This window comes from Megalops cyprinoides, chromosome 13 (genome assembly GCF_013368585.1).
Source record: "Megalops cyprinoides isolate fMegCyp1 chromosome 13, fMegCyp1.pri, whole genome shotgun sequence".
Classification (NCBI taxonomy): Eukaryota; Metazoa; Chordata; class Actinopteri; order Elopiformes; family Megalopidae; genus Megalops; species Megalops cyprinoides.
The window spans coordinates 17888339-17954126 of NC_050595.1; the positions used below are offsets into that span (position 1 = coordinate 17888339).

At 43.1% G+C, this 65788-nt stretch overlaps 2 protein-coding genes across 2 annotated transcripts; both read right to left on the reverse strand.

Annotated features, from left to right (window-relative positions):
• Nucleotides 1-11188: 11188 nt before the first annotated feature.
• On the reverse strand, nt 11189-38741 carry LOC118788137 (death-associated protein kinase 2-like). Its single transcript, XM_036544020.1, has 12 exons — nt 38666-38741; nt 37687-37844; nt 27917-28138; nt 25931-26069; nt 23681-23810; nt 23309-23357; nt 23182-23208; nt 22922-23074; nt 22522-22567; nt 16091-16180; nt 15012-15092; nt 11189-14324 (listed from the first exon to the last, which is right to left on the reverse strand). Exons 2-12 carry the CDS (start codon nt 37761-37763, stop codon nt 14247-14249), a joined length of 1092 nt encoding a protein of 363 aa, XP_036399913.1. The 5' UTR covers nt 37764-37844; nt 38666-38741; the 3' UTR covers nt 11189-14246.
• Nucleotides 38742-46268: 7527 nt separating this feature from the next.
• LOC118788007 (TBC1 domain family member 2B-like) lies at nt 46269-60740 on the reverse strand. Its single transcript, XM_036543823.1, has 13 exons — nt 60383-60740; nt 57956-58106; nt 56035-56194; nt 54204-54364; nt 53449-53666; nt 51628-52005; nt 50958-51068; nt 50342-50538; nt 49510-50001; nt 48902-49019; nt 48496-48681; nt 46860-46981; nt 46269-46483 (listed from the first exon to the last, which is right to left on the reverse strand). The coding sequence occupies exons 1-13, from the start codon at nt 60719-60721 to the stop codon at nt 46288-46290; spliced, it is 2829 nt and encodes a 942-aa protein (XP_036399716.1). The 5' UTR covers nt 60722-60740; the 3' UTR covers nt 46269-46287.
• Nucleotides 60741-65788: the final 5048 nt, after the last annotated feature.

Genomic DNA, 65788 nt, shown 5'->3' on the forward strand with positions numbered 1-65788 from the left:
TTGGTTGCCCCACCAGTCAGATGGTCCGCAAACAACATAGTAAATAACCACAATATACAACTATAGTACTGTAGACGCAACAATATAACCACATATTAGTACACCTTATTATTGCACCTTATTATTAACCTTGTTGTTATGTTAAGACCGTGGTCATCTGCTTCCCCTTGATCCTGATGTGGTATGAACACAGTGATGACCGTCAAGCAGTTTGAAGCACAACAGTCTGTGGATTCAGGTGCCCATAAGAGGAGCTCATACACTTGGATGGCTATTTGTAGACAGAAGCTGCTAACAGTATGGTGGTGGTGTTGCTGGTGAGGAAGGTGGCTGCATTTGAGAGGAAAACTAAAATGTCTTATTTTCTGCAAGTTTCCGTATTCAATCATGTGATAAACCCATTAACTGAACATAACAACCTGGGGGAAAATATTAATGGGGACTTTCCGCATATAAATTTCATTGGGCCACTTTCTCGGAGACATAACAAAAAAAAAAAAAAAAAAAAATCATTGTTTGTAACAGTGAATGACATGCAGAGAACAGTGTGTCCCAAACAGACAGCCTCATAAAACACCTTTCCCGGAATAGGAGCACTTTGCTCCTGTAGGTATGAATAATGAACAATGCGCTCAGAATTGGAAATCGCTCCCAGAACGTGATCATCGCGCTAAAATACATCCTAATGATCGCTGAGACAAGCTGGACAGCTGGCATGCATAATTAATCAATCCTGAAGGTCTGGTCTCCAAAGAAACACAATATCTTTCCATTTCGGTTTGTGAAAATATTTCTGTACCACTGTTTTTTGTGCCTTCAGTGTTGAGTTTTAGGTTGTGATCCGCATGTTAATGGTACCAAAATCAACTTACGCATTCACAAACTTTAGCCCTGATGTGGGGAAAGTGTAAACATCGGCATCTGGTATAATAATTAGATTCACATTTTCAGTTAAAGTATGTGATGAATGTGTCTTTTTAACTGTGTGTTAATTAACAAATGCACGGCTCGTGCCATTGTACACAACTCCAATATTTCGATCAATACAAATTATGTTCTACAAAGGCACAGACGCGTGTTTCAACATCATGTCAATCACAGCACACAACAGAGATGCACTGCACTAACCTGTGTCAGTCACCAGTGCTCCTCTCACCTGGTCACAAGGGCTCCTCTGCATACTGCTGTTTGTTCCAGCAGAGCTGAAGTTGGATATCTAGTAGATTCTACCCCCTCTGAGAGATAAAGTGGATGTTACAGATTCTGTTTAAATATATTACGCTGTTACAGACATCACGGATACAGAGATTACCACCGTGGATGAGACTAACTCATTTGCTCCCTGGCACAGTGTCATTGGACACAGGCGACATTGGTGACAGCCACAAATGGGGATGTATTTTGTGAAGAGGTGAAGAATTCAAAATGATCCAAAATGGGACAGATGGGCCTGGACCAGTAATGGCTCTATTTACAAGCCCTCATTCAAAATGAGGGGCCCTGCCAAGTTTCATCTGACTGTATGATTGTGTGAAGAAGGCTATGTTTTTTGCCTCCTAAAACAATTTCAAAATTTATATTTTAGGCAAATTGTGAGCATTTAAAATCCTGTTTTTGTATTTGACTATAACTCCCCTGTAACCTAATTAGCTGACACAAATCCATTTTCAATGAGAACGGCAGAGGACAGCTTGTCTTGGCTGCAGGGTTCCATTGATGAGCCAGACACAGACCATAAAACCATTTTACAGGCTTCAGGACTGTGTAAAATCTTAATGATGGTTTCAAACGGCTGATCCCAGATCAGAACCATTGGTAAAAAGAAGATTTTTAGTGACATTCCAACAATCCCATGTGCAACTTAAAAATCTAACAAGATGAATGCTTTTTGTTGTTAATTAAACATCTTGGCATTTAAAAAATGAACAGTTGCACTTGAATATTAACAAGATAGGGGGTAAACATTCATAATTAATTTCCGTGGTTATATTCTGTGTCAAAGTCTACATACCAAATGATTTTATAACTGTGCATGCTCACGTGAAAACATTACCCAGAGCCCCTTAGTTAGCTGACAAGTTAACGACATATTATCTATTTATAAAGTTGGATACTTACTGAAGCAATTCAGATTAGGTTATCTGACTCCAGGGCACAATGGCTGTGCCTCACTGATGGAGTAGAGCTTGCAACCTTGTAGATGCCACAGTTGTTGGCCATTCTCTCCATGGAGCTGAGAAGGTGCTTCCTAGCAAGTAACATGAAGCCCCTCCTCTTAACAACCATTCCAGAGAGACTTCTAATTTCAAAATGACTGCCTCCGGCCTTTATCTGAAAAACCTGTAGTAATAATAAGCTATATGTGCACTTCCTGGAATAGCTTGTACTAGAGTAACATCATGTGGAGCAGATAATTGAATGGCATTTGCTTTAAAGTGGAGATTACATAGAACTCTGGGAGCTCTGAAAGTGGAGAGTACTGAGAACTCTAGGAGCTCACCAGAGCTGTAAGTCATTTTCTTCCAGCCAGACAAATCACAGAGTTTTCAGTCACGTTCCAGAACATCTTGTTCTCACCAGCAGGGACTCTTGTTCTGTCCCGCTGATCACCTGCAGTAACATCGAATCTACCAATCAGTTAAACCTTAGGGTGAGCATACAGACCTTTCAATGAGCTACTGGAGGAAAGCAAATGTAAAAACCAGGGTGATGTCAGTTATCAGTGGTCTGAAAGCTGCTGCCTTTCCCCAACACCTGGGGTGCGGCTTGGTTAGAGTTGCCCAATTGGATTTGGATCCGGGGTCCGAGGGAGTGCAGTGGAGGAGCTGAATATCTTTGAAGGACACTCCAATCACCGAGGGACGGTCTGGTTGGATCCGGACGCAGACAGTACAGTATGTGAACATTTTAGGAGGCAACAGATGGAGTGGGGAAAAAAAATCTGTCTGCAGCTGATATGGAAGGGGTGCTGTAGTGGGAGACTGAGTTCACTGGGGCTGAATCCTAATCATCAGATGATTCACAGAAACATAACTTTGCCAGGAGTTTGGAGCGTCACTAGGATGTGACTTTTTTAGAGCCTAGGACGGCCAGTACCTGGCCTAAAACTACACAGTATGCTTGCTATTCTGTCAGGCAGCATTCTGGCCATTGGACTGGATATAGCACTGACACTGTAATATGTGCTCTGTCCTCTATTGTTAAGTTTCTCTATCAACTTTAATTGCAACATCTCTTGCTTCACTTACTAAACGCAACAAGGAGTGAGCTGGACAAATATAAGCCGCTCAGAGCATTTTGGAGGATCCGGAGTTAGAGGGTGTAATTTGGTTTTAAATAAAGGTAAGGAACAGATTAAAACAATATAAGCTTGGACTATGACTAATTTGTTCAGAACATGCATGTATCTACATCAACTTACATATTACCAAATTTAACAGCTGCATATTGAGAGAAGCAATTGAAATTCAGTACCTGTGTACAACACCACCTGGGAATTACCTGCTGAAGCAACCCTAATTAAAACAGTGACTCCTCTTCCTGTCATGGACATTAGTGGTGTGTGATGCAAGTTAAAAGTACAAAACATTCGCTGAAGTCATTATGCAAGGTTGAGGACGCAGCAGGCAGTGGGCAGATGGAAAGGAGGCCAGAGCGTTAAAATGGAAGCGGCACAGAGCAGGATTTCCTGCATAATTACTAAAATAACCTGAAGCCTGCTTCGGCCTTAATCAGTCAAAACAAAGAAAATATCTCAGCTAAGCCCAGGAAAACAGCGCACAGTAGGCGGGATTGCTGAGAGTTAATCTGGCATATTCACTTTGCCTCACTTTTTTTTTGTTGTGTTTTTTGGTACATTTTGTCCATTTTTTCCTCATACAATGCATATCTGCATGAGAAGCAGAATGTGAGATTGTGGATTTTTCTCTCTCTTATTGAAGTGTCTGCTGCCCCCTGTAGGATCTAACCAGGCAGTGCTTCATGACTGTACACCGTCATCTATTACACTCGATTCCACTGACTAATATTTATCACATTAATTTGTAATGCTTACAAATAATGCTAAAGAAGTCATGTTTTTCTGAACAAAAAATACACACACTACATATTTAATATAAAAACATATTCATCTCACGTAACAGGGATTTTAGATGTTGTTTAGATGGGTAAACACACAAATCGTTGTGAGGTGCCAACAAACTGATTTGTGTTCAGACTAATGAAGTCTAAGAGAAAAAGCCATCAAATCTGAACTCCTGGATTCAGTTTCACATTTGAGAAAAATGTTTTGGGCACCAAGAATTTTAGAGAAATGTTCGAAACCTTTTTCAGTTTAACTACCTGTGTTTTTCTTTTGCTATTTAAATGCATTTTTCAACACAGTGTACTCTATTTTACCTGACGTTTTAACCTTTCTGTGAGCAAAGGTAATTCACAATTGTTTACATATTCTTTTAAGCAAAGTTGTCTTTGCTGTCTTCTGTAAACACTGCTGTCCAGGGCCTTTTTCAAGCTATTGGCAATCAACTTGGAGGCATTAGGGATAAACATTATAAGTAAATATAAAACAGATTGAAAATAAATGTTGATTTAAATGAAAAATTGAAGTTAAGCACTGAAAAAACGAGCATCCCTTGTATGGTGCACTCGCTATGCATCCATCAAGCAGAGATTTTAAAATACTGTACTTACAAAATATGACCACTAGATGGGGCTACAGTTACAAAAAAAAGATTCTACAGGAACAAAAAATATGCAGCATGGGTATTTTTGGACGTTCCTCAAACGCACCATTCAAATCAACAGTACAGTTGACATACGCAGCTGTACAGTCGATTAGAACTCGAAGATTTAGACTAGAAGATTTTTCTTGACCCAGGATTCACAGCAGATCAACAGTGTGCATATGGTGTCTGTGACAGTACATGTACAGTGATGGGAAATGTGCGGGCACATGCAGCACTGAGGAAGGCAGGGGTGTGTGTGACTATTCCACTTAATCACCAGGAGGAAATGACAGCCCCCCCACCACCACCCCCCAATACCACCCCCAAACCAGCACCACAACCACAGAAAGTGAAACAAGCACCCTCCACCCCCCCACAACCCCCAGCCCCCTTACAGTGGACTCACAGGAAATTCATGTCATGGCAGCAGTAACCACTGTGACACGCATCAGTCCTTTTTCACCTCAACATTCTGCACACCTAGCAGAAACAAAAAGTTACTTTCTGTATAGTATAGAATATAGAGGGTGGAGAGTATAGGGGGTATAAAATACAACATAAAATACATAGGTAAAAGTGTGTGTTGTCTCACCCATGTCAGAGACTGCTGCATAAGACAGGAGAACACATTGGTCCTGAAGCAAGATTGATGACTGTAAAAGGTCAGGGAAATCACCAGGCTTTCCCTGGGTTTGGTTGTGGTGTCTACACAACTACTACAGATCACTGTAATAAATAATAATAAAATTACATAGGTTTCATTTCTGAATGTCAGTGACATACATTTACACAGCCGAGCACAACTGTGTGAGACAGCATGTGAGAGTCTGTGACAGAGGGGGACATGCCCCTGACATCAGAACAAGAATGCGCTTGGTTCCCTTGACTGCAGATGTGGGTCTTTAGCTCAACAAGCTAATAGTATCTCTCGTGGTACTACAGCAGTTCAAAACCTCCAACAGAGCTACCTCTGTTACAGTTCCTAAAGACCAGATGGACAAATATTTTCATCTGAATTGACAGTGCAGCTGTGGGCTTTAAAAGTGGAGATCAGGCAAACAGTAGACATGACTCTAGAAAGAAAGCTATCGATTAAAGCCTCTGTACACTGCCAGTCCTGCACAATACAGCCAGTGGTAATGCAGGCTGAGCCATTTACTGTGAACTTTCCCATGTTTTCGGTTTTTCAGCAGTGACTGTAAGGACAAATGTTAATTATTCACAAAGTCATGTCTCAGGTCTGTCTCGTAATTCAACAATGCAAATAAAAGAGATACACAGGTACACCTATCAGGAAAATCTTCAGAAATATTCACAGGTGTGAACTTGAGAGACCTTTGGGAGCCCAGTGTACCGCTACATTGTTATTCATATCAAAAAAGAGGCCAGAAGACAGCCCAAAACCCACACACATCAGGGGCTGCCTGAATTTCCACGTTATTTATCTTACACTTTATTTATTTGGCAGACACCATCACTCAGGGGGGGGCAGAGGGTGACAGAAGCTGGAGGGTGACTGCTGTCCTGATTTATAAAGGGTAGCTGGGGCCAAGGACGAGGCAGAGTGAGGCCCCCTGTCTGTCTGTGCTCCCACATGGCTCTGTGTGGGGATTTCAGTGTGACCGCAGCTATTCCACCACAGCTCTGGGTGCCTCACAGGGTCCTGTGCTGCGGTGAGCTGCGGTGCTGGTCCTCTTTGAGCAGGGCACCCGTTTAGAGACCGCCAGCTTGTCTGCGGCCTTCCATCCCACTCTGGGTTTGACAGGCCGATGAGCAGGCGGCTGTGAGGAATCTCTTGGATAGCCCGGCCGTTGGAGGGCTGCTCCCACCATTTATTTAAAACCCATGACAGCCGGCTGGCTCATGTTGGGCCCGACACACAGACTTGGTGAAGGGGGGCGTCCAGGAAGGGTGAGCTCCACCATTACTCGGTTGGCCTATTTCCGCGTCTCCCGTAAACCCGGCAGAATCCTGGGAGGCAGACGGCGGGATGGGAGGCCTTCGGCATTACGCTGGAGTCAGACCGCGGGACGGTGACCCGCCACGCGCTGAAACCCGAGCCACAGGGTCGGAGCGAGACCCGGCTTAGAGGGGGGGAAACTGTAGACGGCTGGACGCAGTGTGTAACCGCACGTATTCAACACATAACAATGCAATAAGTCTGTTCCATCCCTATGATGCAGCGTAGAAAACATCCGCGGCTTGAGACTCAGGGAGAGATCCAGTCAGGTTTGCCTTAGAAAGGCCTGTGTATCTGCTCATTAGAAAAAACAAAGTGATTCTATTATATCACTCATGTCAGTAGCTGACTGGAAACTACAATGTACAAAAAGAACAGCTGTGTGACGGTTAGGTGGGGGAGCACCACTCTGTGGCAGTAGTTGTGATGTTGCTGTATTTGGAACTACAGCTTGGCAGTGCCGCTGGGCACTGATAACAATGTGCGGTGTCGCCGTGGACGACACGAGCGAAGTGCAGTCTGGAGACGTGTCATCGCTGCAGGTTTTTGTGTGAACGATTGACTGACTCAGGGATACATATGCATGCGAGGAGAACTCGGCGCTACATGGAAAAAGACTGTCATTAAAATGCCCCCTAGGACACAGAGCCTTCCAAACGCAAAGTGAGCCAACATTCAAGATCAAACAACACTTTGGGGGTGGGGGGAGTGGGGAGTGGCATAGTGCTAAGATAGCACTAAACTTATGATCCAAATGCACACTTGATTCCCAGGTCTGGCTCTGCAATCGTACTCTTGAGGAAGATACCTGTTGTAAACATCCCATTGTAGATGTAACACATGTAAGGCAAAGCACCCTAGCAAAGCAAAGAAATACATAATTCAAAATCAAAACAGAGAGAGAGAGAGAGAGAGAGACAAAGGACTGTGGAAATCAGCTCATGTCTTCCAATGCTGCTCCTGAATGCATCCATTTCGTTTCAAGTACCAGATGTTCCTAATTTAAATAAAGTCAATTTTTGTAAAAACGAATCTGGCATTCTCTCAAATGCTCAGATGTTTTGCAATGCCTGCATATCCCTGTACTTGTAAAGATAGAGCTGAAATCGCACTTCGTCCGCTGGACAGTCCAGAGGGCTATTTTGAGCAAACAGCTTTCAGTCACCTCCCATTCAAGGCACAAACTGCAACTTGTTGACACTTTGTGAGGGGAATTGAGGCTTGAGGGACTTATGGCCGAGGATAAGTGAGGATTACAGAAATATGTTGGCCTCGCAGCTGGAAAAAAAACACATCCATAGTACAACAGGCGCAATGACAAGATCCTGCCCCTTAACAAAACATTCCCAGAGCTTCAGTCAGTGTCCTGGTCACTGCTGGGCAGTTCTGTTCTTAAGTCATTAAGTATTAGGTGACAGCGGCTATGCTATCCAATGAAGCAAGAAAGAGTGCAAAAAACTTGAAGAATGCAGAACATTACTCACGTTATCAATTATATAGTCTGCTTGTTTTAACGAGGGCGAAATCAGGGAATGGTAACATTAGAGAGACAGGATATTGGGGGGGAATACATGTTTAAAAGTACGGTCATTCACCCCATGAAGCACCCAGAGAGAGGAATAAAAATACAATGACACAATTCCAAATCCTACAAAAAGAATCATTATACATCAAAATAAAATGGCAAAAATGAATCACACACAATGAACACCATGAACATACGTATTTAAAAAATTGAGTAACATGCTGTACTAATTTGACCTTGTACCAGTGTCACAACGTTGTAATTACTTAATTATTTAATTACTTTAGGAACTATCTATACCCGATTCCCAGCTCAAACCACAAACCAGCCCTAAACTGCGATGGGAAATCAAACAGCAGATTCTCTGTAATGCATAGCTTTGAATTTAAACCATGATTTCCAGAAGCATTGCAGGAGGTGTGTAACTGGCTTTAACTATAGGTATTCTTTGTTTTGTTGTGTATCATGAGTGTATCATCAGCGTCAAATGACGTATGGTCTCTGTTACAATGAACTGCTCTCTTCGTCAAGACTTTTAATTTATTTCTCAGTGGAATTATCTAGTTAAACAAATGTTAAATAAAAGAAATAATTTAAATATTTAACATTTAACAACATCATAATAAGATAGGTCATTGCCAGCTTAGGTGGTATGAGGTGGTTTCTGAAATTCCATGTAATGATCATGATGCTTCTGCACTCAGGAGTAACAGACACGTTACTGGCTTGTGAAAGAGGAATCCAGATTTGCCTGGACTGCTGGGATGGCCTAATCAGGACCGCGGGCGTGAGGGGAACAGGCCTGTCATTATGTCCTCCCCAACCCTCTCCACGGAACTGCCCTACATTTACTGACAGCTAGCAAACAGTGTGGCCTTTCTCCCCATCTCTCTGCGCTCAGCGGAGCTCACACAGAATTGATCCCGCAGAGGAATTTTAATTGCCTGATATGTGTGGCAAAAATCAGTCATCACAGTGAAAAGAAAGGGACAGCTTGTATCAATTAGCAGTTGACAAACCATCGGAGTTTCAGTGTGACTCATTGGTTAGAGAGCTGAGCTTCCACCCAGGTGTTTTCACAAAATTTTCACATTTCACAGTAAATTACCCTGGGAAGAGGCCTTTACCATGCAAAACAATCAAACATGAAAAGCATCTATATAGTAATAGAGAAAATATTGAATAATAGAAATATTACGTGGGATTTGTTTGGGAACTGATTTAAATTTGATAGTGTATTTATGCTGCTGGACTATAACCAAGGCAGTGTAGATGACACCTATTACTGTATCACACTGTAGCAATTTTAAGCACTGTCACCATACAGGAAAAACAGCTTGATCACTCCTATAAGTAACAAGGCACTCATATCAAGCCAAGCTAACAGGGTGTGCTTAGTGATAGAAATGTTCCTCCCACCAAAAATAACTATAATAACAATAAATCAAATAAATAAATAGCTAAGTAAATGAAAAGCTTGATATATTTCACATTATATGATCATGATGTTTTTTCTTTCTAGACAGACAGGGGGCAGACATTTGGCAGAATGGCAGTTATTTCAAAATCTGGGGTCTGAACTATCTTCTCACCAATAAAAAGCAGGTCTGAAAACCATACAGAAGACTTAAAAACATATGTCAATAATAGAAAAAGACATGCTTATTCAGAGCAACCTACACATCATAAAGGTTTTATGTTAAACGTTTATGTAGCTGTTTACTGAGGCATTTCAGATTTATTATGTTGTCCAAGGGTACAGCAGCACAGCCCATCTGGGAATCAAACTGGGAACCATTGAGTTATGAGCCCTGTTGCTAACCTCTATACTACACTGCTGTGTACATCATTTTCACTGTATTTCTTACTTTCTGGTGTTCTACTTAACTGGCCAAGCCTTTGTATAAATTTAATCTAACAGGTGGCCATTAGGTAGATAATTCATAACTCTGTCTTTACATATATTCAAATACATCATTGTGTCTTGACTCTTTTTTGGGGCACAGAATATTTTTAAAGTTGTCATGGGGTTGTGTGTAGCGAGAGAGCTGGCAAAGACCTGTCTTTGGTGTCACAGAAGAAACAATAACAGTCAACACCTTCCTCCTGATGACAGACAACAACCAGCTTATTCTGCTGCAGGGGGGACCGGCCATAGTGCCAGAGACACTGGGTCTGACCATACACTGCACATCCTAAGGCCAGTTTAACTGCACTGGAGGAGTTTGTGTGAACTGAGCCAGCCCCTGTGTGGTCTGGGTTTAATGGCAGCGCAAAAGCCCCATTCAATCCAGGGCAACCCCCCATAGGAAACACCTCCTGCACCCAGCCTCCCCTTCAAAAACTCCCAAATACCACAGCAGCCAATGTAAACACAAACGGTTCCTTTGTGACTGTGCTAATGAATGGTATTAGCAATAGAAACAGCACCTTGAATGGACATTCCCCTCCCTAAATAACAGTTGACTCATACTGGCCAAACACAGCCTATAGCATATAGTGCATATCAGGTCAGTATGGTTTTGCCACTATGATGATAGGTGCAACATCACAGGTGTGTGAATACTCACTACAGCACACAGATGTGTGTGAACAAACCAAAACCTGCATATACCATGTTTTGTGTTTCCAAGCTTTGGGCCTTCGAGGCCATGGCCACACAAAGTTATCGGAATCACAAGAGTAAAATCTTTTTGATAGAATATTTTCATACTGTGCAAAAAAAACAAACAAACAAACAAAAAAACAGTCTGTCTTTGTGTGCAGACTGAAGCAATCACCATGGACACTGCACCTGTCATGTGAGGAAGAATTCTGAGATTTTGATTGACAGCATATTTAAGAGTAAAGACAAAACAGAAACACTAAAACATAAACAAGAAAACATATATTCATAAACATATATTTATTTTTTTATTTTGTATTATTTTTTCTTATTGTAAATGCAAATGATGATCAACATTTTGAGAGGGGAAAAAAAAAGAAAAACACAACACTAAACTGAGTCAGCCCTTTCTGTGACATTCAGACACAGGAAGTGAGGTCAGAACAAAGGCACACCCTGTAAACAGGAAATGGCACAGACTGGACACTCCCCCCAGAACAGGGTTTGAGAGCAGCGGCATTAAGGTATGGACACATGCTGTAAACAGTAAAAACCAGTGGAGGCTCCTGAGCATGAAACAGATTATAAACACGATAAAACGCTCATTATCCTGAGCCTTTGTGTGTGATTAATAAAAAGTGCCAGTTTAAATAAGTGGCAACTGATTCCCTTTTAATTCCACTCATGTGGAAGAGTTGTTTTTATACACTTCACATTGGATTAGTTTAAATAATATGAATCTGAATGATTTTTAACAAAAGAAAGAGGCTGGAGGACAGTCTTAACTATGGCTGTCTGAAGTCCACTCTAATGTTAAAAAGGAATAATATGAAGGAATCAGCTGCTGATGAGTAATTTATATTATTTATGGCAAATTCATCAGGTTTAGGTCTACTAACTTTTTAAAATGGCATTTTCAGAATCTCTCATTTCATGGTCGTGAGCGCCCACTGATATAGACAGAACACATGCATCCAGACTCAATGTTAACACACAAATTAGACATAAAAATATAAATGCAAACACATCACAGTGAAAGCCCCTCCCTCCCATTCTGCCCAACACTGTCCTCTTCATTTGTCTCTGACAAATTCTGTGCAATACAACTCAAGACATGAAATGACAGTGCTTCAGAGCCAACCCTTAAGAGTCATTTTTAGAGTCTGGGGGGATGTTCTGAAGATTTCAATTAGGTTGATAAATACATTTCATATTAGGCACTGAGAGAAACCGTGAGGTCTGTGATCAGAGCACAGATAGATACATGTACATAAAGGAAAATTAGCCTTAAACAGGGACTCTAGTCTTAGCTCTATCCAAACTTGGACAGCAATTACATAATTGATACATCTCTAAATTAATGCATTCATGAGATTCAGAGTTTGAAAGATGAAATGTAGGGCACTGCAAGAACATGGTCACCAGAGTTAATTAGCATTAAGACCTCAAAAATACTTTAATAATATAATATTAATAATTAAGGGCTCAGATGAAAGTGTCCTGCTGTGGGCACTTCAGGTAGCTGTACTACCACCCCTGGCCATTCTGGTCTGTAGCTTACAGTCCTCCAGAGAAACACATCAGGCAAACAAAGGATGTGGCATTCACAGGAGACAGGAGACTGAGGACTGGTTCAAGAAAAAAAATGCATGGATGTAGATCATGGCAAAAACCCCATTTTCAGGGCTGCAGGGATTTCAACATTAATGTCCTCCCCTTTGAAATTTCCACAATTCCACACAGCTGTTTTGTAAGTCAGTATTCTGTCCACACATATTTTTCAGCTGAGTCCCCCTTCCTCCTCTGCCAGGGTCTTCTTCAATCGTATCTAAGACAATGTTGTGCAGGAATAGCGAAGTACATGGATTCTAATGGATTCTGGAAGGAAGGAAGTCTTGGAATACTGATTGGACACATCAGCAGACTTAACTGGTCTGGAAGACACAGTTATGTGACTTCAATGCGTTGAGTCTGCTTTGCAGGTCCTTATGACTCACACTCAGTCAGCCCTGTGATTGGTAAACAGTGATGTGACTGACAGGATGTTGCTGGGGTTTACCACCTGATCATTTCCTGTTTTTGAAACCACAGGAACTGGGTTTTCTCAAGCTTTGTATCTAATACCAAAACAGGTACACAATTAAATGAAAACCCCCTAATGATTAAAAAAGGGGAAGGGGTCGTGCTGTAGTATCAGAACTACTCAAACTTCCATAGGGATATTAACAGGGGTCACTTTTTCTCAACACATGAACACACACTGCTGAATCTAACAGCAGAGGGGTCATGGAAAACCCCTGTCTCATGGTCCTAATGCAGAGCCATTACATCACCACCAGTCACACAGTATCGTCCAGGCAGCTCATGGTGTAACTGTTACCCACTGAACTTCAGCGATTACTTCAAATTAGCACTGTGGCATTTGTTTAAAATGAATCAAAAACCTCTGCAGCACTTAGCACAGGGCTACGTTCATTTTAGTAATGCAGCTATTATGGTTAATACAGCTTGTTTATCTGTTGGAAAAGTGGAGAGTGTTTATATCTTTTAAAATCACTTTCAGCCACACATGGTAACTGGTAGTGATGGGGGAGTTAATCGCTGACTGGTGTGAATCAATTTCTTTATTCTCCACAGTAAAACACTATGATTGGATTCTGCATAATACCTCCACCTACTTTGAGGTTCATGAAGCCTCACTCTCCGGTCACTAGTATGTATATTCTACTGTTGAGATGGCCCCTACTTCAGCAAGGCATTTAATGATAAGTATCTGGCTATCTGCAGCATTTGTTAAAGGGCCCCAGTTATTTGAGGGCAGTGTTAATTTGGTATAGCAAAACAACTTGCAGACAGCTCCACCACATAATACTAAAATACATTTACATTGATCCTGTGTTTCAGCACATATTCAAATGGATTCACTTCCACCCAGAGCCTATGGAACCTTCTGGTTGCTAAGGCACTTGCTTTCTACGTGCTTTCTATACTTACAATTTACATCTGTTTATCTCTTTAGTCTTTAGTTTAAGTCTTCAGAAGTTTAGCTCAATTACTCTGACAGCTGTACAATGCAAATCTACACAGCCAAGCTTTAAAAGCAATATAACTCTACATGCAGAAGCTTTAGAAGCAAATTCATAATCTGCCAAATCTTCCCTACCTAGTCTGTACTCTTGTTTGTACTACACTTTTCAGAAGACCTTTCATGTTTGAAGCAAAATGAGGGTGGTCTCCAGTGAACGAGGACTGCTGATGTTTGAGGTCTGTGGGTTTGGGCCCTAACTCACAATGTGTACACCCCACGAGTTCATTCTGCATCACCTTCATTCTCTAATGTGCTTGGTGCATTGTTAAAACGTCAGCACCCATCTGGGATGGAGATGAAGGTGAGGGGGGGTGTATGTGGAAGGTTATGGAGAGCCAAATTCAGGATGTGCTGCTCCTCTTCCTGGTTCGGGGTCTTCTCTTCAGGGTCTCATCCTCCTGGTCACTCTCACAGTCTCTCTGAAACCGAAATACAGAGGTCAAAGGTGACAGTTCTCTTCCCCTGTTTTGCACCTCTATCACCCCCTAAGACAGGAATGCCTGTGTAAACAGCAGGAGTCTTAATGCAGATACAATCAAAAAAGCTGTCATGATTGTTACATATTCATTTGGCAGAAGGTCACATACACAGGGACTTATCAGCAGGTCACAGCAAAATTCAGGAAATATCTTAAGAGCTGCAAGTACAAAGGCCGAGGTATATTATGGCAGCCAACACATCAGGGCACAGCTGAGCATTTAACTAAAACACAGTGCAAAAGTACATCAACCTTTCCTCATCTCACAGCATAGGAAGTGCTTAATAACAAACCATAATCAAAAACAGAAAGATATAAAATTAATTTATTTCAGCATGATTAATCAAATTCATCTCGAGTTGTTCACACTACGTGACCTTTGGAAATTAAATTTAAAAAAATGCAGAGAGAGAGAGTCCGAGAGACACAGAGAGAGTCCTGAAATCAACAAGATCACGCTGTCACTGACGTGCCTCCGCCAGCGTCATCCACGTTTTATCAAATTAACCCAAGAGGCCCTTGGGTCTCAAGAGCCTGGGTGCAAATAAGGGCAATATGCCTGAAAGGAGGGAGAGTGAGAGAGAGAGAGAGCGCCCCCCAATGGGTGGACACTGGAAGCAGCACCCACCGTGTCGTCCTCCAGTTTGGGCGGCTCTTTCCTCATCATGCGGGTTAAATGATTGCAGAGAGCGACGATTCTGAAGGACAGCTGCAGGAGAGGAGAGAGGAGATGAGGAGGCTGAGCGTGCGCTGCTGTCAGACAGCCACGTGTCCTGGAAGGGCTGTTCAGTACGTACAGCATGCCGATACAAGGTGCTGCATTACTTTAGTAATATGACCCTAACTGAGCAACAGCACTAGCAGAGAATTCCTCTTCAAATGTAAATGTCCTGAACTGGTTTCTGAGAAAAGGAATAAATGTAAAAAACATGTGTCTAATTGCTATGCTTTGTTTTAGTTTAGTTTTGTGCTCTTTGCATGAAACAATTTATATTCTAACAAAGAGATGGTGTTACATTTAATCATGCTTATTCTAATAAAAAAGTCTGAGATTATTATACCTTAAACTCATTTTTGCAGTGAACTGAAATAATTTGTAAGTGCACAAAGATAATGATACCACCCATGCAATCCAGTAAAAAGGAACATGCTGTTGATGCTTGATCCTCTCTGATATTAGCTTTAATTTTAACAAGCAGGTTCAGGTTATTTACCAAATAAAAGAAGGCTCTCTGGGTCGCTTATTTTTAGCAAACTGGTCACCAAACCATACACCAAGCTACACTATTGAGACAGGTCATGATGTCAATGTGCAAGATGTTGCTATGCTAAATCATACTGATTAAACCTTGGGTGAAAAAATAAGATCATCAGGCCCATTTGAAATAAATATCAGTTGTAAAGGACAACACAAAACAAACTGAAGTATCCTTTTTCTTGCAATGAAAAAGATCACAACAAGCACTATGTTCCATTGAATTACTCCAACACTGAGTTTAGCTTCGATTGTATCAAAGTGTTTGCACATTAATATGGATGTATTATGTATATTCACATAATCAAGAAAATTCAGAACTTAAGAAAAAAAAAAAATCATAAATCATCCAATAACATCCCAGAATTATTCACTAGAAGAAATGAACAGAATGATTTCACCAATCAATTGCATGGATGAACTGTGCTGCCTGTACAGAGTTGTGGGGTTACCTTCCACCTGCGACGGGCGTACTGTCTCCTGAAGTTTTCCAGATTGATGACGGACAGCCGACGAACCAGGGCCTGTCTCGGGTTCAAGGGCTGGAAAAAAAAAAGCGAACATCAGAAGGATGCAATCAGAAGGCATTAAAAATGCCCATATGGGGATGTGCAAAACAAATTTTGAAACATTAAACCATTAACCAAAGAGATGAAGCCTCTGAAAAAAGGCCATTATTTACCTGTGCAGCAGATGCCTTTACCCAGGGACAGTCATATGGCTTACACACCATAAATTACCCATTTCTACAGTTATCAATCCACTTATTATTATCCAATCAATGACTTATTATTATCTTATCGTTATTTTATGATTGGCTTATTCTGTTGTACAAAAGCATTGCCCCATCTGAGAAGAGGCGTTACAGTCATCAGGTTGAAAGCCCACCTCTGGTACATGAATAGTTGTGTATAAGGTTTGCATAACACCTGTAAGCACTAAATGACATGTGACAAAGTCACTGACGTTCATCCGACATGAGCATTCATTCCAGCCAGCCTACTGCAAGGTGTCACAGTGATCAGTGATCGTCTGCATTTTCCCTCTAATGTCAAAGTGACATATTTCTTCATATTGAGTGACATCATCCTTCATATTGACTGGCATACTGTCATAGTGGTACTGTATGACATTTTTACATGTCATATCGATTATGATTAATATCGATTAATATTAAAAGCTGTCCTAATACTATGGTGGTTTCCATGTAGAAATTAGCTAGCCCTGAGTAAACACTAGTGATATGATGTGAAAGAGTCCTCTAAGATTATGCAACTATCAGTACTCGACCTTTGAACTTCATAGTTTACTGAACTTCACATCAAGGCTGTGTTTTACCCTAACCATTTCAGTTATACAACTACAATACAGTGGTGGGTCTGTGCACCAGATTAACCTAAAAACACAACCTCACTCCAAAAAAATCACACAAAAGGCACAGGTACCACAGCATGATTATATTATAGCATTTTACATGGCTTCGGAGTAATCTTTAACTTTTGTTTTTCATTGGTTATTCTGCTAATAATAAAAACAATGGTCTGACTGCGCTGAGTAAATGTACAAAATCACAAACGTAAAATAAAAATGCTTCACAAATTTGAACTTGCACTGTTCCAAAGTCTTCCCTTACTGCAGCATGTATCAAACATAGTGGCCACCTTAAGTCCTGTTAAAAGCAACACACATGGCCCTTATATATACAGTAAAAAAAAACAACAAAAAAAACAGTAAAAAAAAAAAAAAAAAAGTCCCAACTTGACCATTTTCAAAATGTGTAGCAAAAAATATAGGTAACACTTTACAATACAGTAACCTTGTATCTGTATAGTTACACTAAGCGATTATAAAAGATTTATGTAAGTACAACTTGTTATACAGTACTTACTCTATAGAAAACTCACAACACCGAAAGTGATTACACGTGTGTGCTTAGGTAACACTGACATAGTACAGTACTTACATGTGCAATTACACAGGTATAAAGCTTTTCTAAAATAAAGTGTGAGTGAAATATCTTTCAATTAATGACAGGAAAGGTCAACTGCATCATGTTTAAAAATTAACCGACAAAAAAGCGGCTATGAATGTATATACGGTGAATATTGCATGTTCCACTCCCAGCAGTAGAATTTTATACATGATGCCCTTGACAGAATGGAAAAATATATCACTCTTCGACCACTCAACAATGAAATCTGGTAACATATGAGGTGCGTTTAAAGCAGTTTCAGCCATCAATCCAGTTGGACTTGTAAGAAAGCAGACGATCCAAGTAATGTGTCTGCCAGGAACACTCACAGGCCACAGATCTAGCAGCCAATGCCAACTGTATGATTTTACATAACACAGCCAAGCCCCAGAACCAATCAGTGCATAATGCTCGCAAAGAAGATTGAAGCAATGGCATCATAACTTCCTGATCCTCTCCAATAAAGAGAAGCACAATAACTGACCTTAACGTGTCTGTCAGAACATATGTGGGTGGAGATGCACAGATTGCCATTATATTTATCAGCACAGGCCTGTGTAATGGCAGTTACAGGTGCTGCTGGTAAGAGCCCTTGAATTGCAAGTTCAGTTTTACAGAGTGCTTTTGAAGTAAGTGCTTTGAATATGTTTTGTTTAATTACATGCATTTGCTGGCACAAAAGTGAATAAATTATACGGACAAACATCTCTTTATGTGAATCTTTCAACCTTCCACTCTAGTGGCTTGATCACTAATTGTTGCAGCAAAGAGATTGACAGATAAAAAGTAACTCAGAGTAAAGAAAAAAAGTTTAAATAAGTAAAAATAGATCCAGTTTTAAAATATAAAAACATAGACTTCAACAAGTTAAATTAAGATCAAATAAATGTTCAATGCTGCTGAAAAATACACTTTATGATAAAAAATATTTTGTATAAAGAAATATCTCAAGTGTTTCAACAAAAAAAAAATCACTATCAATAATGGCAATTAGAGAGATGATATTAAAATGAACTTGGTTATTGTTTGCTGTCTGTATGTAACTCCTACAAGTAAAAAATATTTATTTTTAATAAAACTTGAGAGTAGCAGACATGCTGTTCCTCTAGAGGCTATTCCACTTTCTCTTCATTAGCCACTGCCAGCCCACTTCAGGCATGTTACTTATAAATCAGGGCTCCCAGATTTCAGTGAAAATACTTTATGGCACTCTCTCCCGTTCAGGGTAAATCAAATGATGGAATTCCTTAAATGATCCTTAAATCAATTACCAGCAATTCACTTCTGCTTGCAGTTGTAAACTGAAATAGACCCCTGCTTTTATTTTCAAAAGTGAATGAAACTGGGTGTTTTTTAAAAAATCATTTCTGGTAGTAAGATTAGTTCAGCTTGACATTACTTCAGCTTGGAAAGTTGTTTCCAGATAGAGAATGATTTAATTTTTCAAAATCTGAAGCGCACAAGTCACCTGTGGCTCTATTTCGGTCATGTGGTCCAAACCCCTCCCCCCAGGCTCACTCTGGCATTCCTATTGCATGTCCTGCTCTCCTGTTTCTATTGTGTGAATGGCCCATTTGTGCCCGGCACACTACTAAAAGACTCTCTCTTAAACGCATTCAAAGTGACTGGGAGGAATAACCTGAAGTGGGAGCGCATCGCAAAGTGTGTTGCATGTTATGAAACATAGTTGCAAAACGTGACGTCACAGGACACACCGCACGGTTTGGCAGTCCTCAGAAACGATCGTCAAACACAGCAAACACCTACTGTCTGTAACAACACTGACACTTTTTCCAGGGTGAGGGTTTCTGGCATGGACAGTAAAATGGCTCTTGCAGTGTCAAATAGCTTGAGTTACAAACAGACGTCACGATGGGAGAGAGAGAAAGTCTACACCCAACAGACGCAGTGATAGTACACAAGCGCTTAGACCTCTCTCCATTCATCCTGCTCCAAGCAGATCTGCTGGCTGCCATCGGTGATCTCCACGTCCACCTCCTGGAACCCCTCCCTGCTGCACGGTCCACTCAGCAGCTCCTTCAGAGCCTCGTTCACGTCCTTGTTGAAGGCAGGGGAGAAGCTGCCGTTCCCATTGTGTCCGTTGCCGCCGTTGGCCTGCAGGGAGTTGACGACATCCTGGACCCACTTCAGCTCCTCGGAGAGCTCTCGCCGCAGCGCGTCCAGGTGCGAGCCCCGCTCCAGGTACTTCCCACTGATGCTGTCCAGGCTGGCCTCTGTAGCCCGCATGTCCTCCCGCAGGTGGCGCCGGGCAGCCTCCACCTTGCGGAACTCGTAGCGGATCTGCGACAGCTTGCGGCGCACGCTCTCCCTCTCCTCCCTGTACCAGGCCTCCTTCTCGTTGTAGATGGAGAGCAGGGCGTCGACGTCGTCCTGCAGCGCATCGCGGGCCCCGGCGACGCCGCCCACGCCCGCCTCCACCAGGGCCACGTCCTCCACCACACGCGCGAAGCGCTCGAAGTTGGCGTAGGTGTTGTTGGGCGGCATGCTGGAGTGGGCCTTGATGGTGTACTCTTTCAGGCGCTTCAGCGGGTGCCGTTCCGCCGGCTGCCTCGTTTCAGGGGCTTTGGGCTCCTCCTTGTTATCGTTGGGCTTCAGACAGAAGCGTGGGGTGGGGGAGGGGGTTACAGCTGAGTAGCAGCTCTCACCAGAGTGACCAACAGCACAGGTGCACACACGGCAGCGAAAACCGTGACAAAACACAGCACTACCAAAGTTAGTGTAGACCACAGACAGGGATGCAGATGCCAAAGATTACAGCAAGGCAAAACACTCTGCATTCTGCAGGGTCAGTTCACTCCTCTTCTTGATTCTTCCCAGCATGCCCCATTGACGTCATGTGTTAAAACACCTCTGTTTGGAAACGGTCATGCCGCTCATTTGGTTTTCCACTCTCTAGTGCTAGTATTCAACACTGCATGCATTATTGGTTATTGTTCTGCCAGTGTAGACGCCTCTGGAAAAGGGTGTAGGAAAGGCGTAAACATGAGGAAATGTAACTGTTGTGGGTGGACCCTGGCTGTGAATGGCCACACCCTCAGGCTGAACTATTATGGTATAATATCCCAAACTGATATAAGACAATTCTTCTCAGACTGAGAAATAAGCATCCAATTCTACAGTTCTATATGCAAAGCAAGTTATTTATTTCTGATGTCCTTCCAAATGTGACCGGAGTTGCAAGTTAGAGCAAACATCCAAACCAACATACCAGCCACAAAAATGATCCACAATACACAATAATATATCTGCAAACACCAGAGCAGCTCTGCTCACTGAAAACCACTATCACATCAGACCTCAGTGACTCAAATACTGCTCAGAGGTTGGGTATCTTTATTTCAGTATCATGAAGCGTATCTCCTCTTCAAACATAACATTTTTGTTATAAAATATATTAGAAGTTGAAATACCCTTTTTCAAAATTCTTGTTTTTAAGTAAAAATGGCTGAGGGTGGCTTAACCGTAAACAATGCAGATGCAGATGCAGACTGAATGGACTGCACTGGGCAAACAGCGTTGAGTGATATCTCCCTACTGAAGTGAAAACAGCTGCAGACCCCTCTTGCTCAAGGGTCCTCTCTTCCCCTTATCTTGCAAACACTTCCCAGTATCTACACAGGCACACACGCTGCTAAAATGGCCAGTTTATCTCTTACATACTCCCACGCCAAATTTTGGCCCCATGACAACGCATTTGAGCAATGCAGTTTTGGCATTGTGCTTGCAGACAGTCAAGTACTACAAGCTACCATACCCTGCCTGATTTAACTGCCTTCTGTTGCGGTGTGTTGGGGCTCAGTTTGTTGTGTTGTTGAGTTGTTGCAAGTTGTGGGACATCAGGATTACTGTCCTGGGTCTTGTAAATAACCCCTCTATCTTAGTATACATCCCACCCCCCCACCCCTCACACACCCACCTTGCCACAATAGTTTCTTAGGGATGCAGCCTTCAATGCAGAGGGTACACACAGAAATACAGGAAATTCACCTAAATTCTGCAATCCAATGTAACATTTTACATTCTTCATAGATCAATTCTTACAATTCTATCATCAAAAACAGCTGGATAGCTCACCATCTAACAATGCCTATTACTTCCTCTAGTATATAAGGCTAATGATAGATACATTTTCAATCTTGTCCATTTTAATTCAGAAAGGTTTATAAAATGTCAGAACAACCCCTTCATTTGTAAGAAAAGGACAATTTCCCAGCTCCAGGAAGATCGCTCAATCGTTCAAAATTGCTATGAGAACAATATATATGGCTATAAGAACATGAATAGGGAGACATGCTTGTGAACACACTGTTAGAGCAATGCAGGGATGATTTGGGGTGTGTTCATTCAATGCAAACTATTTCTCCACTGTAGAGCTGGAACCAAGCTGGCTGATTATGTCTCATTATTTAGTAATACACTGTGAGTGCTGTTGTTATCAATAACTACCATAACTTAACATGTATCATTAAAATTTACATTTACATTTACATTTATTTATTTAGCAGATGCTTTTATCCAAAGCGACTTACAAAAGTGCATACAGTAAGTATAGCGACAGTACGGGGACAGGATGTGCCTTAATCAGAGGTGCCTTACAAATCACACCACTCAAAGAAGGATTGAGACAAAGTATCAGTGTGTAACAACTATTTTTCATATTCTTTAGCCTACCGAAAGCCTGGGAAATCTATAAGCTCCTACTTTCCCCTGTTTTTGGTCAATGACGGCATATACAGCCTCTCTGATGTATTATAGCCTGGTTGTTACAATGCAAGACCACCAGGGTCTGGTCAGCAAAGCCCAGTGAGGTTCCAGCACGGTTCCACACCAGTGGAGTTACCATAAAGATATGGAGTGCACTTAGAAAACACACAACAGCAGGAGAGTTACCTTAATCCAGGGATGATTGAGAGCATCTTGAATTGTCAGTCTTTTCCTGTAAGGCAGACAAAGAGCAATCAAAACTCCATGGAATGGCTGTCACAACAGATGCTACATTGCAGAAAAAGCAACACTTCTTTCTACTTCTTCTTCAGTTACAGCCTGTGGAAAAGATATTCTATTAGGCCCTAGAATGTCTTTTTTTAAAGCAGGAGGGGATAGAGATGAAAAAGACCTTAAAGGTCCTTAATATTACACATGTGGGCACTGGTCAACATTGGCAATGTACCAAACATAGCTGTGATTACAGTGTGTATTATCCTTGCCCCCGCTCCACGGGACAGGCCTAATGCACCTCCACGGCCATGTTTATGACCTCATGACCTCTCACCTTGGTGTGACCTCTTACCTCGTGTTCTTCTCCAGCAGCTGTCTGATGAAACTCTTGGCCAGCTCGCTGGTGTGGCTGAAGAACTCCTCGTCGAACTCGTAGTTCATGGCCGAGATGTTGGCCAGCGTTTCCTGTTTGGTTTCACCCAGAAAAGGCGAAGCGCCGCTCAGTCTGGGGAAAGCAAGTTGTGCGCAATGTTAGCCAATCACATGCCAGTTCTTCTACAGTTCATTGAGTGGATTTCAAAGGTTGTCTATAATCCAGCTCTTAATACTTACAGGATATAAGTAATGACTCCTATGCTCCTATGAAGACAAAATACAATTTTAAGGTTAATCCAATGTAATACATTATGGGATGCAGCCAGCACAGCAGAAGACAGGAGAGTTAGTGGAGATATCTTACCACATATCTGCTTCTAATCCTAGTGGCTCATAGTTGACAATCTCAGGAGCTGGAAACATATGTGAAAGTAGTCATGGTTACCACCACAGACATAGTGGAACACTGAAACCAACACTGTACTGCAATCTCGGTTTGCTGGAAACCGACATTGCATTCCCTTTCTTACAACTTCCTCTGCAGCTCTGAGCACACCTGAGTCTAGGATGTGGTTTCACAAAGAGGAAACTGCTAAAATAAATAGCTTCTAAATCCCTCTAAACACATATGCACAAACATGTATACAAGTGCACATACACACACACACACACACACACACACACGGATGGGGTCTGTGGCTTCTGCAAAGTGCATGCATCATTCAGAACTTCTTACCAACAAATTCAGGAGTTCCAAAAATGTTTTTGAATTCCACTCCTTCTTCAATTCTGTGAGCAAGGCCAAAATCGATGATTTTGATCCTCGGCAGGGGAACGTTCTTATCCAGAAGCATTATGTTCTCGGGCTGCAAGCCAGAGAGAGAGGGTATTTACTAATCAAAACCCTCCTGCCAGAGAGGGAATTTACTGATAAAAAAAATTCTTACTGCTAGAGACATTGTCTTGATGATCCTCACAAACCTGCACATACTCATCATGCCACAATAACCTAGAGTTCACTAAATTAACATTTTCTGAAACAGTTTAAAAAAAAATAACTAGATGTCTTGGAAACACCGCACGGATTATCAATCCTGAGGTTCTTTATGAATGTATGAAAAACATCCTATAAACAACTATAAAAAGTAATAGGGGAGTTTGAGTATTTGATGATAATGTCTAGGGACTTCTGAAAGGTAATACTGAAAGTACATGAAATTATGCGGAAGGTACTGTAATCCAAAGACTGAACCATAATTAACTTAGGATGCTTATTATAATTAAATTAAATATATTTATTATAATCACATTCAAATGTCACATGAACTGTGACGTCAACATGGACAAAACATCTTCTCAAAGCTCCTGAGCTGCAATGAATGACCTCTCACACGCAATTTAACAGAGAGGAACAACATGGACGCCTGATAGACTCCTCTGACTAAATTACTGCGTTTATCTAACCCTCTGAAATGGGTTCTCATCCATACCATCTTGCCCGCTGCAGAGAGAATCTGTGGCAACAGGCAGCTGATTTAGGGGCTGTGTGACTGCATCGACGCCTCTCTGAATTATGCGGAGAGACTGCCTGGCTATGCATGCCAAATTCATTTAAAAGCAAAGAGGCAGCTGATTTATAAATGGCATGGAAAAAGAAAAGAAAAAGAAAGAAAATGGCATGGAAATGATCTAAGATCACACCAGGTGAGATCTCTCCTGTTACAGATCTGCTGTGTCTTGTCTGTGCAAGTCTGGACTCCATCCAATCAGCAGACAGAAGAGCCAAGAGGTGCTATCAACACATCTGAACACTTTCAAGGAATGAGCAAAGCCTCCCTGCCCCCACCACCCAGCCCTGAGGAGATGCATTTTTATTGTGTGTGAAATACCTCCAAACGTGTTGCACAATTTCGGACTGAGGTAGTGTGGCCCAGTCACAGACAAACACAGGCAGGTTTGCAGCTGAACTTTCACCAAAACACGTGCCGTAAAGGCAGACTGTTGGCAGAGAGGGGCCTATCCGCTTTTTACATCCACACTTTTGCTGCAGGGGTATGCCGAGCAACAGGGCAGCCCAACAGACACAGGTCACGCGCTGTTCCAAAGCCCTCCATTCCTCACCCAATGCTGTTAACCAGGCAATCTTTACCTCCCCAAACACAGCCCTGATTTCAGCACCGCATTCACAGGCAGTGTCATCTACCTTTTCTGAGGTCATCTCTGTATCTGAGAGGGTTGTCGAATTAGCACAGGAAATATGTTTATTTTATTACATGTACTGAGTGTCACAACCCCAGTACACACAACATTATACACTAGTACAAACATCAAGGGCCAATGCTGGACTGACACCCTGCTGAGCTCAAAGTAGTTTGAAGGGAAAAAAAACAAATGTAGTTTACTGGCAAAACTATTTCTATTTACATTCCAAATGTGCAAATGTACAAACATCTCAGTCATGTTCACTCTGTGAGCAGGGGAAAAACTGTCCGTTTTTACCTCGAACCTTTATTCTTTTATATACTAACCACACAACTGCAGTTCAACAGATGCTGCCATACTGCGAATGCACTGCAGCTGTTTCTACGAATTAATTATGCATTGGAAACATTATCGCACTACTCAGGCATTGACTCATCTAAAAGGTCATCAAAATCAGCTGGCAGAAAGAGAAAGAGAAATGCCGTGGCCACAAGGCAGGAGACAGCATTTTCAGTGTGTCACTCACCAAATCAGTTCATCAGATGCATTTCGTATGGTGCCCTGCACAATGAGTGCAGAGACACAGTGGAAGACTCTGCGGTCTGCAGCTTGTGTCTGTGCTGCGCAGCTGTGTCTGGGCCCAGAGGGGTCAGAGAGTCACAGCCTATCTTGGTTACTGTTTGTATCTGCAATGTATGCCGTCTTCCCTCGATGACGGAGACGGGCGTGTCAAAACAGGAGAGAGAGACGAAGGAGCCGCGGAGGAACGGACGGGGGCGCCCACCTTGAGATCGAAGTGTGCGATCTTCTTGGAGTGCAGGTAGTGGACCCCTTCCAGGATCTGCTTGATGAACTGTGTGGCCTCCTCCTCACACAGAGATTCCTTCTGTGCCAGGAAATCGAAGAGCTCGCCTCCAGAGACCCTGCAACACAAAACATGCCCCCACGCTTTAAACGGGACGCCTGGGAGTATAAAACATGCATTTGGCATGTCCAATCAAATGTTTTCCCTGGGTTTCATTATAAATACCTTGTTGGTGTAAATACTTACATTTTGCAGAAAACTTGAAATTTCAAGTTAACCCCTGATTAGATCTTTTATGTAAGCACGAACAATGTAGACACTGATCGTGTTATGGAGACGTACTATGTGCCCGCTGTAATGGTGCTCTCTGGCCTTCTCACTGACATTCTAATTGCATTACTCTGTTACTAATGCGGCAAGTAGTAGTATTGTTACTAAAATTATGAATACTGTGGTAGGTATTAACAAACTTAGCATTCAAACCAAAATGTTGATACAAATGTATCTGTCTGATATTTTGGAGGAAAAGCCTATTCAGAGCATTTTGTTTTTCGCTGCCAGGTGCAGATTTCTGATCTAATGATAAATTAAACTCACACAAATGCAGACTCCCTCATGTATTTTCCTCCCCTGTTTTTATCTACATGTTTGTAAGCCCACGCAGAACCAAAGCTGACAGATGTTATCAGTGTTTTCAATGAAATCTACACGCTTTCACAGCCTCCTAGCAATGTTTTCAAACAAGAAACTCTAGATTTTCCTCTAAGAAAGCTAAGAAAAACTTCAACCCAATTTATGTGTTTATCACACTTAAGTACCCAAAAGTGAGGAATGCATGCTGAAAATAAGCAAACTGTCCCTCTGAATAGTTTCCAGCCTCACCCTCTCTGACTTCAGTAAGAAGTTGTTATGTTTTGCGGGAGCTTTGGCGCATTTCTCTGAAGAGTTGGCAGCTCTGGTTGCTGTCATTCACTGCGTCAGCTGATTGAACTGACCCGTAATTAGTTGTAATTGGGCCTCTGTGCTCCCTAGCACATTGCAGCCGGAACAAAAACACAGACGGGGCCCCTCGGACAGAGGGCATTTAGCTCACTTTCTCCAGCAGTGCCGGCCAGAAACACCACCGTGCCGGCCACACACGTGGCGAGACAAGCGTGAACCGCTCAGGTGTGCTCGGTACAGCAGCTTTTGTTTTCAAAGCGGTGAGGTAATGCTTCTGTCTGGTGAGGACACACGTTTCCTGTTTTTTGATTGACCTGATTGAACTTTTTGAAGTTCAACAAATTACAGTGCATTAGGTAGCGCAAAAGAAAACGTGACCACATTGAGCTTTTTTTTTTTAAGGCTAACTCCCTTTCCTTTGATGGAAATGCGGTCACAGGCATGATTCATGTAACAGGTACAAAGTGGATTGAGGGAAGCTGTATGTACTGTATATAATAAAGGCCCTGAGCGCGAGTCATTCAGTGTGTCTTTCCTCTTTTAAACCTGTTCTACCACCATGTAAAATTCATTGCATTCATAATGTAAAGAGCTGTGAAGAGCTGTTCAAACAGAAACTGAAGAGCTGTTCAAACAGAAACTGCTACAACTGACCTCCCCTTCTGCAAAAAGCACTGAATGTAAACATATGGCAAAATACCACATCCAAAATATAAAGAGTATGTATCTCAATAAACTTCAGAATATATGTCAAATATTACAAAACAAGTAAATTATTGCTGCTTTCATATGTGCAGTCACATACATAGCACTGTAGGCTATGTTTTCCAATACACTAAATGCAATTGTATAATATAATGTACAGCATATGGACAAATTCACATATAAGAAAGTGGCAACAATAAATGATGTTTTATATATGGTGTAGACTTTGATATACAGCATATCTGATGCACAGTGCTCTTTTGTGAGCGTGTGTAATTCAGTTTGGCACCACTCCTCTTCCTCCTCCTCCTCACTCACAGTTCCAGGATGAGCACCACGTCGGTGCGGTTCTCGAAGACATCGTGCAGTGTGACGATGTTGGGGTGCTGGAGCTCCTGCAGAATGTTGACCTCGCGCTCGATCTCCTCCCGGGACACCCCGCGCCGGCTCGCCCGGCTCTGCCGCTTCTTGATGAACTTGGCGGCGAAGCTGAGGCCCGTGCTCTTCTCCCGGCAGCGCTTCACGATGGCGAACTGCCCACTGTGGGGGTACAGAGCGCGGACGCAGTGAGGGTTTGAGCTTTCAGGCCGTATGGGGGAGTAAGGCTTCATGAACCCCAAAAGGGGTGGAGCCACTGTGTAGTGTTGACGGCTTACTGACACTAATCAACCACAATGTTTTGCTGCAGGCAGCCTATACTTTTGATTGGTTCAGTATAGTCAGTGAATCACAGTGCATGGTCGCTCCACCCATTCATAGGGTTCATGAAGCCTTACTCTTCCATATGTGCTAATGTAATGTAATGTTATGTTATGTTAATTCATCTCAACTTTTTTCAATACACACAGCAAGTACATGAAAGAGTTGATACTGTCACACCCCAAAACAAATTTAAAACACATTCATGTGATATCATCTGACATCAGTTCCACATACGTCACACTGAACTGAAGGGAGACACAGTAACTGCCCTGGCTTATAAACACTACGATGTTACAGCCAATCAAAGGCTGTGATTGGGGGCTGTGTTGCTTGACTGACTCACTGGGAGTTAAAGGGAGCTGCTCATCAGAGGGTGAAACTAGCCTGAGAAAGGGCCAGCAAACCAGTCGATGCCATTAAACTGCCTATCCAGTTCATTTTCTTTTTATGCATTTACTTATTTTTTAGGAAAAAAATGACTGATTAATTATTCCAAATCTTTTATCAAGCATTCCTTGTGTGATATATACATTTAATTATGAATTTTTTATGAACTGAAAATTTTGATCTTTACTTGAGAAAGGACTGAGGTTATGTGCTTGGGACTGCAGAATGAGCCTGAGAGGAAGAGCCTGTTACCAGGGAAATGATGTCGCACAGCGCAGGAAACAGAACTTCGCAATGTGCTGTGTCGACACCCCTCACCTCACCCTCAAGCCCCACCCCACAGGAAAACCCCGCCCCTACCATCTGCTATCCCAGCACTGCTGTGCATTGTGGGAACAGGCAGGTAGTGACCCCTGACATAAAACCACTCCACAGCGTGCCTGCCCTACCTGACCTCCGCTAATGTGGGGAAAAATGCCACCTCAGGCCCATTAGAGAGCGGTTGGTTCAGCTGCAAGAAGACATGTTTATGGGCCTGATATATCACCTGTGTTGATATGTATATTTGAGATGGCTAAGTCATGCTGTTTGTCAGTACACGCAAAAAATGACCACTTCCTTCCTGCGCTGAAAACAATTGTCTCAGATCCGCGTTGGACTTCCATCTCCACAATTCTTGGCAATGTTCCCGCATCTTAAACATGCTAATCCAATTTAAAAAATTACAAATCAAATTTTGTAACTCTATTTTTCTTCCCAAGGAAAACTAAATGAACACATTTACTACTGAAAAGATGAACGTGCTTCAACGATCCATAGCCCGGCTAACTGAATCAGCCTGACACAGTGGTTTATTTTGAGAGCAACGAGGGCATGTTTTTATACCGGTGTTTATACAACACTTGCAAGCCTACCCTGCAGTGCTTTGAACATTGTGTGTGCTACTAATGGACATCCAGGACAAGAACAATCCAATTAGAATCAAGCCAAAGTGTTTCAGAGCCAAGAGAAGCCTTCTGCACTCAACTTCCTGATGTGTGAAATTTACTAATGCTGCAAAAACAGTTAGGAGTTTGTGTCAAAACTAATTATTATTACTGTGTTACTGTGGAATCTTATCACTGTTAGAAATGGTGGTTATGAGAAGGTACAAAGAACAATAAAACTGCACATCTAGAGTGGAGCTATCAGTGAGTCTAGTTTGGTCCGGAAGGAACCAGGGCTCTGACAAATTCTGGCAAGCCTCTCCATGAAGCAGTGTCAGTGTGAAACAGTTCTTCAGTCATGCTGCGAGGAGTCGTTAACTATGCCTACATCCTCCGAGATGACTAAGCCAGCTACTTCTGTGTCTGTGGCTGTGGGGTTGAGGAGGGTCACTGTAAGACTGCTACATCATGCTTACCTTACAAGGCCAATCACAGAGTGGCTGGTATAAAGGGTGTGGCTGCAGTTGTTTTACCCCATCTGTTTTTTCCTGCCACTGTCTGGGGCACAGTAGTAAGATTATACTTCACCTCCTCAGCATGGAATGGTTTCACATTAGATACACAGAGCCCTAAAGATAGAACCCGTCTTTAACCAGCAATGTGAAGAATGCTCTGCCAGTTGCCTCCAAAACAGTGTAGATGGACGCTGCCCACCAAGTGCCGATTCTGGATCAGCGGACACCTCCTATGCGGAACGGGTAGGGTTAGAATTAGGGTGTAAGTGCGCTGATTCTGGATCAGCTCTTGGTGACAATTACTGGAAAGCACCCAGAATCCTGTGGAATTGTGCCCATGTGTAACAGGGTGAGAAGTGTAGTGTGACATCAGGGGGGAACAAGATCAATAAGGTACACAACAACAGAGGGGGCCAACGCAGAAACTCTGACAGCAAACAGAGTTGCTGTCCTCATGCTCTGTGGCACCTTAACAGAGCATGAGGATGACTTTAGAAAACCAGGCAAGAGGATTAGAGCTCGTCTCCATCAGCCACGTTAGACAACACGATAAAACTAGCTTCCACTTGCGGCCAACAGTTGGTGAGGTGTGGCTGAAAGAGGGTCACTCCACGTACAGCACAGATACCACCGGGATTTTTTCTGTGGGCTTACTTGATAGTTCCAAGTTAATAAAAATGCCAAAACACGATCATCTAAGAATGATGGAAGGGTCTGCAGAAGAGGGTTGTTTTTTGTGGAGACCAATCCCTGTTTTTCTTTTAGCTATTTAAATAGCAGTCACACCGGTGCCAGACCATTATCAGTTAAAAGGTAGGCTGTGTTTCCTCTATCTGTTTCTCATCAGCTTCAAATGGCAGTTTGAAGTTGTGAAACAGTCATGGCTGTGAGCTACAAACTCTGTCTACCTAGTGCGGAGAGCGGCACAAGCACATAATTGGGTACAACACAGCAAAACCCTTTAGGATGCAGGGAGAGTCGCGGGGAAAAGCACTGAGGAGGGATACATAAACTGTAAAGAGCACAAGCAAATAACACGAGGGTCCCACAGCACTTTGAACCGTATCTGCGAGTCACCATCATCAGGCCAATGCCATACGAGCAGCCAATAAGAGCTGAGTCACTGCAGAGTCCCTTTGAGTTACCCTTCATACCAGAATTAATACGACGCTGAGACAAAGAGGGTGGATTTAGTGTATTACCAAACAAAGAGGCAGGAAGTGTGCGCACACCCAAAGTCTCTTTCAGCTGCTATACTTAACAAAAGTCCCCATAGTGGAAGTAGTTTGTGTATTGTTATAATCTAAGCAAGAGTTTAGTTTTTTTTTTTTGCATGTTACAAAAAAAAAAATATATCAATCAAAACATCAGTGTCATCAAGACATTGCACTGGACCCAATTCAACATATACCCTTAAATCTGTCTAAGATGCAAATGCAATTTTTACCCTTCAAATAATTAACTTTGATTTTGTCTTCATCATCCTGAGGAGGATTGCGATTGAATCAAAACATTTTCTTTTGTAATGTGCAATTACTACTACTAGTAATAGTAATAATAATAATAAACAAAACATTTTTTGGCAGCAAAATAGCATGCGGAAATTATGCACCACCCAAGGAATCCTCCATGACGTGGCCTGGGCCTGATAAGGTAACAGTCCCAGACTACCCAGTCTCTCCACCTGTCAGCTCCTCAAGGGGATAACTGGGGTTGGGGCGGGATGAGGGGGTGGTGAATCTGTGATGGTGTCAGACTCTCTGGCAGATTCCAGAGCCCTTCCTTGCCCCCAGGGGGTGCTGCGATTAGGAACGAACTCTCTCCATTTGTTCCTCCCAGAGGCGATCACCGTCCCCACCATTGTCTTCGGACAGCTATCTGACGCTGACCTGCCTTTGCAATGTAATCATGAAAAATAAGATGTAGTTCAGCTCCAGTGTGGTTTTGTCCAGCACCACTTGCTTCACTTGTTTATTGTAAATAGGAAATCTTTCTTTTTTCCCCAGCAACTCCTTAAAAGGTCATACCGACTGAGACTTTGCAGGTGGTATCATGATCATTGTTGTTTGTGCAAACAATAATACTCAGAGTGAGAAACTATTTTGTGAGTGGAAGTAGAAAAGCTTACGATTTTACATGGGAGTTCCATGAACTCTAAGACAGATGGTTGTACACAACCTTTAGTGTATGCCATGTGCCAGAGACAAGGTCTCCCCGCTCCAAGCGTCTCAGAGCTGAACAAATGTGGTGTACCACACAAACATCCTTTGCATTGCTATTTAATTCAGTTAATGCCAGGGTGGAGCTGTTTAGAATACAAAACAGCCCATTTCAAAAAGACCTTTATGCTGTGGGCCATTCATCTTGAAATGAACGGTGATGGCATATGATCTCAGTGCTTCCCTGCTCTGCTTCATCAGTGCCTTTTCACTGTATGTGTAATTGCACTATATGCATTGTCCTACGTGAGCTGTGACACACATTTCACTCTGGGAGGACAATTAAATGAAATCTGAATCTGAAACGGAAACCCCTTGGAGACTACCTAGACAATTCTATGGGCATGGCAATAAAAACGCCCTGTTATACTTTTGGGGGAGCTGCCCTGTCTCAGTCAGTGAGTGAGTAATTGACTGAGTGAATAAGTGAATATGCAAGTGAGTGAGCAAGTAAATGAGTGAGTGAATGAGTGAATATGTGAGTGAGTAAATGAGTGAGGATGGAGGGAAGCTACTGTTTCTATGGGCGTTTATTCGTTGTCTTGGCACACACTGTTTTCATGCAGGACGAGTCTATAACAAAAGCGTATTCACGTACAAGAATGCTTTATGACTCACAGCAGCAAAAACTTAACAGATTAGAAAAACCATTCTGTTCATGGTTCAAAATGAGCAACTAAACATTGTCACTGGTCTGTAGATGCATTAGTCAGCATTATGCATGTTACTGCAGTGAACACACAGAGAGTCCATCCCCGCCCTGCACAGCAAGGCCTCTTACTGGTGTGTTTGGCTGACTTAACTCCATCCAGCCAATCAGAGAGCTGAGATCCCAGAGAAAAGAGCTGAGCTCTAAACTCAACAATATAACCAGCTGAGATGAATGGATCACTTGAATAAACACAGCACTCCACAGGTTCACTGCAAAGTAATGAGAGTGTTTCCAGGCAAGAAGTGTGTCCTAGATTAAACTCTTGTGTGGCTGTTTTCAAGAGTGCAGGATGAGTCACTGGGGCCTTACCACACCTGCGATCAGAGGCTAACACCTGTTTTCACTTTTAGGTTGAAATTCACTTCATGAACAAAAAGCTAAGTCATCAGCAATAGTAGAATATGTGCATGGTGGATGTTATTGAGTTGTAATGCAAATACATCTTTGTACACTAGCTACTGTCCATTGCAGCACCAAATTAAACCTGAATTTCTGTTCCATGGGAGCTGGTGTCTTCACAGGCATCAGTTTGGAGCAGGCAATGATCTTTATAATATAAAGGTGGGCTGATAGTGGTTGTAGATGATTAGGTGGATCTATATTAGCTATATTAGGTGACATCTATATGATATGATGATCACTGGATTTGTGCAGGGTCATATTTAAAATGATGCCTGTGATCAAGCCTTTTTCTCCCTGTGGGTGTTTTGGTGTCTAACTAGAAATGGAGAGCTCATCTCCTTCAGCTGAGTCTGATTGCATACTGTCTGATTAACTGACGTAATTGGCTATTCTGATTGACTGGTCCGTTTGCCTAGCTGACTAACCAGTCTGATGGGATGGCCTGTTTGGTTAGGCAGCAAGCTGATGGAGACCTAGCAATGCCTGCATGGTGTTCAGACAATTTCAAATTCAGCAGATCAGCAGACTGTCTGCTTCTGCAGCAAAAGGACAGGGTCAGGTCTGTAATCAGTAATCCACAACACCAATGAGCCCTTGGTCACCAGCACCAGTGCCCTCCTGAGGTGATCATCCTGACAAAGACCCAGATCTGTCTTCACGGCAATGCGCCTGAGCCAATAACAGAAACGGGGGACCTCCTAGAATATCCGATGGGGTTCCTAGACTTACAGCCCCTCTCTGCAGCCCTTTAAATAAGTAGCCATTTTCCATTCAGTCAACAGAAGGGGGTGCATGTATATCTGCAAAGAGCTGTGTAATGCCCCCCATGGTATACACACGGGACACTACTGTACACCCCTCCCCTGCTATAAATACATCAAACACAAAGTCCCAAAAGTCCTGGGATAAGACTCCACACCTCAGAGATTACTGCCACCTGTCACACACATCATCCACAGCGCCTTTTCAGGCCTCCACCAGGCTCTGTGTCAAGTGACACGCACAACCACGACCTTCGACACTGAAGCTCATTCGAATCACAGAGTGCTGTGTACAAACAGTAAAAGAACAGGACACGAGCAATCCAGAAAAGACTGTGTTTGACCCTCCCTTGCTGATACCTCTGCTGGTCCGCCACAGCTGGCATCCCTGTGTGTGCTCCCGAAATATGCAGATGCACAAGTTTGCCCCTTGATTAGGTGCACTGCATGCAGGTAACATTCCACCCCAGTGCGGTATAAATGGAAATGCAGTCGAGAACTCTCGTACAAACAGCCAGCTGATCTAACCTTGAGCAGGAAGCACACAGCGCATGCGCAGTCCTCATTCAGACTTCCCTAATTCACAGAAACAAGTTACAGTGCACAGCAGCCAAACCGTAAGCTGTCCCCGCTCCCCTGTGCATTGCTGAAATCCATCTTCAATAGGAAATGTAATTACCACTGTAGTGGCTAACCCGACAAGAGGGAGTGAGGTCCACCCAGACGGACCCAACGCCAAACAGCAATATACAAGAGCTGTTTCAAACAGAGCAGAGCGAGCTGTTCTTTATACAGTACATCAGACCCACAGAGCAAACCCACAGAACTGTGGTGGATATTGACACTTTACTTTGATATCCTGTTGGCTGCCGTGAAGCAAATTTGTACATTAACTGTAAGTGTTCCTGCACGCATGCATGTACACAAATAAAACACACACACACACACACACAAGTCTGACACTGCTCTATCTTCTGATCATAAACCTTTGAGCTGCTTTCTCCCTTGGATGATGAAAGCTCCTTCTCAGAAGAGGTTGACCCATTCATCACATAAACTGCTACACAAATTCATTGCCTTGGTTTCTTAAAAAAGAAGTACACTAACCAATTGCCATGGTCTCGCACAAGCAATCTACACTAACACATTGCTGTGGTTAAACAAAAATCTAGCCAGTTTCCTGCTGAAGCAGTCACTTCATCACCTATTCCCATCCTTTCTCAGTTCCTCAATGCTGTATGCTTGTGCTCTGCCGGACTGGCCCAGAGGTACAGCTTGCCAGCCAATGACAGCTGCAGGTAAAGCCAGCGGTTAGCGAAGGACACGCCCCTTTTTATACCAAACAGATGCAGCATGCATGCATAGAGGAACTTGAATGTGGCCACAGGTGTCTCTACTGTTCTGACCAAATACGGCACAGTGGGGGAAAAAAAAGTACTATCGCTGGCGATGGCCCTGTTTCTGGGTTCCATTGGTCGCTCCGATACTCCCAGTTTAGCTGTCCTCCTGTGGCCGCCTCTGCTGTTCCATTACATAAGAGATAAATCTCAAGGTCCTGCTGGAGTGAGGGGGGCAGGGGGCTGCAGAAAGCCACAGGGACTTGTGCTTTAAAAGCAAGCGTGTGGAAAAACACCGTAATTTTGAGGATCTCAGAACAGGGCCACCAAAAGCACAATGTGTGCTGGGGCATGGCCATGAAAACTGTAAGTCACATAAGGGGATGTGCTTGCCAGATTGCAAGACACACAACCCATTCTTTGTCAATGCAGGTATTCTGATATGCAGCACAAAAAACCAAGGCCTGCTTTGGGGGCTGACAAATGGCAATGAGTCCAAACTGTGTCCAAACTGAGTCTAAGGTGCAGATCCACACCTGTCTCTCAGAGGGCTGTCAGAAGCTGCAGAATGTTTTTCCTTATAGGGACATGAAATCATTGTCTCAAGATACATATTTTTCTCCATGTTTTCTTAAGGACTAAATAGATTGGATGATGGGCAGTTTGCTAACTGATTGGGACTAAAAGATGCAACCTGGACACCAGGCAGGTCCTGCTGAAGGAAGCCCACTGGTTGTGATGGAAGACTGAGGCTTCATGAACTCCAGGATGGGCAGAGGTACTGCTACCATATGCTACAAGCGATTCACTGACCTAAATCAGTCACAGTGTTTTGTTATGATTGTAACAGCACCCTCCTAAACTGTGTGTTTGTTGGGGGTGGGGGGACTCTCTCTGATCAGAGGAGGGGTGTGTATGACATCAGCGGCTTTGTGCCTCCAGCTGCCCCTCTCCCTGCAGATTACTTTGCGTCGGCACAGCTGGGACTTCCCCTTCCTCTCCGCTGGTGAGCACGAGAGGTGTGTGATCACACGCATACCCCACTGTTCTCTCCACTCTTGCAAATGGAACTACTGGCTTGGTCACCATACCTCTTTTCCACTGTAGAGCTGGAACCAGTCTGGCTCACTACACTCTTTTTCCACAGTAGAGCTGGCACCAGGCTAGCTCATTACACCCCTTTCCCACAGCAGTGCTGGAACCAGGCTGGCTCATTTAGTTTAGGTTTAGGTTGTTTTTCCATGAAATATTTTGCTGTGCTGACCAAAGTCAGCTCAGCCCTCTATCCTTACTCTAGCTGGAGAACTATTCTGCTTTCTGTTGAGGATAATTCAATGGAAAAGCTATGCTGTACCAGATCAGCTGTTCTCATTCAATGCAGATGATCCTAGATGCTTTGAATGTTGAAGGTATTTTCCTTGGGGGACAGGAGGAAGCTGAGTATCTTCATAAGTGTAGCAGTGCTGAGCAGTTTGATAATAAACAGTCAAATGCCAAAACATCACATCACAGTACCAGTCCAACACAAAATGGTGACTACGACACCCATAATAGTGTATCAACAGTATTAAATCCCCACAGAGAAGTTTTTCGAAGTTTTCAAAACCTGAGCTGTTGTTTTCACCTCAGGCAAGTGCCAGATAGGGTGATTTCAACAAAAGAACACTTTGATTGTGAAATATGGATTGAGAAAATCATCAGCGGATTCAGTTTTGGTATTCACAAAGTTATTCTTTATGATATTTAAACATTCTGAAGCCTGTGACTGGGAAAGTACTTTTGGCCAAGGTGAACAGGACCCAGACATAATTCTTAACCCATCTAAAGTGTAATTCAAAGAATAAGTTTTGAATGTACGATCACTTCTACCCTAAACCAGCCTTAACTGGCTTTAACATGCCTTAGCATTCCATGCCATGGCACAGTTCTCTTCCAGTGATCCCCCAGGCATTCCTTAACTCATTCAGCTGGAGGACAGACAGCAGCTCGCCCACTCAGCCAGTTAGATAATCTGTATTAATTATCCAAATGAAATCACATCTGATGCCTCATCCTGCACAAGCAACGGGCAGTTTTATGTAAGCATATAAAACAACAGATCCTCACGCACTTTGGACGCACACTCACCTCCCCAGCTCTTCGCCGATTTCATAGAAATCCTCCACTTTTTGTTGCTTGAACACTGCCATTCCCTCTGTCCTCATGGATGTCGGTTAATTCCTCGACAAGGCGTGACGCTTGCTACGGGTTGCCTCGCTGCCTGTGCCTCGTACGCAAGTCCGCTCCTGCGAATACAGAGAAGAGCTCGGTGATGTTACTGAAGGGGTCCGAGCGCTGTCAGGCGCACACAGCGCACGCTCCGCGCGTGCTCCGGCACGCTATCCCGCATTCCATACCGATATAAAAACACGGTGTCGCCCCGGCTACTGACTTTGCAGAGGTGAGGCAGAAAGAGTTAGAAGACTGTTATGTTTGGGGAAAGTTGGTAATGTTAACAATTCATCTCATTCAAGTTGGAACACAAAACAAGGATAAAGAAAAAAAATAAACGGTAAATGAAATAATACTGCCGGTATACTGAATTTATTCCATACAGTTCTATTACAGAGTGCATGTAAAAACAAACTTTCCGTTCATCCTCACATGGCAATACGCAGCCAGTTTTCTACTCGCCAGAATACACAAAAGAGAGAAAACTATAACTATACACTAACCACCAAACGTTAACAGTATTGTAAATGAACGAGTTTTCTCCATATTTTTGCTGTCGCATATTTTCTGATTGCAATAAACTTGAATGACAATTTTCGCTGTACATGAGCATTGCAAGAAGGAAATTTCTAATGGTTACTCAGGATGGCAGCGATTGCAAAGGGTGTTCAACTAAATAGATAACATTCTGTTAATATTTATTTTCAAGGTTGCCCCTTCAAGTACAGCACGGACGCATGATACGCGGTATCACAAAGCTTGGACGTATGAAGTTATAGAGAAATGGGAAAGATTTAAAGCCAAGCGTATCAAACGTACAATCATGAGTAAAGTACTGCTTCTCTGAGTTTACGTGAAATTAGGTCTGGTAAAAATTTTGATTCATTGCGCTCACCGTATCAAAACGAATCCCACGGCTTGTCAGACCACCGCATGTTGCTGTCGTTCGACAGAAGTGTCAATGATAGTCGGTACGAGGCAGCGCTTTATCCCTGATAGCCTGTGCGCGTTTCCGAGTACTCCTGCGCGCTCATGTGTTTCGAAACGATATCAAACAGACACCACCTGTTGTCTACCCAAAGTGGGCGCAGTCGATCCAAACACATTGTCGCGTCGCTTGTGCAACATAAATGTGAATTCGAACATTTCTGATGTCAAAATATTAGAATTGGGCTGTTTTTCAGTTTCACACATAAATGCTTTTATTGGTTCTTCGTTCAGATTGCATAATGCTTATGTAGGCGTATACCCATGAGGGTCGCCAGAAATACACTACATGGCCAAAATTATGTAGACACCCCTCCTGATTATTGAGTTCAGGTGTTTCAGCCACACCGATTGTTAGCAAGTGCATAAAATGAAGCACATAGTCATGCAATCTCCATAGAGAAACCTTGGAAGTAGAATGGGTCATCCTGGAGAGCTCAGTGACTTTAAACATGGCACTGTCATAGGATGCCATCTTTAAACGTGGCACTGCCATAGGATACCATCAGGTCAGTTCGCGAAATTTCTGCCCTGCTAGATCTGCCCTGGTCAAGTGCTATTATTGTCAAATGGAAGCATCTAGGAGCAACAACAGCTCAGCCACAAAGAGGTTGTCCACTCAGGGCCACCAAGTGCTGAAGCACGTAGCATGTAAAAACCACCTAACCTCTGTTGAATCACTCACTACAGAGTTCCAAACTGTCCCTGGCTGCAACATCAGCACATGAACTGTGCATTGGGAGCTTCATGAAATGGGTTTCCATTGCCGAGCAGCTGCACACAAGCCCAACATCACTATGCACAATGCCAAGTGACGGCTGGAATGGTGCAAAGCACACTGCCACTGGACTCTGGAGCAGTGGAAATGTGTTCTCTGGAGAGATGAATCACGCTTCACTATCTGGCAGTCTGATGTACGAATCTGGGTTTGGTGGATGCCAGGAAAGCGCGACCTACTGTAATGCACAATGCCTACTGTAAAGTATGGTGGAGGAGGGATAATGGTCTGGGGCTGTTTTTCAGGGTTTGGGCTAGGCCCCTTAGTTCCAGTGAAGGGTAACATTAATGCTACAGCATACAAAGTCATTTTAGACAATTATATGCTTCCAACTTTGTGACAACAGTTTGGGGAAGGCACTTTCCCGTTCCAGCATGACTGCCCCTGTGCACAAAGCAACGTCCATAAAGACATGGTTTGATGAGTTTGGTGAGGAGGAACTCCAGTGGCCTGCACAGAGCCCTGACCTCAACTCCATTGAACACCTTTGGAATCAATTAGAATGCCGATTGCGAGCCAGGCCTTCTCGTCCAACATCAGTGCCTGACCTCACAAATGCTCTTTTGGCTGAATGGGCACAAATTCCCACAGACACACTCCAAAATCTTGTGGAAAGCCTTCCCAGAAGAGTGGAGGCTGTTATAGCTGCAATGGGGTGGGGGGTGGGGCAACTCCATATTAATGCCCATGGTTTTGGAATGGGATGTCCAATAAGCTCATATAGGTGTGATGGTCAGGTGTCCACATACTTTTGGCCATAAAGTGTATGTTTGGGTGCAGTACAATTATAGAATAAACATGAAGAATAAAGATTTCTCGTGCTATACCACAGTTAACATTTCATTGGTTTCCAGGGATCACTTAACTGCCTTTTTTTGTATGTATGGGAATAATTTTCCATTTTTTTCCCTAATTTAACCTGGGTTTTCTAGTCTGTCCATTCCCTCTGGGAAGCATCCAGTTGTTCAGTGCTTTGTGACAGTTTCTAACGGAAAAGAAAATGTGCTTAACAAATAAAATTTAATTGATTGGTCGACTGAATTTGAATATGAGGAAGATTTTTGTCAAAAGATGATCACACTGTCATCTGTCTATGGCATGGTTGATTTCAATCACTAAAGTCAAAGACAATGGCAAAGGCCAGCTTTCAAAGCCCAGCTTGTACTGCCAGTCAGCCTGTTGCAGTGTATGGGGTGAGGATTTTGGATTCTGCTGTTTGACCCACAATAAAAAGTGAGGGGTTGCATTTAAGGTGTGTGTGTACCACACCATAACCACAATAAGTATATTGCCAAAGAAATATGAGCAATACAAATCTGGAATAACACTTTAAAGGCATTGGATGGCAATTATTTGCAAAAGCAGTGTACAATGTATAACATACTACTTACCTGTAACAATGTTCCAGCAATTAGCATAGGGGGGGTGAGCAGGTGCATACCTGTCCACCACAGACACCAGCATCACCCTCTATATGACAATTATCTTTACTTAGTTCCTCTAGTTAGAGAGGGAGGTCCTTAGCTTTCTTAACCAACCCCATTTATTTCTGTCCTGTACAGTTGTCAAGGGCAGCCTTGCCTTGCTTAAATTTGCAGGGAATAAAATTAAAATTGCCATTGCAGGAGTCTATAGGCTAAATTAACAACAAAAGGAGGTTTCCATCTCCTACTGAAGCTCTCACCTGACCGGAGCAAACAACAGCAGCAGCTGGAATGTGCCAACACCCTACAACGTTTTTTTAGAGTGCTCGGTCACATTTTAACAGTCCTTAATTGGTTCTCACCCAGCTGGTCCAGTTGAGGTCCTGTAGTGGTTCGGGTTCGCAAACTAGCCTCGGGTGAAGTCGTCGTTGCATCACCATATCCTGCAAAGCTGCTCCCCCCCCCCCCCCCCTCCAGACAGGCCAAACCATTCGGAGATACACCGGAATGAAAAGCCAGAGTGACACTCTGTTCCTGTTCCCATCCCAAAAGTACGCTCACGAGTGCCAAACTCCATGGCTGCATGCCCGCTGCCCACCGCTCCTTTTTCAGCCTCGGGCGACCGAAGGGGTCACAACCACGCTGCTAATTTGAATATTTCCCACATAGCGTCTGTAATTAAACTAATTTTGACGCGTTTCATCATCAGATGACTCACATGCATGATTGGGATGTCAATATTCTAGCTGCTAGCTAAAAAAAGACAGTTATGATGGCGTTACAAAATACTTTTGCATTTTCCGACACATAACTAAACTGTAGCTACTATGAGCAAGTATCATTCCCCTTTGGAGCAGTGGTTAAATGTTCAACATTGTTTAATTCAGGCCCAACCTTTTCCTCTTGCTCCTAAAAAAGCCCTTCTATACAGCGTGGCCCAAAACCTCCATAAGCATTTTAGTAACTATGTAAAAGAATAATTAATTTTCAAACCACTGGCCATTGAAGTTCTATTCTACAAATCCATGAAACCCAACCACTTTCTGTTATGAACCTGGGAATTATTCTTCCCACAGATCTGTGATCAACTTGCGCCCTCTTGGATTTTGCTTGCTAAATTCTACAGCAACAGATCAATATGAAACACATTCTCTTCTTCATTCTTGCCTTCTTATTTTTCATGGCCATCATTTGCCTTTGGAAAATATTTTTGAATTATCATACAGAATCATAACATCCCTACAGAGCACGGCTTTTCTAAAAATAAGGCACTGTTGCCCCCTAAAGGAGAAAAAGATAACACACACATAGACCAATTACCACTACAGTCACAGCTCTTGTGTTTGCATTCAGCTTTTTTAATCACTTATGTCTGTTTTGTGTCTGAAAAATTATTTGCTGCTTTTGGGAATTGCTGCACTTAGGGGGGAAAAAAAGATATTTACCAAAGGTGAGGGGGCAGGGTTAGGGACATTCCCTCGGATGCACAGCAATTCAGCTCTCCAAACACATTCCGGAATACTCCCACTTCTCTTCCAGACCAGGAAGTTCTCAGGAGGATGTGACTTGCTGCCAGATCCGTGTGAGGCAGAAGATTCATGCTAGTGCTGCTCTAGAACCAGACTCTTCAACCATAATTCTAACCTTCTAACCACTACAGGCTAAACGGCGAAACTAGTTCACATCAGCGCCTGCGGGCAGCTCCTCCTTGCAGCACCAGCTCTTCCACAAACTGTGCCCACACAAGCCTCAGACTTCCTTCTGCTGAAAGGCTCTCATTAAACTGTTGACATGCAGGTATAAACTGTAGATTCACCACTGCCAAAATAATACCTTCACAACAGTTCAAAGCAACAGTGAACATCTGTACTACAAACAAGCTTTGGCACTAAGGGTATGTGTGCCTTTGGAGAGGATATCTAATATTTCATTAAACAAATGGATAAGGAAATAAATTATATGGATGAAGTTAAGTAGAAAAATGGTGAAATAAATAAAGCAACTTACCTTCATATTAAAAACATAAAAGCTGTTAGCTTTATGTTGGGAAATATATGGGGTGTTAGATCATGCTATATTAAATCAAACCAATCCCTATTTCTGGCCCTTAACATCATAGACACCCTGATATCCCAATTGTTAAATTCTACAGAAGAAAACTCCCTCTTTCTAAAAAGTACAGAAGATATACATACAGAACAGAGTAGTTTAGGCCAATCGTAGATGTTTACTGACCGATTTATTGCTTTGATGGGAAAATGCCAATAGAGGAAGATTATATGAAAGAATGACCATCTCTGGTATTACTGTGATTGTTCTCAAGGTTCTAGAACTTATGATTGCAACATTCTGAACAAGGACAGTGTGAAACTAAGATGAGTTCCAAGACTTCCAGGTTCCAAATGCAGGAATGTTCCTTCTTCCATGTTATGATTTCCCTGCAGCCTAGTCCAATGTGTGGAATAAAAGCAAAATCAAGGAGTGATTATTCAACACAACACTGACGAATGGGCCAGTCTGGAACTGTGAAATTAACTTTGTCCAAGACCATTTATTTTGATTGTTGGACAGATTATGTCCTACATTCCATTGTGTTGAGATTTGTGAAATGGTACAATTTCAACTATATGTCAGATTATATACTTGTAAAAAAAAAGGCATCACCAAAATGTAATAAAAATACAACATTCCAGGTCTAAGTAATATTTTTGTGCAACAGTGGCCACACCATTCGTGATAAAATAATACATATAATGGTTTGATTACAAATGAAGTAAAACTTCACTTAATACAGCTTCTCAGAAAACTATCTGAAAGGATTCAGGATGGAATTAGTATCTGGCCTTCATCTAGTAGCCTTGCACTTTGAGTGGAATTCAATTATAAGCAGCTTTTCTAAGTCTTTGGAAAAAAGGGAACAAATAAACAATGTTCAAACATTTGAAAGACCAGCTCTCACAAAAAAAAAAATAAAAATATCACCCTAAATTTTTACTGTATAATATTTTCTGTGGTTTACATTTGGACCATATGTTTCTAAGATTTTACCAAGAATTCCTTTCAAGATATTGATTTATATCAAGCGAATACTAATCAGGATTGTACAATAATAGTAATATCAATTGCAAGCCACTTCGTGTCTATCAACTACTACTGTCCATACAGGTATATGACAAATTCTGATACATCTAGTATATAAAATCATGTTTAAGAGAATTAAATAAGACACATTCATTAGGAATGTCTATGAAGGAGAAGGAATGTGCTTGGTGTAAAAAAGAAAAAAAAGGTAACATAAGATGAGGTTTATACAAAATGTAAATACTAGAGCACAGGACAGAATAAAAGCGCCAGGCGTAAGAGTTACGTCAGTTCACTCTTACCCTTATCAGCTATGTCCTCTGTCTCTTCAGTTCCATTCTCAATTCCAAACACGCTCTGTGCTTAATCTCGTCGCACTCAGAGGCATGAGCGGTCCAGCGGCAGTACTGGAAACCTGCTGTTCTAATCTCCAGCAGACCTGTAATGTCATTAGCATGAACAATCATCCTGTTTGTTTCCTGTCTCATTTCTCAACGTCTGTGGGTTTTTTTTTTGTTTTTTTTTCATTCCTCAGATGATCCTGAATATGGGTTGGGGAAAAAAACAACCATTCCCTCTAGAGGCCAGCAGAGGTGCAGCAGAAAGAGGAAACCGATCATGGCCGTGCGTTACATATTTGCTCAGCAGACGCCTTTCCCACGGAGACTTCCATAACTCACCTTTGATCCAGGTGTTTCACTCAAGGTTATAAAATCACTCCCAAAGCCAGGTAAGTGACACCGTGTGACAAAAGCCAGAGGTCATAGGTCAATGAATATGGAGGAACATGTGCTCATACAGGTCTGACACACTTAAAGTGCTGAACATACACACACTGACAAGGCGGCCCACAGATTATTAATAGACTTCAGAATAAATCAGTGAAGAGATGAAGAGTCCTGAGAATTCCTGATTTCACTGAAAACACAAGCAGCAGAAAACCTCACTGAGTGCAGATGGCTTCTACCATGACAGACAAAAAACAGTCATACCTGGAATTCCTACTCAGTTTTAGTATAAGAGTCATTCTGCGTTCAGCCCTGTCCTGCGACAGGTGATCTGAATCAGGGCTTCATGGCTCCACCCGCTTGCAGTCCGTCTGCCATCAAGGACAGCACTCCAGCCATCAGGAATGCATCTGTGACATTTCTCACCTGATTGCAAAGGACACCTGCCCTCAGCTGCAGTTCCTTGAACTTAAAGTGCTACAAGTGCAGTAACACAAGACAGATGATTTTGGTAAAAGTACATGTATGTTTAGGGAGGGATGGGGAGGAGCCAGCATGTCGACACGCCTCCTCAAACGTACAATTTCAGCACAGTAACCAGTGCCCAACTGTAGGGGCTCTATTGAGCTGCTTGATTTGTAAGAACTCAGAGACTCAAAAGCCTGAACTCTCTAGTAGAATCACTAGTGTTCTTTCTTCATGCTCTCAGCAGAATACGCGCAAGGTGGATCCACAGCTCTCATTTGACACGTTACCCACAAATACACTGGTTGTTTACCTAGGCTCAGGTTAAGTACCTTGCTCTAATGTACTCCCTGGAATCTGACCCTGCAAACGTTGAGTTCCGAGCCCAGCTCCATTAGTGCTACCAGCATGACAGGCATGGGCGTAAATTACGGGGGGGTTGTAGCCCCCCCCAATAATCAAAACCGGCCAATACAACCCCCCTAAATAATCATATTCATGGAGACCTCAACCCCCCCAATGTTCAATTCAAAGTTACGCCCTTGACGACAGGCACACAGAAATCATTCACACTTAGACAAGCTCCTCATTCTCAGTCTGCGTCTGCCTCTGACTGATGATTTCATGTGTATGAGTTAGAGGGAGGGTAATCAGTACCAATGAAAACACCTGATCTGACAAAAAGCCCACTGCAGCTAGCATAATTTACTGTCAGCTATTTCAGGATTATGGTCATGTAAATCTCTAACCCCAGTATATCTCCCTCTACCCCATTCTGGACGAAAGACAGACTAGCAAGAATAAAGGTAAACACAGCTAGTTTGTCAGTCCCTGAAATTCAAAAAGGTCTTGTTGACCAGAGTGGGACTATTTCCAGCTCAGATTCACGAAATAAGACAAGGCCAGCAAATCTGTGTCTCTCCGTAGAAGGAAACTGCCAGATTAGATTGGGCAACAGAATTACCAGAAGGCCAAAAGAAAAAAAAAAAAAAAGTGAATAATCATCTTTTTTGATTGGCCAGCCAGTGGTGCCAGAATGGGACTTGGATGGCTGTCAGTTGTCCTCCTCATCATCACTAAAAACGGTCCTGCTTTGGGCAGCCGTCTCTCTCTCCCTCAGGAATGTCTGTCGTATTGTTTCCAGCTCCGTCAGCTCCAGACGGACCCGCTCCAGATGGAAGCTCCGGCGGTTCTGGATCTGTCTTAGGGGGAAGGGGTTCATGTCCACAAAGGCCATAGTCATCAGCTTCCTGCAGAGGGAGGCAAAGAGCATTTTCAAATATCATTTTGTTATTATAACAATGTTTCTCTTTCGGGCAGGTTGAACATCACACTCCATGTTGATCAGTGTTTTTCTAATAAGAACGGACTGCGTCAGTCATTAATGTGTTAAAAAGATACGGCATATGCTTTCGCAGTGAAATCAAAGCTTACCAACAGAATCTAAATAAATGACCCATTCCGGTGAATGAAGCACTCTGAAAACTAAAATCTGGGTTTTATGTGAAAACAGAAGTCATCTATACAGCCTCCTACGCTCATAATTTCTTTTAGATAGAAAATTATTTTCATATCCATGATATTCCTAGTATCCTAGATGAAAAGCCTGCTGAAGTGCAGATTTACCTGCCGTCCAGGATCGTGCGTGTGAAATAGCGGAGGTACTTGAAGAGGGTGGTGGAGTCGTGCAGCTTGAGGAACTCCTCCTCTTTGTGCTTGAAGAGGGCGAGGGCAAAGCGAAATATGATCTGGGGAGAGGGGGCGAATCAGAACCATGCAGACCAGCACATCAAGGCAGCCATCTACCTGGTGTTTATCTCTGAAGCAGCTGTCTCTGAAATTTACAGTAAGTGATCTGATGAAGTTACACTATCTTTCCAGTGGTTCCCAAGCACCGCATTCCACACCATCCCATTATCACTTTAAAAGCATTTCCTTTTTATTATCTTGCAGGGGGTCCTGGTACCTCACTCTCACATTTGTACGGTATTTCAAAAGACCCACAAAGCCACACCATGATTATATTTAATTTTGACATTCCTTATTCTTCACCATCTGTTCTCCGTGGAGGTACTGAACTCGGTCTCAGAACTGACCTGACTGGTTTGAGAACCAGGAAACCGACCGTGTATCTTGATAAGACCATGGCCTGTATTCATCAAGTGCTTGAGAACTGCTCCTATGTTTCTTGCTAAAAGCAGTTTTAGGAGTATAAAAGTCCCACCTTAGAGTAGGCAATGGGAATTATTTATGAAGCTTCCTATGCTTACTCTTAGCTGGCAGTGACACCATTTCCTATAAGGGGATCTCATTTGATTTTTACAACACATGACCTGCCACAAATGAATGGTCATATAGACATTTTTCACAGCTTCTTCCTTATGTTCAGAAAAAGCCCAATAAATGCAATCGTTGAAGGCAGTAGTGTTAACATAGCACTTATAACAATGCTGTTAACATTTCATAAATGTGAATATATGCCGGAAAATTAGCACAGATGCTTTCCATTCTTAATCAGCTTGAAAGTAACAAATATAATTGTTTGAAATTATTTCGTTAATAATCACAACAATATAATATTTGTCAGGACTATACTGTTTTAGTTTTTCTTAACAGTTAATATTACCTTAATTCCTGATTTCTCCTGAAGATAATAGGCCAGATATGCCAATGTGAGTCTGCAGCAGGCAGATATTGTGCCAAATTGCACACTTGTTATTATGCAGCTGTCTTTTTTGGGGCTGCAGCCAGATATACTTGTGAAGAATGTGAAATCTCTTTTGTAAGTAGTGATGTTCTTCTCACAGAAGGAGTGACAATGTATCTGATGAAGTTGGTGACAAATAAAATACCCACTTTACCTGACGGATATCTTTTTAACAGCTTTGTGGTGTTGAATGTATGCAAACCACATTTGCTATCCTGAAAAATGCATACACACTGCCTTGATGTAGCCACCTGTCAGCAATTCCTAACAGGTTAGGACAGCTTCTGAGGACTCACAAATCCCTGCCAAGACATTTTCGTTCTTTAAAGTCTAAATAATCTTGGTAAATCATTTTTACTCTTTGATGGAAGAACAGGACCAAACTAAAAACGCTGTTTCCTACTCTGAGATGCTTGATGAATGCAGACACAAGTATCAAATACAGAAATGAGGTGCAGTACTTTTGAGCATCAGGTACAGAAAGGTGTCATTACCTTGGGTTCCTAATATACAAAGTCATCCCTATCTTGTGTCCCCAAAACAGTTCATTCCTACCTTGGGCCCTTCGTATAAAAAGGCGTCCCAGATCTTGAAGAGGATGTCGCTGACTACACTGTCCACAAACACGACCAGGAACCAGTTGAAGGTGATGAGGGAGAAGTCAACTTTGTGCATCTCAAAATGAGAGTGGAGACGAGGGAGCTTCTCATTCATCAGGTCCTTCAGCACTCGCTGGTCAACCTGGGGAGATGGGTAGGGCCAAACTCTGAGCCAAGACCTTCCTACTTTAGGAAGAACTTCTCTCATATACAAAGAACCTCAACTCAAAGAGCAAATCAATGCTACATGGGCTACATAAAACAGAATTGGTTTTTTGCTGTACTTAAATGATATCATTGGACAATCAAGTATGATTTGTTATGTATACAGAGCTTTCTAAGAGGCAGGTTTTTTCTTCCACCTGTGATCCCAGCAGTGTTTTGGTGTAGTAGTCCCGTGGCATGAACACCTCTACAATGGCAACCAGACACCAGAAGGCTTCCTCTTCCTCCAGATAAAGAAGAGCAACAGCTACCAACCTGGGGGACAAGGACACGACTCACTTACCACCTGCCTGTGGGAGAGTGAAGTTTCAGGAACCCCAGAATGGATGGAGATATCACATACTGTCAATGATTCACTGATTTAAACCAACCACTGATTTTGCTATGGAGAACAAAGCCTTCTGATTTGTCTCTAACAGTCAGTGACTGACAACACACAGTAGCGCCACCCACTATCAGGTCTATGATTCCTCATTCTCCCACTACACATGAACAGATCCACTTATCCCGTGAACATGAGGCTTTTCCTCACTCTCATGCAACATGAGTAAACAACGTACTGGAGTAAACACAGGCTGACAGTGCAGTTCCAGAAATGCTCTGATGTTGTTCTCAGGTGTAGCAGATTGATCTTTTAATACCTTGTATTAGTCTATGGGAGCATTGCTCTTGTCTTCTGTACAGGACAGCTGGAGGTAAGCTACGGTTCCCACCTAAGTGGGATCTGAGATCAGCCTGGCTGTACCTGTTGAGGCCCTGGCAGTAGCCGATGTCTGGGTTCCTCCAGGAGAAGGCCAGCAGTATGTTCCTCAGCTTGTGTATGCCCTCGGAGGCTGGGCAGGAGTAGTGCTTGTTGTTGGGCAGGGTGCGCAGCAGGTCCAGCTCGATCTGCTTGGAGGCGGGGTTCTGCCTCTCACGGGCCAGGCCCAGCAGGCTCTCGTAGTAGCCCTGCGCCACGCTCTCCCGGAACTTCTTGACGTGGAAGGCCACGCACCAGCGCCACACCTTGGAGCGGTGCTCGTGGGGCACGCCGCAGCGCACCAGGGCCTTCAGCTCCGGGCAGCGCGTCATCTCCCGGTTCATCGTCCCCGCGAAGTAGTTCTCCCACTTCACCCCCACCGACACCTCTTGCTCTGCCAGGGACAGGGACCTCAGCTCCAGGGCCCGCACCTTCGCCACCAGCCTCTCCTCCTCATCATCCTCGGGTACCGTCTTAAAGCCGTACACATCATACTCGCTGAGAGGGAGGGGTCAGAGAGAGGGGGTAGAGTCAGAGACTCAGGGGATTAAAGAGGTTCACCACCCTAGTTCAGCATAACCTTCCACTCAGAACATATTAAATGATTTTTTTCATCAGCAAATTCTGTAAATATATCAAAGCGGGCTTTTAAGACAGCTGCTGAGGGTGAGGGGTACAACCTGTGGTGACAGGAGAAATATAGTATTTAAAACTGCTAAATGTTTGCAGATTTTTTTTTTTCAGATTTCCACTGCGCATCTAATATGCTTATGCAGTGAAGTCATTGGCAACACAGGGCAAGGACTGGGAGGGGTGGGGCAGGGCAGGGGTTCGGTACCTGACTGGGTTGGGCTTAAAGACGGGGTGCTCGTCCTGGCCGGTGCTCTCCACCTGCAGGGCGTCCTCCAGCAGTCTGGAGATGACCTCCCGCGTCGGACTCGCCGGCGATGATGAGCACATGGGATTCTGCACCTCCTGCAGCAGCACCAGGTACTTACTCTCTACCTGGCACAGCTTGGCCTCCAGAGCTGCGTACTGCCAGCACAGGAGAAACACAGTCAGCACAGAGCACTGCCAATACAGGTGAGACATTGTCTTCCACACACAAACATACACACGCACGCACACGCACACACACTCTTACCCACAAATACGTACACATACACTCCTACACTCCTACACCCCCCCCCCCCCCCCCACACACACACACACACACACACATTCCTATGCACACGCACACGCACACGCACACACACACACTCCTATGCACACGCACACGCACACGCACAGGCGCACACACACACACACACACACACACACACACACACACACACATTCCTATGCACATGCACAGGCACAGGCACACACACACAAACGCGCACACACACACACACACACACACACACACACGCTCATGCACTCGCACGCATGTGTGCCTGTTATCTGGAAGTCACCTTGGCCTCCAGGGCTTTCTCCCTGGTCTCAGCATTGCGGCGCAGCACAGACAGCTCCAGGATCTCTTTGTTCAGGAACTTGTTCTGGGATTTATAGCCCTGAAGACCATCCTGGGGGAGTGTGAATGGAACCGCCCATCAGCGAACGGAGCACAGAGGAACGACTGTAAGAACATGCCATGATGACACTGCCCAACCGTTTCTACAGCAACAAGCACATTAACACAATGATGAAAGTATGGACAGCAGAGACCTGAAACTAAGAAGTCCCAGAACAGCCCCAGTAACAGAAGTTACACCTGACTGAGAATGAAATAGTATAGTCCAACCGTTACCAAAAATGGTATTGAAGAGCAGCCACAAGAATAATGACAACAACATGGACTTCCCCTTTGTCAGAAGTCCAAAAGACTTTTCATTGTTGGCAGATAACTGCTACCAATACTTTCAATCTCTCACGAAAGTTAAGTACAGCTAGTTCCTCCACACTGTGGCGGTGAGCATGAGGAGATACGAAGGGCCTTGGGTCATTTTTTGGCCATTTTTTCCAGACAACAAATGGTCATGTGAGTATAGCATATGTTTAGCATAGGTTTGGCATAGGTTAAGTGCAGATATAGATCAGGATTAACAGGTTTTGATCACATCTCTGGTTCTGCAAGGCTCCTACCCTCAGTCTGTCCAGCTCCTGAAGCTCTTTGGCAGTGAAGTTGGGTGAGCCGCTGCAGTCACCCTCAGACACGGATCCGCCCTGCTGAGACAGCTGCATGATGACCTGGTCTTTGGCCTGGATGGTCTCCATGAGCATGGCCAGCTGCTCCTGGATCTGGCCCATCTTGACCTTCAAGGCGGCAACCTCCTGCTGGAGGCTGTCCCTCTCCTCTGTCAGCTTCTCCAGGTGGCGCCGGAGGGCCCGAATCTGGACTTCCTCCTCCTCCTCTTGCTCCATTGAGGATGCGGCCGTGTCCCGGGGGCCCTTGGGGCCATCCGCAGGGCATCTCTCCCACTGAGTGCTTTTCAGTGTCAGCTGAAGGACTCTTACCATCTCCTAGGAGACAAGACGGCATTACATTACATTATGCTACAAAGTTATGTTGCACTATGTTATTGTATTCAGTGTAATTTGTATTGTATTTAACCTTGTGTGTCTTTACAGCCTGTGAACCAAAAGGACACTGCAGATGTAAATGAACCTTCCAGCCTGATACCAGACTCCTCTGTCAGGAAATCAGATCCACAGTTTCCTCTAAACTTCAAAAGATAATCCTGAGAGGTTGTGGCAGTAGTGTGGTGTGACACCAAAGCATTGCAGGTTTGAACATTCACTACTACTACATCCTTGAGCAGGGTCCTTACCCCAAATCACCTCTGAAACCACCCCAGATACTGTGCAAAATGTAGCAATGGAAGCTGGTCTGGATTTCAATGCCTTGCAAAGCAAACTTATGATATTAAATAATGAAGTCACACCTGCACCTCAATATATTTTCTGCCTTAATGTCTCTGGTGAAGAAACTTGAACCAGTAACTGCACAAGCAAAGAGTCAGCTTCTGCCTAACAGACTTGCCTGGTTGGTTTGTTGGCTCTGGGAGTTTCATGGGAAAGCACAGTGCTTTTCAGACCTGACCGCTTATGGTGGAGCATGACTGATTCATTTCCTGGGCATATCAGCTGGTGTTTTTCTTTTCTCTTACTGCAGAACTCCCCTGAATCAGATATTTGGCATCATTTCCAGTATGAGTACAATCATACCCCTTCAGTCCAGTCCAATCTCCCTACTTTTTGATCGTCTAATTTCATTTCTGTTTCATTTAGGGTAATTCCATTACAGTCAGTCAAGACAAGTCAAATGCTCAGAAACTTAACGCTATAAAGATGGGGGTTTATCCAGCTGGCATTTTATGTAATTACATGTGTATACTTTCATTGTACATAGTATATGAATACAATAAAACCGCTATGTAAGTACACACATTTAAATACATTCAATTCTGAGAGTTTTCCATCCAGTAAATTCTCTGTAAAAAGTGGGACTTGCATAAAACTTACATTTATTACTAGCATATGTAATTACCTAGGAACAAAGCCACCATAATGTGCAGTGTTACACAGGAATGGAAAGAATGCCTTGCTGTTTCAAACTTCCCCGTTAGCTCTGTCTGTATGAAGTTCCAGCAGCATGCGGATCTGCTCTGAGAGTGAGAGGTGTGAAATCCTGACGCTGCCACAAGGTGACAGAAAGAGGAGATCAGCACCTTAAAGCAGTGGATTACAAACGGGACCCTGTCAGTGGGGGGCTGACCGGGGCACGCACAGATTAGCAGCTCTCAAAGTCAGAAAGCTCTCTCACACTCCCATTCATCAACCCCTGGCAACACCAGGCTGACCCTCTCTGTGATGTACGACCTGTAGGCCAAGTCCCTCACCCTTCCACGGACAGATCTACACCACTGCCAGTATGGGGGGTATGCCCAGAATGCCTTGCGGTACCTTCTGACTGACTAGCTCCTCACGGAGCCGCCCCAGCTCCTCCTGCTGTCTTTGGAGGCGGAGCTCTGTGTCCGACATCTTGTTGCCGTTGCACTCCGCCCCTGAGCCGTCCGCGCCCCGGGCCAGCCTCCCCGAGCCCGCCCCGTCCTGCGAGGACAGCCTCTTAAAGCGCGAGGAGCTGCGCCCAAAGTCGAAGGAGAACCCAGAGCCAGTGGAGTCTGAGGGAGAGACAGCAGAGGCTGCGGTAAAACAGGCCCTTTGTGTTCCTGTGAAAAACAGGCTCTACTCCTATGACAAACAGTAAAAAAGCATTTTAATACCAACATCATACAAGGCCATTTCAAGCCTTTTAAAAACAGGTGGTAGAGCGGTATAGTGGTTTAGGAACAGAAAGTTGCAGGTTAAATGCCCTGGGAAGGGACAGCCATGGCATGCCTAGCCTGAGATGTTTCAATAACTATCCATCTGTATAAACAGATAATTCCCCATGAATAAGGGTGGAGTAAAATAGGACCTACAATAATACAGCACGACAAGGAAGAATGTAATTGTCTGCATATGTTAGACCATAGATTTTAAGCAAGAGGAATGAGGCAAATGAGATTTTTTTAAACTTTCAAATGAAAAATAAATGAAAATAAATTGCAAAACAAATGAATGCAGGCATTGCAGACCAGCAGGAACAGGACAGAACAGCCCTATAGCAGAGGCCCTTGTCCTCTCCTGCTCTGGTGTAAAGTCGGTGTGGCCCTCACTCCTGTGGCTGTCTCTTGGGGCTCTCTTGGGGGTCTCCTGCATGCTTGTCTGCTCTGCGGGTTCCTTTGTCGTGTGGTCAACCCCCTCGCCCTCGTCAGCATAGAACATGCTGCGCCTGGACTCACTGCCGCGCCCCGGCCGCAGATGGGACATGGAGATCCTGTGGGTGGAGAGGGGGCCTGCAGCTTTAGGAAAGGTGTTTAAACTGCCATGGGCCTACCTTGCCTTTATACAAGAAGTTCTCTGCTCTGTCCTTACAAATGTGTAACTGAGGCTAAAAATAAGGCCCCTTCTAATAGAATTTCTGAGAGTCTTTGTTTCTGAAGTAAAGTGAATATCTGCATTTATGACTGGAAAAACACAGCACATAGTGGCATATATTATATTACATTACATTACATTCATGCTAGGCTAATAATACTCCCAGACCAGTGAGTGTGAGCATCACACTATTCAAGCCCTACCACAAGTTACCCTGTGCAATCTGACTAGGCAATGGAAGCCAGGTATACTAACATACATTAATCACCAGAACACAGAATCCAAAATACATCACAATAATGCGCGGCATTAATTCTATGGCATTATTTCTGTGCACTCAATGGTGTTCTTTGGGGATGGAAATATTGTGGCAAACAACAAAAACACGTTAACTGCACAACTTCGTTAGAAAAGGTCAGCATCCTACACAGTGTGCCTGATGTAACATTTTGTTATATTGCTAATCAGTTGTGTACAGCATATCATAATGGAAGTGCTGCCAAATGAACTATTCACTTGGGCTAAGAGTCATTTACTTTTTTTCTAACAATGAATCAATGCATTGGTGTGTGAATTTATCAGACCGTAATGCATTATGGTTCACAAATTGCCAAAGAGCCAACATTTACTCCAAATGCCTTATGAAGCTTAAACAAAATTTCTTGATTCCCAAAGTTCCAAAGGGAAGACTGCTTTCGCCTTGCAAATGCACTGCCTGTGAATGATACAACTCCCTTACAAAGAGAGATCTGCATACACGGAACTCCTAAGTCTACAGGTGCAGCACCTGTTGGACACGTTTGGCAGGTATAGGATACAGTAGGAAAAAGGTTCCATCTCACACCCAGGATAAAGCCCCAGAGACACTTCAGCTAGCCTGCTCCACAGATCTGCATGAATGATTTATGCATTTTCACTTTCAGAACAACACAATACAGAGCAGAACAGGTCAGTCAGCCCGTCCTGGCTCATCATGTGCACCCATATACAGAAAAACAAATGAAGTCAGATAACTGTCACTATTATTAGAGCAAAATATCTAGAGCAGGGGAGTGGGAAAACCCTAGTCCTAGACTGCTAGAGCCGTTTCTGGCTTTTGCTCTATCCAAGCTCTTAATCACATAATAAGATTTGTTGTCTTATTAAATGAATGTAGGTGACCATGTCTGGTCGGCCATTCCGCTGGAATCACCTGCCTTCATTGATCACCTGATCCAGCTATCTGTAATTAAGAGGAAACATCTCTAGCCCTCCAGGACCTGGTTGATCTATTCCTGCTCTACAGTAAAACAGTGTGTTAGTGTGTTCTGTATGCTGGGATGCCTTGTTATATCCTCAGGGTTTCTGAGCACACTGGGGCTCCATAAAGATACAAAAGAATGTTTTGCCTTTACAACGTCTCCTCAAAAGTAACAGGATAGGTGCATAAAACTCTAGTGCTAAAATGAGGGCAAATGACTTGCACACTGTTCCAGAAAGGCTACACTGCTACACTGCGTGCTGGTCCTTTTTTCTTCATTTTCCTCCTTTTGCCACACAGCGCTGGGGTTCAAACCCCCCATATCTTACCTCAGGTCTGTACCCCACTGTTTGATGGAGCGGTTGAGGGTGGAGGTGGGGAGGGCCGTGTGCTCACCCACCTGGCCCTCCGCGCTGGTCTCCACGGTAAAGTCATTACGCACCTTCTCCATGCTCTCACTGGGCTTCTGGAAGGCAAGGGCGTCTGGAACTGGACACAGAGCAGGACAGTGACTGCAGCGCTCAAAGCCCAACCCAAGCACAGAGCAGGACAGAATATACAGCACACACAGGAACACACACCAATCATGGCACGGTCAGGGGATCAGGCTGCTAATGAATCCAATGCATGTATTGTATACGTGTACATGTCCTCACAGTGCTGCTCTTTGGATTTTGCTTAGTACAGCCATGCACTCATATTGCCACGCAATGCTGCATGCAGCTCTGATAGCAGAAAGTTTCAGGGTCACTTGAGGTCAGCAACTCTCTCATTCAGAATAAGCATCTGAATGATGGAATGCTGAACAAAGAGCTTTCAGTACTGTACTTCAACAAACAGAGCAGGATATGTGTGTGCGTGCATGTGTGTGTGTGTGTGTGTGTGTGTGTGTGTGTGTGTGTGGGGATTTATGGATGTGTCTGTACATGCATGTGTGCAGGAGGGAAGTGTATGTAGAGTACACTGCATGACGTGTGAAAGCCCTCATCTGAAAGCTTATCTTGGCTTTTGCAGGTCTTGTTTGCATTATCACAAAACAGCAGCCCAGACCTGTAAGTACAGTAGGATTTTACATTGCCCTAATGTGCTGTTTGTACAGGACACCCTGCTTTGTGAGGATGCAAGCCCCAGTCAATATTTACAGCACTGATCAGACGAGTTTATACACTGCCTTTGTGCTTGACTTTCACCATTAGTATTTACCGAGCTGCATTTTGTCAGTGCCTATAAGAGATCTAAATTGACATTACATCTCGCTGTTATCACGAGTTCCTGAGAATTTGTCATTTATCTTTTTATTTTTACACACAAAAGCTCTCTATTGCCATGACTTTATGCCCACAGCCAAGAGAAGTCACATGGAGAGTAGAACAACATGATAAATTCAACTCTAACAACCTGGCCTGTGCAAATATATTTATCATGCACAAAAACATACAGATGCAGGAGTGATGAATAATACATAGCCTAAGCTTAATGTGGTCTGTGACCTTCTACAATCATATATCACAATGGACCTTGGTTGGTTTGACAGGCAAACTCAAAGTGCACTCCATTGATCTTCTGTAATAACTGCTGTTTTGCGCACATGCAACTATCGCCATAGTGACTGAGAGACTTCATCCAGCAGCAGATGGGAGCAGCAGCACCTGAAGCTTGCAGCTCACCTGACCTCTGAAGCAGGGCTAGTGTGTTTCTCCAGAGACTTTAAAGTGACAGCTGTTTGTGTTTCAGCTAACAGTTGACCGTCATCTACAAGGATTGCAGTAGGAGCAAAAACATGATTAAAAGCTAACAGATGGTCAAGCTTATCTCACAGTGTGATAATAATCAGCACTGAACACTATGGGACAATGTATGTAACAGCGGTCACAGAGAGAGGCTTTATGAACCCCATGACGGTTCCCTCAGTGTCAATCACTTCTCAATGTATCTGCTTTTTGCTTTACACAAGAAAAATTGATCGGTTCACATCAGCCAGCCATTCTGCACATGACAGCTTTGCTCATCTTAGTGTTCATGAGAGAACCCCCGCTCTCCCTCCATCTGAAGATAATACAGCCACACAAGCTCAGGAAAAACACTGGGCCTTTACTTAGGAGAACATTCCAGAGATTAGATCTGCTGAACAGTGTCTGGAAGCGTGCATGTGTCTGTGCGTGTATATGCATGCACATGTGGTTGCGTGAATGTGCGTACGTGTGTGTGTGTGCGTGTGTGACTGTGTGAGCGTGTGTACCTGGCTCGTACCTGTGTCCCTGGCCACCAGACCGCAGTGTGGGTGTGGAAGGGTGGGGGAGATCCAGCTGTCGCGGCTGCCGCGACCACGCGAGGTGCAGAACTCCCAACGCATCTGCTGCAGTTGCTGCAGCCAGTAGCGCATTACCTGCGCATTTGCAGCCTGCAGAGAGAGGACGAATCAATCCATGGGGGAGGGGTCACTCAGTGAAATGACCTGGCATATGTGTGACATTCTTCAAACATTATCAAAACACGTGCTGTCTTGAGTCAGTCAAAAAACAGACAGCTGTGACAGAGCTTCCTGCACTAGAAATCCACCCACTACATGGCCATATGATCCTCATCTTCGGCTGGGCCCGTCCGACACGAAGAACAAACTATGTCAGCCTGGGGGAAATCTGAGGAGAGGCAAGGCTTGATCTTTTGTTTGGTGCATACATGAAATCACACCCGATACTCCTGCCCACCTCTCACTCGCAACCCTTTCACTGATCTCAGTTCAGTGGGATTCAGGTTACCTAAGGGTCCCTCTGTGCTCCCCATCTCTACTTCCTGGAACTTCATGATCTTCCTCACCACAGGAAGCTCTCAGTGTTACACTTCCTCCCTAAGAACTGCAGCTTTTCCTGCACATCAGTAAGTGGTCAAAACCAGTAGGATGTGATGTCACCCAGATTTGGCCAGGTCTAGGTCACCTATTCAAACAACACTAAAGCAACACTAGAGGAGTTCTTTACTATTATGCCAAGCAAGTCTTGGTGAAAAAATGCATGCCCTTTATTTAGCAAAGGAGTATAATGTTGTGTTCCATCACAATTTATCATGATCCTAAACAGTGAAGATACAAACAGTACCTGCCAAATCTACAGAGCACTGGCTCAAAGCACCTGTCCCTGAGGCTACTGACATTCTGTGACCTTTCTCACTTGCAAAGACTGCTTTCAAAAAGGAAATACTCAGCTAAGAAAACCATAACAAGCTCAACAGAGACAGTTGCGGTGTTCCACACCACAAACGAATCCTTTAATATTTCAGACATGTGTATGCACATTTTGATCTTTATTTCAAACATTTACCATGGTGACTTGATTCATGCGTGGTAATGCAAGTCAGCTTATGCGATGTTTGTGCCAAGGCAGCCTATTCCGTGAACTCAGCTGTAAAAGGTATTGAACGTTTTTGTATTGAACGCAAAAACCTCGACAATTCCACCAGATAAGACATCGACACCAAGATGCTGTCCCCCCACGTGTCAGCTGGATGGATCTTACACAACACCTCTTCCATCGCTGTATATATCTAAAGCGATATTCTAAGCACAAAACGATCCATTCTAGTGTATAGACTAATTGTAGACAAAGGAAGCATTGAACACTGACGGTGATGTATGAACTAATTTTGAACGCTGAACTGACGTTTTGACGTCAGACTACCATTTTTCCAACGTCAACCTCTGGAGATCAAAATATCTGCCATCTTCAGTGGAAAAAAATCGGGACCGTTTTACCTCTGTATCTGAAAGTTAACTAATTATTATTTTAATGTAATTGGTGGAGCAACGGCCAACGCTTAAGAGCCTTTTAATATTGCCGAACAGGTTAGATATGAAGTGTTATGTACAGCAATTGATACATAGAAGACCGGGTTTTGGAAACCTGTATAAACAAATGCAGGTTGAAACAACAGAGGTATAACATTTATACAAACCATAACGTTAACAACAGTAAAATTTCCCCAACTTGAACAGAAAGCCATGACCAAAAATATCCTGCCAACATTAATGTTATGACTCCTCGGTTTTCAATTAAAACAATAGCCTGAATCTGCAGAGCAGTAGACCCTACTACTTTTTCCTGCCCTGACGCTAAGAGGAAAACAGGAAATCCCATTCTTGCATTAAATAGCTGGTACGGTACTTCCCAATAGTATGACGGTCCGAAAAGGTGAATGACTTAAGTAATGAACACTGCAACTACATACCTCTAAGGTTACCGAGCTGGCTTATATACTAATTTAGCGACGAAATGAACTGTAATTCTCGCTATAATTCTAGCCAGGTGGTCAAAATCCGTCGTATTTGAGTACGTACTGCACCGTTCCCAGTCAATAGTAAATATCATTCCTGCGGCTCAGATCATTTACTGTGGCTAATGATAACAGTCCATCCATAAACTTAAATCCTAAAATCCTCGTCCTAAAATCGATCAACGCGATACTGTGTTACCACAGTTAACTAGTGAGCTGTATTTTATCTTTTCAACATACTTTCTAAATCACTTTAATTACTTGCCAATGGCTCTCATAACAACTCAGCACCAAACTTCAAAAACAACAGCGGTAAAAGAATGAGAGAACGATGTATATTTTTGCAAACCGTTTAGGAATTTAAATAGTGTAGCTAGCTAGCCAGGTCGACCGCCTTGTGGACAACGTTACCTTGAGTATAAATTCCTTTCCGGAGGTGCTGATCTCGAAAAGCCCTTCTTCCCCCTCCACATCATAGGTGAAGCTAGCATCAGCTATTTCAATATGTCCCAGCGGTAAAGCGTCTTGCGGAGTCTTGAAGTAATACAGATAGCATGTTCTGGGATCGTAAACAAACCATCGTGATTTGAATCCTCTTAATGGCCCCTTGCCCGCAAGCTTATTGAGATAACCACATAATTTCGTGGCCTGGTCCTTCGCGTCCTCAACGCTGGCCACTTCTGTGCACTTCCCTGCTGTAATCCTCGGGCTCTGCACAGAAGTCGCCCCACTTCCATCCCCTTCGTGCATGTTTCTTTAACACTCCTGCCCTGCTCCCACACTGACAGCGTTACCTTACAGACACATGACTAGGCATTAAGTTGGCACGTGGTGCTGCACGGAATTGTAGGATCTGTAGTTTATGTACACCAAATTCTAGGCGCTCGGGTATGTGTTTCTGTAGTTACGTATACCATACTGTATGTCTATATTTATGTGTCAGTTGCAACGATCATAGTAAAAGTTTCGACATCAGCCCGAATCGTAGCTATTAGAACTGAAGCCCGAGGTTCCAGATTGTATAGATCCGCTGTTCCACCAGATCAAGGGTGTGGAGCTCTAAAGTCCAATACCCGGTGAAGTGTCTTAGAATAATCAACACTGTTAATGCGCACGCACACACATATTTATACATACAGTGAATACAACGCTGCGCTGATGACCAGTTATTTTATTAATAACGTTAATCTCATTTTCAAGGATTAAGAGGCGTAATATATATGGATAATAAATGATTATCCAAAACATTTACGTGTTTCGTATAAACATTAGTAGCTACAAGATGGCGAACAGATAAGCTCTGGACAAGAGCGTCTACTAAATAACCAAAATGTAGGGCCTATATGTAAAATTCACGTTTTTAGTGTGACGTACCGGCGTTGTAATTCACCTTGCTAAACTTTGTGACGGGTAGCCATTGTGTGTCAATTATAGGTCTACTACACTACCACTAGAGGGAGGTATAGATTCGCTGTTACTTTGCTCTAATGAAAGCCTGAATTCTCGCGAATGTATGGCAAACTTCCTACAACCGTGCACCTTGGACCCTAAATTTATATGAATTGTATGGATCAGTCAAATCAGTTTTTGATATTGTCTGAATGTAGGTCTTTAGTCTTTTGCTTTCCACTGGATAACTGTCTTAATGTTAATAAATGACACCTACATGTCAAGATACACCCTTCAGCATGAAGTTCCCTAACGCAGGGAAGGCGTAATATTTAATTAGAGAAACAGAGACAGAGACAACAAACATGCCATGCACAGACAAATATGCTGCAGAAAGGTCGTCTACTCAAATACTCAAATACTCAAAAAAAAAAACATCTGATCGCAATGTAAGTCTAATGCTGTGTAAATAAAGTCGGTCATAGAGCGAGAATTAGTTACTCAGATCCGTTTAGCAGGCGTCACAGTCTCAGAACGGATGAAAATTTTATTACCACAGTTTTGTCGCACTTTTTCCATAATTCCAGAAAACATTTTTTTGTGGATAAGATGCTCAAAAATAACGAGATCTACCCTTTTCTTTGCTAGGTTTTTTTAGACACAGAATCCAAAAGGTCACCGTGTTAAGTCGTTTCCCGCTGTTACCGAATGACTCACAAGAGCTGAAACACGATGCTGACTGGCCCAAGCGGGAAATGCTTAGAAAAGAACAGCTAAACAAATTAGGCCATTGTCACCAAGTCCCACTGGGACAAGGCAGGAGACATTAACAGAATGAAAAACATATGAGAAATGAAAGATTATTTGGGGGAAAAAATGCTGCCTCTATCTGGGTGGCCTTCAGCAGCACAGGATTCAATCTCTAATTCTGTACTCCTGTACTTAAAGGACACCAAAACTATCCTCTAACTTCTCACCAATAAATTCAACCTCTGACTAAAACCTTGAATGGTTTGATGACATGCATGAAGCAGCCTACTTTGAGTACACGTAATAGGCTGCTTGACATTGCAAACCACATCCTGGGTGTGCTATAGGTTTCAAACTGCATGCCTCACCCCTCATAAGGCACAACACGACAGGAGGTGTGTTCATCTCAGCAAGTTAAAGATCCCGGGCCTTAGGGAAGGATAACGATTGTGCTCTTGTCCTGACGCTTAGTGGCACCTTCAGTAACAGATTCACAGGCTCCTTCCCAGCTAACACAGTCACGTTGCCCTTACGTTGCTGCAACATAATTTAAAGACCAAACATATGTTGCTACAATGTCAAGTGGGACGTTTAGGCAACGTGGAAAGTGAAAGGTGCCATTTCATAAGGGCAATGCAATTTTGTGACATTGTCAGCCCGTAACCTTGACGTCCTGGCAACCATATTTCGTGGTGAGCAAATGAGCACTTACTGGTGACGTTGCTGCAACTTTAGCTGGGTTAGCACTCTGTAGTGCACTCTCCCTTTAAACCTCTGACCAGTCTTAGGCTGAATCCAGAAGAATCCCAGTCCTGACATAAATATATCAGAGAAAATCTGGCATCTTGTTAGTTTTGATGTGAATCTCTTTTATCTTTCAAAAGTGATTTTTTTTTCACATGGGTCATGCTATTCTGTCATTGAAGACACCAGCAATGACGTTGTTATATGTCTTGTGAGCGTACTAGCACGTGGTCTGTGGTTTTATTTAGGAGCAATGAAAAACAGGGTCTGTGCCTTCAGCAAGTTTCCCTCCATAACGGGTCATCTCTGAAATTGGATTTGTTTTGTTTGTCTAGTTTTTCCACATGATTTTAGCCCCCTCCTATTGGAAAGGATGGGATAAAACATTGTCAAAGCTCACAAGGTTGCAGCTTTTCTGCTTACAGTACAAATGCTTGAGGAGTTTGTCATCTTGGCACAGACAGCTTACAATGCCCAAAAGCTGAAAGTAGGTAAGCCTTCATTTTCACAGCAGAAGGCGCACCGGGTTGCTCATCAACAGAAACCCATGAAAAAGCCATGGTTCTTCTTTAAGATATCTTAATATGGTTCAGGACTAATTAACTCCCAAAAGGACCAAACAAAAACAGAGTTTTTATCTTTAATTTGGTAATTTTAATGGTTGGACTTTTCGATAACTGCATTTCACTCAAATATCTGTAACCTTTGAACCAGAGCTTGTGCCCTGGTTCTACAGCACAAGTTCCTCCTCTGTAGTTGTCCCGCTGTTCTAATGTATCTATTCCATATATATTACATTACATCATTAGCATTTAGCAGACACTAATGTTTCAATTTTATCCATTTATACAGCTGGATATTTACTAAGGCAACTGGGTGAGGTACCTTCTCCAGGGTATAACAGTAGTGCCCCAATGGGGGAATTGAACCAGAATTTTTTTGGTTTATGAGCCCTGTTCCTTACCACTACACCACACTGCTGATTCATATACACCACACATACACCATGTGCAGGACAACACAGTGCAAGAACCTCCTTCAGTTTTTAAATATCTAATGCTATCAAAATAAGGAGCCCAAGTGAATTGAAATTCCCACACATAGCAGGTGTGAGACACAATGTCATTTGTGATGTTCTCACAGTCATTTTTACTGTGTGATAATATACAGTACATGTTACAGTTGTTAGCATGTAAGTCATTTTTAACTCTAATGTATTGTTAATTCATTGAATTAAGCTATACAGCTATAGAGAGCTATGCTATATTGGTGATGGTGCAGATAAGGTCTGATGTTATGCAAAAGGAACATATGTTTTGGATGTAGTTATTTTCACATAAACATTCATGACACAAAAATGTGTTTCAGTAAATATGTAATTGAGAGTAAATTTCCTTGCAGCCTGTTTTAAATTGATTCACCTTGCCTCTGTTTCATATATTCAGATGCCAGTGTTTCCTAGGGAGCCAAAGCCGATAACTATCTGAGCAGAGAAGTGATCAGCAAAACGCTTCGATAAGCTGAAAATACCTTGGTCCTTAAAGTGAAAAGTGTCCCCAAGCACAGATACTTATCAGTGCAGTGACAGCGGGACTCATCTTGGAGACAAATTAGGACAACTGAAACCTGAAAGGAGAATAAAATCTCATCTGGGAACATTTTAATCATGACAGTCACACAAACACACACACACACACACACACACACACCAACATCATCATCATCAAACGCACTGCCACACATTCATGTGCACCCACACCGTCAAATGACGTACACAGTCAAACATATATGTATCCATGTGCACATGCACACGCACACACACACAGATTCACATACCCATGGATACATACTTGTGCATGCACATATACGCACTTACAAACATACACACAAATACATGCGTACACACACACACATACACTCCTCATATTACAAGAGACACAGTGAAGCTCATGTGGCTGCACCTCTCTTATAAACACTAAATGAAGGGCTTAGGTGGTGGAGCTGTGTGTTGAACTAAAACAGGTATCACAGAGGGCAGGATCAGATACTGTTGACTAATGCTGAGTGCCAGTGATGTCACAGCTGCAGATAACATCCACCATGCAGTCCACCGGCTCAACCACAAGGTTAACCCTTTCAGTCGAAAACCAAAGACAAAACATAACTATGTCTAGCCTGGCAAGGTAATGCTCAAGCACTACGTCTCATAGATGAAGCTGAGTTGATGAAGAAGATGATGATGATGAAGTTGATAAAGATGATGAATGTGAATATGAGCTTTTGAATTGTGCTGTTGAGGGGTCCATTTTAGGGATACTTCTAGCTGAATTAAATTTAATTTGATTCAGAAATTCTGTATGTACACTTCTGTATTTAAAATTCTGTATTTTAAAATACTTCATTAGCAATACTGAAGGAAAAAAAAGGCTGTACAAGGAACCTATGTAGAGTGAAAGCTCTACTCTTTTCATAGGTCCTGTGTACTCAGCTATAAAGAACAGTAAAATAAAATAAAGTCTGACTTTCCAATGTCTCTGCAAAAATGAGAACTTATCATGAAATGTCTTGCTATCCTCAGAGATTAAATGCTTTCTAGAAGGAGAAGATGAATGTTTAGGTGAAGACAGTTATTTATGTGAATACAGTTATTGGTCTTGTCAAAGATGTGAAAACCAGCCAGGGCATCTTCGCTGCAATGTTTTGCAGGAAGACCCTCTTTAGCCAGCCCGACCCCCGGGTCATCTCCAGGTCACAGCATGGAGCAACACTTTACTTCCATACAGAAACATGTCACGGAAAGGGCTGTATAAGTGTTCAATACAAGAGAAGTTATTTACATACTTTATTAACAATGTTAATCATTACCTCCTTCCACAGATGTCCTTATTGTACATGTTATCCATCCATAAATGTAGGTGTTCAATGCAGCAACAC

Excerpts from the sequence above, each read along its gene's own strand:
- LOC118788137 (XM_036544020.1), bottom strand. The coding sequence starts at position 37,763 with ATGAGGACAGAGGGAATGGCAGTGTTCAAGCAACAAAAAGTGGAGGAT. Across the intron at positions 23,075-23,181 it reads GGAGTCATTACTTATATCCT|ACTGAGCGGCGCTTCGCCTT; the intron begins GTAAGTATTAAG and ends TGCTTTCCCCAG. Across the intron at positions 14,325-15,011 it reads CCAAACTGGAGGACGACACG|AGAGACTGTGAGAGTGACCA; the intron begins GTGGGTGCTGCT and ends TTTCGGTTTCAG.
- LOC118788007 (XM_036543823.1), bottom strand. The coding sequence starts at position 60,721 with ATGCACGAAGGGGATGGAAGTGGGGCGACTTCTGTGCAGAGCCCGAGG. Across the intron at positions 58,107-60,382 it reads GAAAGGAATTTATACTCAAG|GCTGCAAATGCGCAGGTAAT; the intron begins GTAACGTTGTCC and ends CTCTCTCTGCAG. Across the intron at positions 48,682-48,901 it reads AAACACTGCTGGGATCACAG|GTTGACCAGCGAGTGCTGAA; the intron begins GTGGAAGAAAAA and ends CCATCTCCCCAG.